The following is a 69,293-nucleotide window of genomic DNA, read 5'->3' on the forward strand; positions in this document are numbered from 1 at the left end:
CTATGAGAGATAGAAAGATATATGAAGCATGTATATAGCGATTTGACTTTCCTCCCTAAACCTAATCTTTCCCAAATCTAACCTTCGTACTTTTACTCAAAACCAAAACTGGCAGTGGCTTGATTTCCCAACATCCTCTTATAAACTCTTTATGATGTTGCCCAACGCTCTTTCCAAGCAACTTTTCGTTAACACCTACATTTTTTTACCTCTTTCAATATCCCCCCAACACTTTTTCCACCTTTTACTCCTCTCCACTCTACTACTGTTGGGCAAAATTTGGAAGACCCAGATATAACTTCCAATGTTCCATGATTACCCAAACAAAATGTAGTTCCCCTCTTTAATTCGTGTGCATTCCAGATAGTCTTCTTACTATTGTCCACCTTTTCTTGCTTGAGCTTTGCAGAACAATTGGAAAGTAGTGATTCATTAATTTGTAGAGAGGTTTGTAAAACAGGGTATCCTTTGGTTTTCGCTGCAAGGGTGCAACATCGTCCGAATCCATCTTGGTCGTGAAAATCAAGACATTCCTTTCCAACAACTACCATGGTTAATGATTCTTCAGAGTCCCCCAGAAATCCCGCCCATATATGTTCGGATCGAAATAATGTAACGATCCATTCCTCAAAAAACTTGCAAGTGTCCAAGTCCAGTGAGATTAGACTATTCGGCGGGGTTGGAAGTCCGATGGCAATGTTATTTTGTACTGGTGATTGAACTTCGCCGCCAGTAATATTACTTTTGATCGAGTCGGGCTGTCCAATAGAATCATCATCATCCTCACCATCTGAATCCCCCTCTGCATCAAAAGATTCAACCCAAAAGGCACTTAATTCTTGACTATCCTCATCAATGCCCGTCTCTTCTAGTGCATCCAAACATTTGGAAATTGCATCACCAATATTTGTCTGCAAATCTTTATGTGCCTTCCAAAATTTTCGAAATGACTTTGGGCAGCGTAATGCTTTAAGGTATGAAGACTCACAGACACCACTATCCCATGTAAAGGAAATGGCACGAAGGTAATTAACCATAGTAGCAGACGTGAAAACGTTTAACAATCGACGATGACGAGCATTGCGAGAACAGAGGGATACCTCAACTCCAGAGTAAGCTTCAAGATCAAGAGGATTTCGTAAACCATGACGCCATCGCTCCACTAAGACATCCTTCATTGTATGCCCAATTCTCCGTTTGTAAGTTACTTGTCCTGCTCCAAAGATTTCAATTTGTCAAAGTAGGCCTTTGGGTTTGTTATTCGTTCTTTTGCTGAAGCAGAAAGTTCTGGATCATCCGGAAGGTCGTCGGAATTGTAGTCTGTGTCGTTTGTGTCAGATTCGATACGTGGTTGGTGAGTGTTGTAAACTAGGGGACTTTCCTCATTCATCATTTTATTGGCATGATATCCCGTGTTATTGAGGCTCTTGCATTTTGGGATGGGCTTTCCTTCACGATGATTTGTAGATTTACCATCTCGGCTCGCATTTTGGTAGGCCATCTCAACGACTTTAAGATCATGATGCTCTAAAGGACACTATAAAAGACGTAGTTAGACAGCTACAGGATACTGGACTGAGAATGCGAGCCAGGGAAAAATGGCTAGGAAAGAACTAAGAACTATGACATACTTTGACGTTGCGTTCCTGACAGTTTTCACAAGGCCCCAAATGCCGAATCAAAGCAGTCCTTGCTCTCGGTACAGAGAGGAACTTTTCAACGGGTATAGGTTTTTTCTTGATTTTAGCTGCGCTTAAAGATGATCCTTCATCCTTTACGAGCCATGCTGGCTCATGCGAAGGACTTTTCAATTCATATCCATCACAGACACGTCCAAAGTTTTGACATCGCGTGCAACCTGGCTTAGTTTCGTCGCACTTGACTCGCCTGAGTCTATTATTACACATTAGCCCCAAAGATACGTAGCAGTTGTTTTGTCAAAGCATACTTGCAAGTGTTGCATCCGTTCTTGGGCTTCATACTTTCGAAGGACGAATTGCACGATCGAAGTCCTATTTTCAACAGCTTAAAGCATCATTAGCCGTCAAAGACTGCCGGCCATATTGCGGTAATCAATTGAGTCACTATTCTTACCCTCAGAAATTTGGCGAAAAGAAAAGGAAGTTCAACAATACTCACGATCACTCAATCTCATCATTCCACGACACTCAAAATATTAGTAGGGATAGAGCCGAACAAGATATCGCAAAAGAGACTGTGCTGTCAAAGATAAATGATTGAAGGTGGGGAATGTGATAACGCCCAGACTCAGCCTCAATCTACATGCATGATCTATACAAAGTTGTCAGCAAATGGCACGGAAATTAGCCTGGCCCCCAAATGAGAGGGTTGGTTTGAACAGACGGCTATTGGCTGTACCTTTTCAGGTTGTATGTAGCAATACTCGATATGATATTGGAAAGGACAAGAATCAAGTGCTAAGCAGCAGAACCGATATTTAATATGCAAATATGGATATTCAAACTGTAGAAATATTCCGGAACCTGAAGTCCTTGTTCGATGATTCAAAATCAAAAGAAATTGCTGTAGTAATTCATCCACTGCCAGTGATGCACAAAACTCTTTTGTGTGACCATCACTTCCTTCTGAATTCGACAGGAAATTTCAAACAGACCAAGCGATACATATGTATCACTTCACCACATGAGATAAAAAACACAGCTTGGGTTCTTAGGTATACTGCGAAGCTCTGACAGACTTGGTAAAGTGTACTGGTACAATCTTCACCCATTGGATAATTAGCACTTTTGGTTCACATGCCAAAAGAGCTGTTATAAGACGGGTTGATAACTTGACCATAAAGGCAATGTTCAGGTAAATAAGCCTTGTATTAACATAATGCACAGACAGAGCCAAGACTGAGGAGAGCTATCAAAGTAGCAAACAGACGACGTGTGAAATCCATAATGTTGATTGGAATAACTGATAGAATGGCCCACAATGATGATTTACCTGATGCAGTAAATTTATAGCTAGGTAGTGATAATGTTGTAAGATTATGTATGACGTTGTGATAATGTAATGTGATAGTGTAGTGTTTGATGAGGGAAAAAAAAGGGGTTTAATCACAAGAGGCGCAAACAATTGATCTCGAGAAAGCGAAGCATGAAATAAGAGTGAATATCAAGGGATGTTCTCTGATTAGCAAAGGAACTACCTTATTGGGTCGAAGATCAGAAATCAGCAATGCCTTTCATGAAAAGCGAGCGAAAGTCACCAAAACGCATTTGTGGTTCTTGTCAAAGGAGTCGTGATCCTTGACTCGAGGGATGTGAATGAAGCAACAGGGTTACGTCAAGCAATAATTTGCATTTTTGACTGTAGAGGGTATCGTGGATTAAAGATATCTACATGTAGCCAAAAGGAAACAATGTATCAAGGATCGGATAAGATTTAGAAGATGTTGATGTATAATCAACTAGACGCGAACCACCAATATTGAGTAGTTTCGGCATTTCAAGGTGATGTCTGGAACTCCAGTATCTCTGACTTCACTTCTCTACATCCCCTCCATTCAAATGTCCCAAGAGGCCTTTTTTAGAGACATTCATAGCACGTTGTATCTCCGCTTCTTCATCTCTTAGTCTACCCTTTCCGAACTCCAAAGCTCTTTGCTGTTTCCGTTTCTCTTCGGCTACTCTTCTTTCTCTTTCCTCTAATGCCTTCTGCCTTCTTTTCTTTTCCAAGTTTTGCCTGGTGACTTCCTCACTTTCTTCTACAGTAGCGATTTCAGGTGGTGGCGGCAAAGTGGTGATGAAAGCTTCAATCAGAGGATCTCTTAAGGCTGCATCCAGCGAAATATATCGTATGTCCCCAAGGATTGTTGCCGGCAAATGAGAGATAAGAGTCGCGTTGTTCAAGGCAGATGGAGATTGAGACTTCAGGAGTGTGGAAAGGTCGGATTTTAGATTCGATTGTGGAAGTTTCAGTCGATTGATGTGCTCTCTGTAAAACTTTTCCCGGTCTTTATCTAATAATGATGGGTCTCTCATTTCCGCTTCCTTTTTGTATTTCCGTTTGAACTCTGGCCAATATAATTTGGGAGTTGCGTGTTTTTGCAAGAACGCCAAGTATGGAATCTTGGGATCTTTCCTCTCTTCTTTGGCTCGTAGTTCTCGAAGTTGTGCAATCTTTTCTTTTGACCATTCGTCCCATACTTCCCGTCGCGATTTCATATTCGTGAGAGCTGTGTAACGAGTATCCTCCACAATTTTTCCATCCTCAATCAATTTCTCCCACGGCCAGTATGGATTTATACCAAATTCATTGAGCAAATCTTTAAAAAGAGCTGCCGAATCTTCCAATGACAATTCCAATCCCTCTGCGCCCGGTTCCCAGTCATCCATATTGCCATCATCATATTCTCCAGGGTCTAATCCGTATTCTTGTCCCATGGCTGCGAGCTGGTATGCGATATCATCTTCATTGAACTCAACAGGTTCGTCAGGATTGAGTTCTTCGGTTCTTTGACGTTTCGAAGGATTTTCCATGTCCTCATCGTTTTCTCCTTCATAATCTGTCACCTCCACTTCTTCATATTCAGAGCTGTCTTCTCCATCATGCTGTGAAACCTCAGCAGCCGTATCGCTGATCCCTGGCCTTTGCGCAGGCCTAGAAACTTTGGAATTGTCTTCGGTATTCTGGTCCTTCGAAAGTGAATCTGCCTTTTCTTGTATTCTCAACTGATCCAGCTTCAAAATGCCATCCTTGAGTTTATCTGGTATCCGCCAAAAACTTTGATCCTTCTCAGTATTATAAACAAACCTCCTTCCATATTTAGTATGTACAAGAATCCAAGGTTCGCATCCTGGAATGGGAAAACGCGACTTTGGCTTGTCATTTGGCTGCGGTCGATTCTCCCGTGAACGTTCATGACCACCTCTACCTCCTCGGTGACCCTGTGAGCCACCTCTACCACCTTGAGTATGCCCATGATCTCGAGAAGGAAGACTGTCGAAATTCGGTCCAGCACTTGGTATTGAATTCCCAACAGACTGATATTGAAGAAAGTTTTGAATTGGATCTGGAACAGGTTGTTGTGGTATCACGATTGGTGCCGGTCGCGTATATGTAGATTGTTTTGTTTCAGCATTGTAGTAGTAAGAATGCCCTTTGCAAATTAGCTATGATACGTCTAGAAAAAAATAGTTCTTACCTGTGGGAGCTTTATGCTCAGTCCATCCCGGTGGTAAAGGAGGTGGAAGGGTTGGTTTGTGAGTTGATTTCAACATTCTTTTGGCATAAAAGTTATATGAAATTGTTTAAGTTAATACTATTACCTAGTATCTCATCGATTCTCGTCGTTGTGAAAACGAAAATTTATTCGGCGCATTGGAAAGAAGAATGACATCGACACAAAATGATTCGAATGACATGTGAGGCTAAAATGAGCGTGAGGCTGGTATACGAGGCTGTAAGGCCAACACAATCCGGCGCTAAGCTCCGCACTACTACGCGTGGTTCGGGTCGTGCCTGGAGCTCCAATATGAGGTTCAAGTTGAGCTTGGAGATATAATAACATCGCTGTCAACGAAAAGAGGTTATTTTAACTTCATTATTCTACAACAATATCGAAGATTGGGCGTATTTATTTCTCGTCTTTTTCTTCAAGATACCCCTTCTTTAAAGCAAATAAATATCCATCTCGATAAATCGCAATCATGTCCAGAAGATACGATTCAAGAGTAGGCTCCAAATAACCTACAGCTCCAGATACCTAGCTGACTTTTACGAAGACGACTATCTTCTCCCCAGAAGGACGTCTCTACCAAGTCGAATATGCTCTCGAGGCAATCTCTCATGCAGGAACAGCATTGGGAATATTAGCAAAGGATGGAATCGTATTAGCAGCAGAAAGAAAGGTTACTAGCAAGTTATTGGAGCAAGATACTTCAGCTGAGAAGCTTTACATCTTGAACGAGTATGTCAAATCATTGTTTGGATTTCATTATAGAATCTTCTGACATATTTTTAGCAATATGATCTGCGCAGTTGCAGGTATGACAGCTGATGCCAACATCCTCATCAATTACGCCCGCCAAGCTGCTCAACGATATCTCCTTACCTACAACGAAGATATCCCTTGCGAACAACTTGTACGTCGACTATGTGATTTGAAACAAGGTTATACTCAGCATGGTGGTCTTCGTCCCTTCGGTGTTTCATTCATCTATGCAGGTTACGACCCACAGAGAGAGTTCCAATTATACCAGAGCAATCCTAGTGGTAACTATGGAGGATGGAAGGCTACAAGTGTTGGTGCAAATAACGCTAGTGCTCAAAGTCTGTTGAAGCAGGACTACAAGGAGGACTGTGATTTGAAGGAGGCTTGTGGAATGGCGGTCAAGGTTTTGAGCAAGACTATGGATTCTACAAAGTTGAGCAGTGAGAAGAGTAAGTAAATTTGACTTGATTTGGAAGTTATTTACTAACGTCGATACAGTTGAGTTTGCGACAGTAGGAAAGAACAAGGATGGCACCATTTACCATCACCTCTGGGGTGCTGATGAGATTACGACATTATTGAAGGAACATGATTTAGCTAAGGATGAGACTGGACCAGATGGAGATCGAATAATCAGTTAGATATTTCTTAATGGTCTAAACTCAGGGACTGTGTAACAACAATAAATATCTCGTCAGCAGATTGCGATGCCAGATCAATGAACTACAAGATTATGTTTTATAACCTTTGACACTAGTGACCTTTCCTCCCTCATTGCTGGTCCATATTCCTTCCAACTTTTTCCTATATTCATGCAATTTATTCAATTCCAATTGTAACTTCTCATCTGGTGAGGTGTCTTTAGGGACATTTGCGAAATTTGATTTTGCGTTTCTTGCCATTTTTGGGCCATACTTGATCTTTTTGTTGTCCAGGGCCTTTTCCAGGGCGTTGATATTGCTTCTCACTTTCGTATCGTTATCCTTCTTTTCCTTACTGGTCCCTCCTTTCCCTTTTTTCTCATTCTTGTTTTGCTGTTTATTATTATTGTCGTATGTTGATTTAGGGATGATCTGATCTCCATAAGGCTGGTACGCAGGGCGTGGGGGTAGCATCTTTCCTGGATATGCAGGTGGAGGCGCAATTTCAGATGGTCGTGTTAATTCGGCCTCACAAGCTACCTGTATTCCATGTGCTTGACTCATCTCATTGGACATATATCGAGCCAAATCAGTATTATCTCGAGGGATCAAGTGCCAGTAATTATTTGTCGTTTGAATAAGTTGTATCAATCGGATGCTGAGATACTCCATTTCAATACGTGAAAGCATCAAAGCTAATAAATCAAAACTCTTTTTGGGTACAAAGGCGGTATTATCGCGTTCGTGCTGTTCGGGCCATGAAGGAGGTACTTGTCGAAACATCGTGATTCTTTGGGTGAGATTGTTAATTGAGGCTTGTAGGTCCCGGTAAATTGGATATCGTCGATCAATACGTTCCTCCAAATCAGTTTTATATGCCGCATCGGTAGCGGGTTCGATATATTGGCGTACAAGTTTTAGTTCAGTTTGTGCCATAAGTCCTCGCCCTTCGACAGCTTTCATGGCTTCGTGCACATAAATTGCTCGTCCATGATCGTCATCATATGGTCCATTCCAGTATTCTTGACTCCCTGGCACGTTCTTCTCACGAATGTATAAGTAAAGTTGCCATACTCGTTCCAAGAATCTCTGAATTTCATTTCGAACAAGTTGTGCACAGAGTTCCCATTTGTTAGAGTATGTTATGTTCTCAGAGTCTATACGAATAGGTGCGGGTTCCCATATTGGTACTTCCATCTGACGATCCGTTATGATTATCGTAAGGTTTCTCTCAGAATTGAATAGTCCAAGATATATGCCCCATATAAGTTCTTTGAACGATTTAAAGTCTACTGGCGGCGCAACGTTGACAGCTCCTATGGCAGTAGCGAGATTGCCGGGTACAACACCTACACCAGGCATATTCCCTTGCCACACACCTCTCAGTTGTTCTCCCATCTCGTTGATCACTCTCGCCCCCTCTCTGTTTCGTTGTTGCAAAAACATGACATAATCACTACTCACGTCCTTTTGCTGAATTTCCAATTGTAATGCTTTGATCATCTGCACGGATGCGACAATGTATCCTTGAATGGTGAGAAGATCCTTCTCCTTGAGATGAACACCAATTTCTCGAGCGGCAGCTTCAGCAAGTTGCCATAGTTTATACAGGTCTGAACGTATAGCTTCGACTTCTTCTCGAGGAATACCACTTCGCTCTCTCTCTTCCCGAAATATTAATTCTCGCCGCACCACAATCAACAACTCTTCAAGCGTTATACTTTTATTAAGCATTACTTTATGTCCCATTGGAGCCCGAGCAGCTTCGAGATCAGCAGCGCAGGTTTGTATTTGTCGTTGCATGTCCAATAGGCGGTTAAAATGCCTATCCCTTTCATCGCGGTATTGCATCTCTTGAGCAATTCTTGATCTTGTTCTCGCCCTTGATGATTCAAGCTCTTCTTGTAAATGCGACAATTCTGCCTGTGGGTTGAAGTTGACCTCTTCCCTAACTCGATCTAGATCCTGTTCAAGATGGGCAACTTTGTCTGATACCCAATTGGACCAACATGGACAATTAGGAAGGGTCTCAGGACTGTTCTGGTCTTGGTGTCCACAGTGATTGCCACCCTTGTAATCATTCCATATTCTCCGGCCATCTTCCGTGTCTGGGGGAAGCATTGTGGCGTTAAGTTGAAGTTGTGAAATGCGGCTTGTTGGTTAAAAAATTGTTGTAATATTACCTCAAAACAAAATAGACTTTTCAGAGGGCGGAAGAGATTCAATAACTGGACCGGACATAAACTCGAAGTAACGAAGCTCAAATTGTGAGCTGTTCAACAAAGAAGTACGGTATTCCGGTAATCAATCGACATATATTACGAACTCGACAAGTACAAAGGAATTGTTCGAAAAGGTTTACTGCCAAAACCGGCAGTCTAACTCCCGATGACAAAGGAAGAATCATCAAAATATACAAATACAGAATAAAAATAGGAAATTAAAAACGGGAATAGCTGTGAAGATGCGTTTTGTATGTATCAACCGATATGAATAAAAACGAAGCTGGGTCCCATCGGAGCCAGTTGTATGAATATCAAGGGTTCTCTGGATGACCTGCTTTTTAAATGAGGTGAATCATAATACGATATAACAGTATACGCCTCTCGCTCTTCTTATCGCCATTAGAGTGTCTTTCCAGCGCTGCCGCTCCTTTTTGAACCCAATTTCCCGGACGTGATGTAAATTGGAGTAAGAATCGCGTCCGTCATGTTAACGACGCATCATAGGCATTTTCAGGAATTCCGAGCACCTTGATCATCGACTCAATTACTCATGGCTGAAAATACCAGAGTTTATGGTGGTATAATTAGGTCAATGTAAGAGACCAAAATCATAATTTGAATCTGTTCCTAGGTATCGCAACAGTCTTTGGGCGATGAATAATAATCAAGATTCCATAGTTCACTGAACATTTAAACACAGCCCAGAAAAGAAGCCTGCCATCTGATGAATCACCCGTGTTGAGTGCATATCCCACGATTTTCAATTGTAGAGAGGGCGATTTTGATAGTCCTCCAGACAATCCTTAAACGGATAATACTTAATAATGGTCTCTTCATGCTGCTTTGTGGAGCCTTTGGCCTTGAAGTGCATCAATTTGAAACCATTAACTCGAGCAGGGCCAATTCTTTCCAACCTGGCTCTAATATCTCCTAGATCATTGAGAACATCATTCGAGCGTCCTCCCGTTGGAAAAGAGAAAAGCTTTGAGGGTCTCTCTGGGAGATTTGACCAAGTGCGCAACCATCCCTCGGGTTTCTTTCCAACAATCTTACTTGGAGGAAATTCCTTTTCGACCTTACGAAGTAGGGACCTTTTGAGCTCAACGAATGCCTGGGATATTATCGGGATATATGCACTGCTCCTGCTTCCTTCGACAACTATTGTAACAGTTTCGGTATCTGCATGGGCATTGTATTCAGGTTCGCCCTTGAAAGGATCCATCGAGAAACTGTCTTGCTCGTCTGCAAGTTGCTTCAAAAGCCAATCCATACGAAATGCGTACTTATTGGGGATTCTTTCTCGAAGTGTGGGCTCAAATCGAGGGTTTAATAGATATCTCCTTGCAAGAAATCCAATTTTTTCATCGGCAAGAACTTTTTGCGTCCATGCTTCGTCGAAATATGCAGCTATAAGTAAATGGTGCTGACTTACAGGTTTAGTCCGTTCCCAAGGGGCTGGTATGTGTTGTGCGCTATGTTCAAGACCGACTAATGGTTTTGATATTGCCTGTGGAGAGTAAGAAACTGACCCTGGGAATATTCTCTTTGCCATTCCGAAGAAAAGTGTGGAATGAAATGTAACGATGTGATGCAATAAAGATTGCTATGGGAAGTTGCTGGTCGGTATTGAATGTAGTCATGGGATATATATTTGATAAGTCAAACTCACGTGATTTGAGAACCCTTAATATTCTTGGCGGACGAACCCAAATATCCCGGCCCTAGCTCTCGACGATTCTGCCGAGTCTTAAATACCTACACGGAGTACAGCCACAGTTGAAGATATGTATGATATGCCAAATGTCAACTCCTTGGCTAGATATCATTCGGAGTCATTCCCTCCTTTCTGATGATAAGTAAGGTATGGTATGATACATGGATACAGTTGGTATATGTATTCATGACCAAATAGGTAACCAGCCTCTAGTAAGCTTATATCATGTGTCTACTAGGTCACTACATTCTCAACGATTGGTACAGAGTACAAATGTCCAATAGTGGACGTGGTGATATATCAATTAGTATTCCACATCTCACTGCAGGAAAAAACAATTCATGTGGTAAGTTTTTGCGGGACTAACATGTTGGTTATTATATCTATTAACTAATATGGTTTATCAGTGAGCGGGTTATATCAATAAATGAGTCACTTATTTTATATATAAAATTTGTTTGTATATAACTATACACTTTCTTTATTTATAAATATAATTTTCTGAAAATTTGATACAAAATATTTGAATATAAAATAATTTTAAAAATCTAATTAGTTTTAAGAAATATGAATTTATAAAATTATTATTATAAAAATAGTTTTTTTATAACAAAAATTATAACAATTTCCTTTCTTTTTTAGAAAATAATGAAATTATTTTATAAAAATTAGATTAATAGAAAATCTATATTTTAATTATTTTTTTAAAATCTTTTATTCAAAAAAATAATAATTGATTATTAAAATATTAATATTTTAAAAAGCTTGATTTAAATAGTTTTCGAAATAACCCATTTATTGATATAACCTGTTCACTAATAAACCACGTTATATCTATTACACGATACTTCTTTTTAAAAGCAAGCTTATCCTTAGCCATTCTTGAAGACTAAAAGTTATATCATTCTTGCTCACAGCCTACTCATCTATAACATGTCCCTTCCCAATGATCTAGGTGTCGTGCTCGTCACTGGGGGTTGTGGGTACCTTGGATCTCATATCGTTAAACTTTTGAGCACAACAACCGCATCTGAAATCCATGTTATTAGTCGAAACCCCAAGACAAATATCCTTCCAAACGTGACTTATCACGAAGGGGATATAACCGACCATCAACATGTAACTGACATTCTGACCGAAATCAAACCAAAAGTCATTATTCACACTGTTTCTCCAAGACACACTGATTCAGCAAAGATTCTCCGCAAGACGAATATCGAGGGGACTCGGGTTCTCCTTGAATGCGCAACTAAGAATCAATATGTTAAGGCATTTGTTTACACCAGCTCGGATTCAACCCTTGTTAACACACCTCAAGAACCAGGTGTCAGACTCACTGAGGATGTCGCAAAGCTGTTCACAGAGAATAGTAAAGAAGCCAACGCTTACTCGAAAACTAAAGCTGTGGCGGATGCAGCTGTTCTTGCCGCAAATGATCCTCCTGATTTGTATACGGCGACTCTGCGTATACCCAGTTTATATGGGAAGGAAAGCCTTAGTACGGGTGTTCTGTTGAGCGCTATCAAGAAAAATCAACACAAGATGCAAGTTGGAGATAAAAAAAGAAAATTTGGATTTATTTTCATTGAAAGTGCCGCCACGGCGCATATTCTAGCTGCGAAAGCCTTAGTTCGTGAAGCTAATATTGATACCAATTCTTATGACGAGAACAATTCTCAAACGAGTAGCAGTGGGAAAGTCAGTGGGGAAGCATTCTTCATTTCAGATGGAGTGAGCATGCCGTACTTTAATTTCGCACGTAAGGTTGTCGCTATGGCAGGTCATCCAGTCGCAGCAAATGAAGTTAAAGCTATTCCATATAAGCTTGTCCTTGGCTTCACTATTCTTAGTGAATGGCTGTACTGGGCTTTTACCTTTGGAACAATAACTCCTAGCTTTCGGCAAGGAGAGATTGAGTATCTAGGTCTAGGGACCGATTGGAGCATTGAGAAGGCCAAAGAGAGATTGGGATGTGAACCAGTAAAGGATCAGGATGAGGTATTGAGAGAAGTGGTTGCATTTGAAGCTAAAAGATTGGGAACAAGGTAGCACAGGATCCAGCCCGTTGGAGCCTGATAATTTGTCGGAAATTAATTTTGTGTGGAAAGATGTGAGGGTCGAGACCTGTGCCGCGGTTTAAAGCTGTAATCATGTAATTGAAAGGCTTACTGTAGAACGTGAGGGTTTTCAGAAAATCATTTTCGGTATGAATGCATAGAGTCCACTTGGTCTTTTTGTTTGAATGATTTTTTTGAAGAAAATTGATTAGATTCAATGACCGACCTCAATACGCCAACGCCAATGACTCAAATTTTTATGTCGTAAGAACAACCTTCCAGCAATCTCATTAAGTGAAAACATCACTTGCATACCTATCATTCTTAATGCCCTGAAACCAATCCTCAACCTCCTCATCCGTCTTAGTCTTTCCGAGTAAATCAGCAGCCTCCGCATAAATCTTCTTGGTCATGACCGAGACACCTTCCCCAACCATACTCGAACCGCAAACATATAACTTTGCACCACCATCGAAAACCTTCTTTAGCTCTTCTCTTTCTTCCCAAAGTCTATCCTGAACATGACGACATCCTTTGCTTAATTCTGGAGCCTTTGAGAACGCATAGTAGAGTTTTACTACACCATCGGCCTCCCATTTCTTTAATTCATCAGAGAACAGAGCATCTTTATCGGGATGTCCACAGCCAATGAATAAGTACGCAGGGGCTAATTTTCGACCAGCAGCTATTTGCAAGGCTCGCTCCTGTACAAAACCACGGAAAGGAGCCAATCCAGTTCCAGCGCAAATATAAATTACTGCAGTATTTTCCAAGTCAGTAGGAGGATGAAAAGCTCCACGACTTGGTTTGACAGAAACATGTACGCGGTCTCCTTCTTCAACAGAAGAAAGATAGTTTGATGCCACTCCCAAATGGCGTTTTGATTCACCGGCCTTCGAGACTGTATCAAGAACAGACCAAGTCAATGTTGCAACACTAGGGTCCTCAAGTGGTGATGAAGAGATTGAGTATTGGCGAACTCTCATTGGTGGAAGCATGGCCAAGAAATCTCCAAGGGATAATGCAGCGGACGGGTACTCTTCGAGTATATCGAGTGGCGAACGACGTTTGAGTAAAATTTCCTTGTCAAAGCCTTCCTTAGCTAGATATTCGATTTTTTCTCTCACTTCTGGCTCAGGTGTACTTGAGGCTATTTTTGCAACGTTCTACAAATGTTAGCATTTGACTTGGCTGAAGAGTGAGAAATAATACCTTTCGAGTTGCAACTTGACTGAGTTCGACGTAAGCCCCAAGAACGTCCCAAACGGATATTGGGTGTCCAGTTGGTAAAGTTGTATTAGGACTAGCTTTGATATGTAACATAGCATCCCAAGGAAGTCCGTATTTTTTCAAAACTCGTCTAATATTCTTGGAATTGTTGATCGGAAGAACTGCCATGTAGTCGCCAGCACGGTATGACATTCCAGTTGGAATTTTGAGTGATATGTGCCGTTTCTCTGGTTCCCCGGGTGCTGTTAAAACCTTGTTGCTGAGAACAATTGACTCACGGACGTCTTGTCTAAGTCTCGAAGAGCGGGAGGTAGAATCGATTTCAATTTCCAAGCCTACTTCTTCTCCACGATCCGCGCTGCTGGTTAATTTGGTCCAGAGATGCTTGTCTTGCCATTCATCAAACGCCTCAAAAATATCTCCAGCGGCAACATCGCCTAATCCAGTATCCCCGATTCTAGTAGCGCCGTTTTTCTCAAATCCACTGTCGAGTAATTTGGGAACCCGGTGGAAAGTCGACACCCAATCATCTGCAATACTTGTTAGTCATCACTTTTATCCTTTCCAGTTCTAGGCAATAGGAACACTTACGATTTCCACAGCCGTAGACAGCATATTTGACACCCTTGAGGCGTTCACTACCTTGTAAGTTCTCCAACCACTCAACGAAATGACAGGCATTATCGGGAGGTTGTCCTTCATAACTAGAAGATATCAAAATCACTGGCTGATCCATGGGAATCTTGTCTACAGCAGCGTCAAGAGGGTCGACTTGAGCCTCGTAACCACGTCCACTGGCTTCTCTTGCAAGACTTCGAGCAAGAGCTTCACATGTTCCAGAGTTTGAACCATAAAAGATAGACATTGGTTGTTTTGGTTTTCCAGAACTGCTCAAGACCTTGGTAAGTTTTTGATCGCTTTCTGATAGACGTTCCTTTGAAACATCAACGTGTAACATTTTTTCAAGGTGAATGGGGTCGATGCCATCCCGCAAACTGGCGTGCATGAAAAATCCGTTTGGCTTGAGAGTCAAAGTTTGTTTGATAAGAAGGTTATAACTTGGATCATCCATCCTGAAGTTGAGGTTTTGCAAGAGCATAGCGACGATGAGAATTGACTCTTGCCAAGCAAAAGGCCTTCCGATGCACCCTCTCATACCATTGCCGAAAGGTTTCCAGGCGTTAGGTGGTAAATTTTTGAATGGCTCGTCAAGCATTCGTTCAGGTTTGAATGAGGAGACATCGTCACCGTAGACAGTAGGGTCGCGGTGAATAGCAGGGATAAGAGCAAGAATAGGTTGCCCTGGCTTAACTTCGTATTTACCGCCAAGGATGATAGGTGACCCAGTTGGATCAGGTAAAGGGGTGACCGTGAAAGCGGGTGCCGTAGGAGTCAATCTCAGTGTCTCTCGGAGACAGGCCTCAATATATGGGAGTTTTGACATGTGATCAATCGTGATGGGTCCCTTGCCGATGACTTCATCGACTTCACGCTGAACTGCCTGGTATGCCGAAGGGGTTTTCAACAAATAATAGAAAAGGAATGAGAGCATGCCACTCGTTGTTTCGTGACCTAAAAACCTTGTTAGAATAGCAACTGAATTAATCGTTGGAAATCAAGAATACCGGCGATTAGAAAGGTAATCATATTGTTCAAAATGTTCGAATCTGGGAGACCTTTGCCAGTTTTTGGATCTCTACCGTTAATCATGGCATTCAGTAAATCCTTTTTATCGTTTGGATTTGCTCTTCTCTCAGCCAAAAGTTCTGAAGCAACACTTTGAAGCAAGTTGATATCAGCATCGTATTTGGCTTGTGCCGAACGCATGAAATAATTGGCTATCGCAGGTCTTTGAGCTCTAGCACCGGACTCGAGAAGGAACCCAGTCATGGCATCGACGAAAGGATGCATTTCTTCATGGTAAAAACTATTGAAACGGGTTCCCATTGCACATCTGAGTTGTCAGTCGATTTAACTGTCAATAGAATCGTCAAGACAAGTGGATACTAACAAGGCAATTGAGTCAAGCGTCAATCTTGTAAAGCCATCAGTAACATCAATCTTCTCCTTTGACCCAAACCTAGCCCATTTCATCACTAATTGTGAAGCTATGTCATGCATTTCGTCAAACATAGATCGAATGGATAGGGGACCGAATGCTTTGTAAAGTTGTTAATTGCTTGTAACAATTTGTTGAGACTGCTGATACACACCTGGCATCAGAATTCGATGAGCCACCTCCCAATTTTCTTCTCCGTGTCTTGCAGTGAAGAGTCCATCACCAACACCATTGCGAACTTGCTCTAAGCCTCCAGCTACTATCTTTGTAAACCTCTTCTCGTCGCAGATCTCATTCAGGAGAGCTTGTGTGGATATGAATAATTTTTCGCCACCGCCGAGATTAAGTTTGAAGATTGGACCTGGTGGCAAGAAAACATATGGTCAGCGACAATAGTCAAAGCTATGGGGAATCTTCTCATTCCTACCATAAATTTCTGCCAGACGCTCAAGACTAGCAATTGAATTGACGGGGTCAACATCTGAGACGTTCCCTAAGAAAGGAAGACCAGGAGGTCCAGGGATCTCTTCCAACTCGGCCATGTTAAATCCTGCGATTCAGATAATGTAAAAGAGTGGCAGATTTTATTGAAAGGAAACTTCAGATGAGAAGTTAGAGCAATGATGTTTGAAGTAGGCACTGCCTAATCAATATATATACTTTGGATGATCACGGCACACGGAAACAAGACGGCGTAATTTGATAGGGAGGACTAGAAAGCAAAACCACAACGCATCTCACATCGTGCCGAATAGCGGATCTATACATCTTGATAGAGTAACACTGGTATGGTAGCAGACAATCTCATTGGGCCTTGTGCAACTACTGTGCATATTTTTTGTTGAATCGGAGAGTCGGTGGTGGTCGTTCGATATGATGTGGCTCAAAGTTTTTGGGTCCGTGGTGCATCACACCCAGCATTTAGTATCAAGGTTAAGGATTGGAATATTGTATAGATGAGAAGGGCATGACCAAGCTCCATGCATAATGATGAACATGATGCAGTGTTCTTGAGGCGTTTATGCATACCTACCCAGGCAGTAGCTGACCTCGAGCTGACTTGGACTGAGTGATTTGAGCAGGCATAGAAAATAATTCTCCTATTATCATAACTACGGTATCATAAGGCGATGGAAGGAAAAGTTCCCGATGTAAAGAAGGGTGCAAGATACAAAATAGGATAGTACTCCATCTTGGCAGGAGAGAAAGGGAATAATCATGAGCTGTTTCTTCAACCAAAATGATTCTTTTACTAGAGACTATCTAAGCTTCTGTGCAAAATGTACCGCGGCTCGGCGTCTCTCAGATTAAGCGTCGGTACTTCCATATCTTAATACCCTGTGAAGTTCTCAAACTCTTGTGGATTCTCTTGTAGAAATTGTGGAACATGACGGTTTTGACGACAAATGGAGACAAGTTCATAGGTTTCAGCCAGCAGGTATAAATATCTTTCGGTGATTCCGACCCAGATATTTATTTATCTATGGAGCATTTTATCTTTGTGCCGAGGTTGATCGGTCCTTGGAGATAGACCGATTCCGATGTCTGATAAGGTCAACCAACTCCTACCCGTGAGATAAAACTAGGAGATTTTAATGCTTAGTATGCGGATACCTTGCTGTCGGTCAAGCGTTGGGCCGCCTCTATGAAGCCAATGATTGGTGAAATTCTTATGGCTCGGGATTCTCACCATGAATTGCAAGCCACACATGAGCCACACGGTGTGAATAGTCTGAAATGAAATTCAATATCTACCTACTACATACATCCATACATGGGTAGTCAGTATCTCTTCCTTAGAATACGGGCGTATCATATATCAACCTCGGGTGTCATATATTCTTCGAAATTGCAATCTTCTTCACCTCAGACCTACTTAGGGAGCTAATCATGTTTGATAACACATAGCCATAAGTGCGCGTTTGCTTTACTGCTTTTGCTAAAGATGATAGATTGGTTCTTATTACTGATCTCTTTCCTTGAGGTTCGTAAGTTTGATCACTTAGGACACGACAAGGCATTCGTATTGGGATTCTGATGATCTGTGAAAGGCCAAGAGCATGACTGGCTTTGTTCAATGTTTAGCCATGAGACAACCATTGAAGCCGAGTGAAGTAGGTTTCAGCAGAAATCTTATTTCCACCCTTCGCTGATGACGTATAAGCAGGATGTAAAACACGTGGGAAATGCAAATTTATGTGCAGTTTCGCACACCCTAAGTGTATCATCTTACTGTGGCGAAGAGTCTCTTCTGTGAACGAGTTATCGAAAGTCAAGTCATTGGCATCGGTTCAAAGCTGATGGGTCTCGAGGTGTACTTGGTTATACATTGACACTTCCACCTAAGAATTTTCTGTGTTGATTTAGCCTGTAAGTCCATGTTTGCCTTGAATAGATACCTGGCTATTCCATCTTTGTAATTCAAATTTCTTCAATTACTTGGGGCCTCAGGAGACTGGTGTTCAGGGCGTCCCCCTCGCCTACCAGGCTTAGCATTCATGGCGCAATTGATACACTGCAATGACTGCAAGTATTTTCTTCAAGTTTGTTCAACTCACTTCCATCGTACAAACTACCCTGACCAATTCCATTCAAACAAACGACCGGTCGAACTAAGATGTCGAATACCTTCTGCAAGTTATTGCCTAGCAAGGCTCACCAGTGGGTGTGCGAATTGACGGGATGCTACAAAAATAGACTTGTGAATATCTCTCAATGTATCGTATTAGATATCTTAAAAGTTGTTGTCATTATTTATTAAGTTTGAAGCAACTGGATCATGAGTTTTGATATCAAACAATTGTTGAAAACCGAATTTATTAGAAACTTCGAAAGTTGGCAAGTGTGTCGTCAATCCACAAACCCCATTGTTGCTCTTCCAAATCTAGAAAGAATTTGGATGTAACGCCCGCTCCATCGGCACAGTGTAGGCATTAGTATACTACAGTGAAACTGTAGCGTGTATTATCATATTGATATTGCAGCTAGTATATTTGGAAAGAGGGTTATATTATTTTTGTATATATTTATATATCTAAAGAATATTAGTAATATATTGAAATACTGGAATTCATTATAAAATATTTATTTCTATTTATATTAGATTATGAAATAACTATTTTATATAACGTGTTTTATCAGTGTACAGATCATATCAATATGCGAGTCATTTCGAAAACCATCTAAATCAAGCTTTTTAAAATATTAATATTTTAATAACCAATCATTGTTTTCTTGAATAAAAGATTTTAAAAAAAAATTAAAATCTAGGTTTTCTATTGATCTAATTTTTATAAAATAATTTTATTGTTTTCTAAAAGAAAAAGGAAATTGTTACGATTTTTATTACAAAAAAACTATTTTTATAATAACAACTTTATAAATTCGAATTTCTTAAAATTAATTAGATTTTTAAAATTTTTATAAATTCAAATATTTTGTATTAAATTTTCAGAAAATTATATCTATAAATAAAGAAAGTATTGTGAGCGGAACCTTGTGCTGGTCACGTGGTCTATTCCTATAGCTAATATTTATAGTCCTTCTTCCTATAGTTTACAAACAGCAATCAGTTCCCACCCAACTTCTAGTATATCTTGTAAAGTGCTATATAAAGCCTCCCCCTTTTCTCCTCTATTTGAAGTGCTATGTTATAGTGACTTTTCTGTGGTATATGCGAAGGACTACTCTATGACCCTATCACCTTCTACTCTTTTACAGTATATAGTTATATACAAACGAATTTTGTATATAAAATAAGTAACCTGCATATTGATATAACCCGCACACTGATAAAACACGTTAAGTTTAATTAAAGAAAGAACATTCTATAACCTAATATAAATAAAAATAATTTTTTTATAATAAATTCTCATATTTCAGTATATTACTAGTAATATTGAATAAACAAATAATATTGAATACTTTCAGTGATATTGTCGGGACAGGGATCATGTGACCGCACTAGCGCAAGCGCTAGTGCCTCGGCACTTAAGTATAGACGTATCGTAGCCCTAGCTTTTAGAACCTCAAGCAATATTACAACAGTGTGAACCATAGTACTATATTGTCTTCACCATCCCCATGGTGATACCAACAGATATTGAATTCTATATTATATATGTATGTATTTCGAAAAAAATTGATACGCACCATTAAACTAGCCTGTATACGGATTACGGGAAATACTATTGCCTACACTGCATCAGCACGACCTGTCAATGACAATGTGGGTTGAGTATTTAAAGCGAAAGCATTTAAAGGACTGATTGCATCATAGAATGTCCACAGCAACAAACAGTTGCACATTATTTGCTGTATAATTTTAGAGAGTGATAGGGTTTCAATACCGGGGTACCCAAAATGTGACGCAAGAACAGCATGACTGACTAATAGCATAAAGATGAATCATTGTTGCATTTCAGATTTTCGTTTCGTTGTAACACCAGCAAAAGGCCTCAAAGATATGTGCATGCATCTTAATCAGCATTGTTGATAGGGTCTGTGATTTTCAGAATATCAGGATATCTTCCATCATCGACAATAAGTCCAGCATAATTTCACAATACACTCTTGAACTAAATCCACCCATATGTTGAATAGAGCTCATACGAGGGGGTAAGGACTTGGCTCGTACTAACACTGGACACAACTTGACGAGTAATAAAAATAAATACTCGATAGATATTTATGATGATCCAAATAAGATTTAAAAGCTATGTCGTTAGTTTGGTTTCGCAACCTGAGTTTACTTGTAAAAGGTGTTCGAGAAATGAGATTCTGAATGCACAATCGCAAATTAGGACATGAAAGGGTGAAATACATGCAACATAAAATGATGAGCAAAGTTGGCATCATAGATGGGAGCTGGGTTCGATAACTAAAAAGGGGCTGATACGCGACACGGCGTCAAGCGATTAACAATAATCGGTTGTGTTACAGTTGATCTGTGGGATCAAATAGCTTTATACAATGCATTGTTCAGTAAATCGTGATACGGCACTTGCTTCAACCTATTCTGCATGATGGGTGAGTTGGGGGCATAGTTGTCTATAGCTATTTGTGGCTTGGTTTGGCTCGGGTTGAAAAAGAAATAAACTACGACATTTGAGAATTGCGAGCACTCTCCAAGTCGGGACATAGTAACCTAATTCTTAGTTTATTTGCTTGTAATATAATCAACTATCCTCTCAAATACGACAACAATAGAACAACCCCATCGAATTCCCAGTGTACGATAATAGTAAAGCAACGCCATATATACTCCAGATTGTATCAACATTCACAGGTATCTCTCCTTCCTTGCCTCCAGCCAGATCCACTAAATCAATCCTTATTTGTCGAAAGATTACACACCAGGCATGCCAGCTGCCAGGTTTGCATATGCACTCGCATTGTAGGTCAATAGATTCTGAGTCTGGTCCAATGAGGGAAAGATTCCTGCCGTTGTTGAAATGAGACTTTTGCTATCATTCCTATCCCCGCTTGACTCCCAGAACATTGCACCTCCAAGTCCACTACTCATGATGTATTCCGTCTTTGTTTGAATTGCCTTGACGTTATCATAGCTAACAAGCTCTTTCGTGGAATTATCGTAGCTGTAGGTTCCTACAACATCGGAAGAGTAGTATTCAGACGCACCAGCTCTGGGCAGATCCTTGTAATCCCAAACTCCAGCCTCCCATGACCCAGAACCAATTCCATTGAATGTTACTCCCATCCCAGTGGTACCTTCAAATGCTCTTCCATACAGTGGCAAACCCATGATTATCTTGGATACGCTGACACCCTTCGCAATGTAATCCGTAATCGCTCTTTGCGTCGAGTATGGAGTGCTTGAATTATTGTCCACACTAGGATTTAAATTTGCCATGTGGCCTGTGACATTATCCCAGGATCCAGCATAATCATAAGCCATTAAGTGCCAGGAATCAAGATATTTATCCATATCTGCCAAATGGAGAATATTGTATTTCTCTGGTCCAGCAGGACTCGCAACAGTAATGAGGAAATGGTAACCAGGAGCATGCTGCGCAGCATATGCATCGAGAGCCGAGCGGACAGCTTGCAAAAGAAGAACGAAGTTGCTAGCTTCGACATCATTGGCCGGGTACTCCCAGTCAATATCAATACCATCAAATCCAAGGTCTTGGACAAATTGCACGGCGGTTGCGGCAAATTTTGTACGAGTTGCATTTGTACTAGCGGCAGCAGCGAAATTCGTAGAGTATGTCCAGCCACCAATACTTAAAAGAGTTTTCATTTGACGGTTCTTTTTCTTAAGCAAATAAAGTTGCTTGATACATCCATAAACATTGTTTCCGACATCATTCCAAGAGTCAGTAGGATAATGTTTTTGAAGGTCAGAATATGTGTCGGAGAGGTAGCTGAGTATATGTTAGAGCAATTCTTACGGCAACCATAGAAAAAGTTTGACATACACTGTACCATCCGTTTGAAGGTTAGCAAATGCGTAAAGGACGTGAGTCAGCTTAGTAGCCGGCAATTGTTGAGGTTGATAGTTTCGTCCATAGATTGCCCTGTAGTAAACAAATTAGAGGTCATGTTTGACATTATCCGGGAAGGAGTTCTATCTGGAAAGACTTACCAATTGACAAAGTAAGCTGCATTGTGATATCCCCCAGTATACCCTACCGCAGTGACTGACTCGTCATTTCTAGCTGGAATTGCTGCGGATAACACCAAGATATCAAGATTTGTCAAAATCAGCAAAAAGTACTGCATGAATATAAGAATCATGTTCGGCTAGATGAAGGAGTAGAAACACGAGAGTCAATATAGTAGTGAAGAGTATTAACTTGTACTCGTTGTTTTAATAACCACTGAGCCGTAAAAATGGTAGTAAAGAGTAGTAAAGAAGATGAAGAAGATGAAGAAATAGATGCTTTGTTTCTCCTCAAGCAACTCCTCCCTTTAATAGTTATACAGACAGTATTTATCAAAATTCATTTAACGTTACCACTTGATATTAACGGATGACTGGATAACAATGAAGTATGAAAAAAATATCACCACTCACTTCTAAATGACACAAACGACTTCCCGATTGGTACGGCTCACACATCGCAGCTTGCACGAAGCCATGGTAAGAACAAACGCTTTCCAAATTGAGCAAGTACTTATGATGAAATGAATGACTGAAACCTTCAGAACAGATGTGGAGGTCATATGTAACCGCATTTCTCGTTATTGTCACTCGTTGGCTATGAAGTTTATCAACCGCCTACCACCAGGAACGACACCGGCCTTATTTCATACATCCAGCAAATTCTGACATGGATAAGGAGAAGTATAGCAGATAAAGAAATATAAGGAAGGCAGGTTGTAGTAGCGGCGTGCCCCTAAAAAAGTCCAGTTGATCTACAGATGAGGATTTCATGATAGCTTAGCTTACCAAATGCGGCGAGTTAGATAGGGAATGATTTTCAATTGTATTGTTTGTATATATCTGTGCTCATTTATCCATAGACTTTGTGCCATCTGTGGATGATGTACCGATATTGTAGTAACGTTACAATAAGGTCTCCTGAACATGGAGAACATGAAACTACACGGTTATTGCGATAAGGAAATATGGTTATTTAACCGGCACGCGGATAGAATGCAAGGGGAACATATTGAGAGATTGGTGAACAGAGTTCTTGGCATCATGATTGCCGATGGCAACTACACATGACCTTGACAATGATTATAGTTTTCTTCCAAAGAGTGATGTTGATGAAAGGGTTTAAGTTACTCTACAAATAAAGATCGATAGAACTTGAGCAAGGTTCTCAGTATTCCTAGACGCGATGCAACAAAGGAGATTTTACGTGAAATCGACATCTTTTGGTGAGAGGGATTCGCTTGGTAGATTGAGTACTCTTTCTTCTTTGAGAAATCAATCAATTCATATTGAATGCTGCTCAATTTTAAACTAAATAGTTGATCTTCCTGTGCTTAAATATTGCTCACAAGTTTTGCGTAGCAAGCACTAGGCGTTGTAGTTTTACTCTTGACGCACACAGCAAGAATAGTGGTAAAGGTTTGTGAGAGCTTGACAAAGTACAGCATTTGCTCCCATAAGTTTACCAAGTGAAACAGGTTGTAAGCTTAAATCACAAATAGACATGTCTAGTTGAGATGAAGCGCCAGCGACTTCGTTGACGGTGAATGCCGTATGATCTAGACCACCACGATCGCAATAAAAAACCGATGAAGTAAAATATGCATCACGTACCTAGTGTTTACTTAGCTAAACAGAAAATTCGTTGTTGCCAATTCAAAAGGTTAAGATTGTGCTTTCGCGCTGGAGCATTGTGTTCATCAAGGGAGACTGGGGAAATTGAGGTGAAGAATTGATCACAAGACAAGGAAGCTATCAGTCGAGGTTGTGCATGACGTGGATTTGAGTTGTTAGCACACCGGTATTTACAGACAGATTCGTTCTTGGAAAAGCTTTGGTGCACTGGTGGTCGGAGATTCATATACCCTACTTGCGTTCCTGGATTTGCGTGAGGCACGTGCCAGATGGAGATCTAGGCGACATCATGGCACGTGTCATTTCTGAACTTATTAGTGTCGAAGCATGATAGAACACCGCGCCCGTGACTAGAGCAGTGGCTAGGAGATGTGAACCGAGTTCGAGTCTATATGGTGTGGTCAAAGTAAGAGTAACAAGTGGCGAGAAGCTCGAGAATCAAGCATAATCGGTGTTGAAAACGCCTACATGTTAAGTGTTGACTTTGACGAACGAAAAGTCTAGACTTAGCGGAAAACCTTCGGGGTACAAGCAATGGCCCTATAAATACAGCTGTAAATTCTTCAGACTCAAGATGATTCATCCACGGCAGTCTTCTTCTCAAAAAGAATCAAGTAGAATGAAAAAAATCCATATTATGTGGTGGGTATCATGTCATGACCTATTCTTCCTTGTCAAACTTTGTTTTTCCTGTTATCCGAGCCAGTATCTTCTGCACAACCATTAAAACACGCATCCTAAGAGCCTTGACGTCCCAATTTTCAGCTTCATCGGCTGCAACAAATCTCCTGACTAAAAGATTGAAAACACTTCCAAACGCCAATGCCATTACAGTACTGGTAAGGATGATAACATTATAAGGCATGCTGAAATCCGGTGTTGGAAGTGGAAGCAAAAGACTCGTGGTCCGAATACTAACATTTCCAATGGTGATGACAGCCGGGGCAACATCAAATCCACGATTCGCGTCCGGAGGATATTCTGTATATCGAAGAATGGCCTTTTCAAAGTCATAGGTCAAAATAACTGTAGAATCGGCTGGAATGCGCATCCGCACTTCCAATTGGGTCCCTCTCTGACGATCCAGGGCTGGACGATAGAACATCTCTTGTATGACATCTTCATACCTGCCGTTAGTATCGGCCTTTAAAGTATGGAGATAAACCTTCATGAACCAAGGGAGCGACTCCATATATACAAAATCAACTGCATCTGTTGGCGAAGGGTTTGTAAGTATGGCCTGTACACCACCGCGTTCCTGCCCATATCCGATGAATGAGCGTTCGGCATACAGCAGGGGTTGCTCCAATGGGGCTTTCTCGTATATATCTTGTCGAGGTAATACCATCTCAAAGTCGCTGTCTTGTTGTACTCGAAAACACCGGCTGTATCCAGAGGGATCTTTATGCTCAACTGCTCCTCCAGAAGTGAAGACATTGCGGGCATGAGGAACATTTATGCAAACGGAGTCTTCAACATTATCGGCTAGTGGACAAGATCCCTTCATCGAGTGACCAAAAATTTGTGATAAACTCCAATCCTCCTCTTCAGCGGCGTTATCTAGTGGAAAGCAAGTATCCTCAGCATGGTATGATTTTGATGTATCGCATTTCAAATCTTCAAATTGTACAGGCCGTGGAATTGGATTGTCTGGGTGAATTTAGCACGTTGATCATATTGGGTAGCGATTTACGAACCTCTCGGGCGCCTGGATCTTTGGATATCTAATACCATATCAATAGTTTGTGTAATCTGAAGTTGGCAGTCACTCGAATCGTTTGTGCATATAGGTTGCACATCAATCGACATACTCTGCCATGAAGCATCAAATAGTTTATGTCCGTCGAGTAAGCTCGAAATACCAGCCTTGCCTTTACAGGGCAAGAGTTTCAAGAAAGGCGTCAGATTTTCTGTGCAGACAACCTCTCGAGGCAGAGTTCCATGCAGTAAGTGTAGGTTCGCTAATGTGGAGTTTGAGTGATCATCAACTGGTTGAAATGATAAGACAGGCCTCGTTGTTCTTGTGGAATCGATAAAGTTAAGAGAAGCACAGAAAAGGCCAGACAATGCATTGGTCAAAGTTAACCAGCGACCATCAGCCCTAAGAAAGTGTTAGTTGAATCTCTTTTTCAAAGAGGTGCATCATACTCCTCATCAGTGGTTGCTTCTACCCAAGCCCAAAGCTCTACACCTGTTCCGCCTTCCCTTGTACCTCCCCATGGTCTTGCACCCCAATTTTCAGCATCCCATCTACCAAGGCTGAACCTCAAATGTAATTCTCGTGTATTGGCATACTGAAGAATTTGCCCCAATGATCTCGGAAAATAGCGAAAATTTTGTTGTTCGAATGATTCGAGGCTTGTGTTGCTTTGGAAGTTGAATGAAGCTAGTAACGATGAAGGATGAAGGGGTCGTAGAAGAAGTTGCTCGTGATAATCCGAGGATGCGATTACTCCTCTAGATAATAAACTAAATAAAAGGAAGAAAACATGATAAAATTTATTCATTGGATTCATGGCATTCAAAGCTATATTGTCAAGAAGCTCTTCATTGAGTTGTGAAGGGTCATTACATAGGTAGGTACAAGCACTCGTGGAACTCTTGAATCTGACGAAGTAACCTTAGTTGGAATGTGCAGCCTTATCACGGCGTGTTCCGTTTTGCCCGCCGCTCCGAGCCTTGCCTTGTCTTGTCTCTACCTTTTTCTATCGATCTCCAAAAGTCAAACCACAACAAATACGATCATATACCTCGAAATATGGCCGCAGAACAGAGAAAGCTCCTTGGTAAGTCATAATTCCCATCCCAACTCTTCAAATGTTTGCGCTTTGTCGAATACAATTTCAATTCGTCTTTTAGCATCAAAATTTCATCATTTTACTAACACAACCCTCTTGACAGAGCAGCTTATGGGCGCTGGAGCATCCTCTCGCGCAGCACAGCTTTCAATTACAGATCCAAAGATTTGCCGCTCTTTTCTCGTCGGTACCTGTCCTCACGATCTTTTCACAAACACGAAACAAGATCTAGGACCATGTCCAAAGATCCATTCAGAGCCATTAAAGACAGAGTTTGAAACTGCAGCACCTCCTCAAAAACAGAAATGGGGTTTCGAATACGATTATATGCGCGACTTACAGAAATACATTGATGAATGTAATAGAAGGATAGACGTCGCACAGCGACGCTTGGAGAAAACACCCGATGAAATTCGACAAACAAACGCCCTTCTCAAACAAATATCTGATCTATCGAAATCCATCGAGTCAGGTCTATTAGAAATTCAGATTCTGGGAGAACAATCGGAGGTATCGCGCGCTTATGAAGAGTTCTTCCGTATAAGACAGGCTATGCAGACAAAGGCGGAGAAAGAAAAGGAGCTGAAGGCATTGTCAGATACTAGCGGGCCTTCAGGACATCAAAAGCTACAAGTTTGTGATGTTTGCGGAGCTTATTTGAGTCGGCTGGATAACGATCGAAGATTGGCGGACCATTTCTACGGAAAAATGCATCTAGGTTATGCGCAAATGAGGAAGACATACGACGCATTCCCGAAGGAGATGAAGAGATCAAGACCTAGTGCTGATGACATGGATCATAATTCGGCGCCGAGAGGGTACGATGGAGGTTATGGTGATGGTGGATACGGCGGCAGAGGGGGTGGATATGGAGGGCGCGGTGGGGGAAGAGGTGGTTTCAGGGGCAGGGGAAGAGGATTCAGAGGTGGATGGTAATGAGAAAATATCGAGGCGTTCACGGGCTTATCCTCACGGCGTTTTGGGTCGGCGGATATACAATGTACAACCATCCATAATCAATGGGGTTTGTTTCTGGGCTTTTTCTAACCTACGAGTCAACCTACCAGTACCTAGCTACTCGAGATACTTCTTTGGCCACATGCAGACGCGCAATTAAGATCCCTTTTTTTCCAACACCAAGAAATCCAAAAATATGACCTCAGTTTAAGAAATGAGAAATGTCATATCGAAGGTCCCCGTGAGGATTTGCTGGTTAGCTTGTTCGTTGAGGATGGAACTGTGGTGGCTTTTGCTAGTGCAAAACGCTTCTTGTCTTCCCTGCTACATATCCACATGATGTTCTAGATCTCATTTGCGAACCAGAAATGTTCTCTTCATGTGGCTGTCGCCTGGGGTTGGGTATTCTTCATGGAGATTGATTCGTCGCCGTTCCCACGGAATCTTGATTAACGAGTTGATTGATTACCCTGTATCCCTGAATGGCAAAACAGGATTTCGAACACTGAATCACAAGGCGACCAGGATATGACAACCTACGTCATTGAACCCTTGGGCTCTTAATGAATTCCTCATTATATCTTGAACTGCAATCCAAATCGGTTTTAATAATTTTCGCCATATTAAAACACATTATCACTATCTGTCGTTGTTACCTGTATCAAACCATACCCCAGTTTCAACACTCTTACGCAAAGCCCCAAATAATACGAGCCACACCCGCTCTTATCTTAGAATAACATCATGGAGTCCTTAAAGAACGCGACAGGTATGGCTGCTCCTGAGCACACGGAGGAACAGAAGAAACAGTTCTACGAGAGTCTTTCCGAAGATCAAAGAAAAAAGCAAACATATACGGAATGGGTAAAGGAGGCATACAACGATCAATATGAGAAGTGGATGCCATGGATTGAAGACCAGTATTTGAAATGGTTCGGAAAAGGAGACAACAAAGCATCATATGCGACAAAAGGTTGGTCGCCCTAGACTTTTCGATAAGCGGTCTTTAGCTAATGATAATCACAGATGCCCTCAGCAAGACAAAAGTCACCGGCGTATCACAAATCGACCAAATACAAGACGATGTCCATAATCTTGTCGGTAATCAACTTGGGGAGAATGGTCTGCTAGCGCCAATTGGAAACTTGGCTGGGAAAGAGGGCATAAACAGGATGGAGCGAAATGGAAAAGATGAAGATGGTTGCTACGGTGGTCCCACGTCAGCCATCAGCGATCCAATCATCAATAATGCAAAGGGTGCCGGACAGGGAGTTTTGGGTGGCGCACAGAGTGCTGGTTCTGGCTTGGTAAGCGGTGCTAAGAGCGCAGGTGGATATGTTGGAGGAATGTTTGGGGGTGGCCAAAAGGAAGAGCCAAAGCCATAATAAGGGGAAAGCTGAATCCCACTCCGTTCGGGTGTCAGTCCTTTGTTTTGTTGGAGTGTGAGAGAGTTTGATAAAAGTACAAGCCTGCGGAATTTGCTTGAAGGCATAGCAGCCTGTTGGAGAATAATGGATTTATTGACATGATACCAAATTTGAATTTATTAATTTTTTCATAGCGAACCATAACCCTCTTTCAAGTTCATCCTGTTTAGTTTGCATGATGTGCATCAAGCACAGACAGGATTCGTGGTAGGTACAACGGCTGAGATGCTGGGGTTTGTCTGAGTACATCCATCAACTCCACCAAGAAGGTAGTCATCTTCTGCCGCAGTATATGCCGAACCACAATTAGCGTCACTATGCCTCATTTAGTAAGTTGTTGATGAGACACAAGAAGACATGACAGATCATACCTTGCACCACCTGAGGCATTGTTGAAGTAAGAGCATATGTCATGGTTCCAGCAGTCTTGTGTGCTATAAGTTTTTCTTGTCAGCAATGAGAAGTTCTACTGAAGTTGCTGCATTTAATTCAACTTTCAACATACTAGTAATTGCCAATGGCAGTTCCAGTGCAACCTGCTCCACATCTTCCATTGCAGCTGTAGCTTTCAAAATGGTCAGCATGCTTTATATGAACAGTTTTGGAAACAAAAAACTCACTCTCCAGCGTTGACGGTATTAGTTCCAAAGTTGCCTCCTACTGTTCCTGTCCACGTGCAAGTCTTCCCAGCTGAATTGGTCCATGTGGCCTTGGCTGTCGCCCCAACCTTGACGCAAGTAACGGATGCTTCAGCAAGTGTAATTATAAATAGAGTGATAAGGGATGTGAGTGTGGCACGCATTTTGAGGGTAGTTGAAAGTTCAAATGAGTCGTTTGGAAGGGAATTGTTGAATACTAAATGACGACCATTACTGGCCAGCCTCTGCTTTATGTAATTTCCATGGTTCAAGCATTTGTAGTTTTATTTACTAATTTAAACGGAATGTCACTCTTGGGAGATGTTGACCACTTATCCATAGATCGGCAAATATAGTGAATACGTTCGGGCTCCGGATCAAACTTCTCGAAATAAGTCATAATGCCGAAGAAAAAAGTACATTCGCCAATCGGAGGGTCGAGTACATTGGCATGTCGAATTTGCCGTTGTCAATGACGTGCTTCTATTGTGGGGTGCATTAGCTAGAGAAACCTCGGCGGATCGCGATTCATAAGGACAAACTTGTTAATCATTATACCAAAAGTGGAATAAAAGTCGGATTAATAGGAGTCCTCAATTGATACATCAAGTTTGTAGTTTGAGAGTACCAATCCCTAGATTACATCGGGGAAATTGAATGCGGGGGTTAGCGAAGTGACATGGATCTCTCGTCCGACCGCAACTTCATTAAGTCGTAATTACGTGTCACATCTCTACATTCTCCCCGTGGGTACAATGTAACTACTCTTTGCTCTTATCTTCAATCAAGGGTGTACGTGATAAGAGGCTAAAGAGGGCATTAATATAGACTCTTTTTGTAGCTTGACTCTCTAATCTCTACATAGTTCACACAATTGAAGCTATTCGATCTCTACAGTTTTCAATGCAATGTTTTCACACGGTGGCATTCTCAAGGCCAAGCTAAGTTGAAACTGCAACGATTCTGAATTACAAGATCTTGAAAGCGATCTACAAAAGCAAAATACAATTGTTTCTCTTCTAAACTTGAATACTGCATAGTGTGCATCTATATCCCAGATCTTTGCAAAGACAAATTGATGCATGTAAAGCTATTTCATCGATTTAACAAGTTCCAAAAATCTTGCTTGCAATTCATCTTCGACAATGTCAGATTTCCAAATTTGTAGTCGTTCTGACGAAAATTTACCGGATTCCAAAAGTTGAGAGGATTCCACGGGATCAATCCGATATCCCACAGTTTGAGATAATGGTTTCATTCTAAGCCCCTGACATACTTGAACGAGCTGTGCTGCGGCCTTGCCTCCACCATGTCCTCCATAACTCACGACAAACACGGGCTTTCCAGCCCACTCATGATAGAGATAGTCCATAGCGTTCTTGATTACAGCCGGATAGCCCCAGTTGTACTGAGGAATGACAAAGATGAAGGCACTATGTTTGAGAATTTCGAGTGACCAATCACGCGTATGTGCCTCGGTGTAATGTGGAGTTGGATTTGCTGCTGGATATTTAGAAGGTATGCCCGGCTCATCGAGAAGTGGTAACGGATGCGAGATCATGTCAATGGAAGACAGATGAAGATCATTTCTGCCGAGTTTTGAGAGGTGAGAGCCAAGTTCGACGATGACATGCTGAGCGATTAAATGGCCGATGCGGGAAGGACGCGTGCTGCAGGTGATGACGCCGATAGACCTGGATTGTATGTGATCTTCATCATGCAAAATATCTTTGGACATTTTCAATGAAATCTTTCTGCTGGCAGGTGTGTGTAGATGGAACAAGTCTCAAGGACGTGGAGTTGGAGGTGAGATATAAGACTCTTGCGACGTCCGCATTATCCGCCTACAACGGGAAAAATAAAACTTCTTCGCCAACAAAAGTTATTTAAGTCCCACAAGGTTAATTTTGTATTCATGGAGCAATACGATAAATCAATGCTTGAATCTCATATCTACCTATACAGCCAATTGCGTTCAGAATATCCATGATGATACCCATGATACCCGCAATACCCGTAAAGTCAATGAAGCGGAAGTCTGGCACAGTTCATTACCAAAGCAGATCTAATGCCCAGCAAACGTTTGTAAAATCCATATATGTTCGGTGGCAACTTTAGAGAGAGTTACATGTATACGTTGAAAAAATCGCACTGAAACCAAACTGTCGGTAGCGATTATCGCAACTCCCTCTCATCAGAATCAAGTCACGTATCCTATTGCATTTGTATAACTCTGGGAATTCCTTGTCTTTGCATTCAGCAAATATATCCTGATGATATGCACCAATGATGCAAACCGATATTCGTCCATAGCAAACTCATCGGATGTAATTTTGCAGCTAATTCTGCTTCATATTTTAACCGATATCCCTACATCTTGTACAACCCTGTATCTTGCACACTTTTATTTCTTTTGAAAATAATATTCTAAGAATGATATATAATCAACCAATCATTGAATTCTATAAAAAATAAAAATAAGAATACTATAATATTATTTCTTTTATATAAAATAATAAAATCATAATTATAATTCATAATTGAATAGAAATCTCGATATCAAAACTATTAATATAAAATTATTATATATTAATTTATTTAATAATAGAAATAATAAAAGTTTGTTTTTAGAATATATTCTATAAATTTGAAGATCTTTTAATATAAGAAATCAAAAAAAGCTAATTTTAATATCAAAAATTCGAAATTATATTAATATATAATAAGAGTTTTAATAAATAATTTGTTTTAAAACAAAAATCTTTTATGACTTAAGTATTAATTATATTCTGAATATAATTTAATTATATAATATATTATTTATATATTAATATTAATAATTAAATAATAAAATACTATATTTTATTATATATTTATATATATAATCATTTATTTTAAAAATATTAATATTTAAAATTAAAATTATATAACTAATCAATAATAAAGAATTTTTATTCAAATATTTTTTGAAAGAAAATCTTGATTTAAATTTAAATTTAAAACTAATAATTAGTATTAAATATTATAAAATGAATTTGAAATTGAATATAAACTATAAAATTCTTAGAAATATTATAAAATTTAAAGACTTTTTTTAGAAATAAAATTCTTTAAAAAAGGAACTACAATAATTTTGATTGAAAAAAAATATATAATAAACTTTTCAATTGAAATAAAAAAATCAATTATTTTAATTAGTATTTTTTCTTATTTATATTACTCTATAATATAATTAATTATAATTTCTAAATAATATATTATTTTAATATTATTTATTATTATTATTATTATATTATATATTTTCTAATATATAAAAATATAGTTTTATAAATTAAATTAAAATATCAATTTTTTTTTCTAAAATCTCGAAATAAATATTTTATTATATTTTAAAAAGTATTTTTAAATTATTTTTCTTTTTTTTAAAACTATATAAAAGTTTAAAACTTGATATAAAACTTGATTATTGATATTTTTCGAAATTTTAAACTTTTGATTAATAATAATAGTAATAATAAATACAAAAAACTATTTTTCAATTATATACATTTACTCTAATATAGGTTTTTATTTTATTATTAATATTTTAAAATATTATTATTCAAAATCGATTAATATTCAATTGAATATTTCAAATCTTTCAAATTCCTGATGTTATCTTTTAATAAATATAAGATTCTAATATACAAATTTTAAAATCATTATAATGATATTTGAATTTGATATCGATTTTTAGTTTAATAAATCAAATTGTGCAAGATACAGGGTTGTGCAAGATACAGGGATATCGGTTAACAGACAATGAATATTAGTACTACTTGAATACCATAAGTGTGAAGCTCTGCCGTAAGCACACATCGTACAGTGTAACGTGAATGGGGGAGGGGAGGGGCCAGATTCCACTAACGTCGGAGGTGGTAGTCTAGAGCTTACGCAGACCCACTTCTGATCCCCTTTCTATTGGCTGGTAGAGGTGAGGACCTCCTGGCGAAGATTTCTTATATCATGTGACCGAATGCCTCAAGGGTAAATGCAGACACAAGACTAGAACTCCAGGTGATACTGGCTCATGGCTCATAGCAATATTTGGCTTAGCATGCATATGCAATATACCATTATGTAAAGAAGTATCTCTGTATAACTGTTGGGAACCCTAAGGCCTAAGGCTGTCTATCCATGAGGTAGACCCATCCCCCTCCCAAATAACATTTCATTCAACATCTTCATCTACTTTCTTCAGCCTTAGCTGACTACCTCCTTCTATCTTTTAGAAATGTCTTCATCATTTGTGGTTGTCATATGCCATGGATCTTACCATACGCCAGAGCCATATCGACCCTTCCAAGATGCTTTGAAAGGCGCTGGCATTGAGTCATATTGCCCACAGCTGCCCTCATCAGACTTGACGAAATTGAATGTAGGGGACCTTACAAACCCAGATTATGATGGAGATATTCCTGCCGGTGGATACCCACAGTCATCGGACGATTTGGTAAGCATCAATGAACTGCTTCAGGATCTCATTGTAAAAGGAGAAAGGAACGTCATTGTTATTGGTCACTCCTCTGGCGGTTTCACGGCGACAGCCTGTGTTATCCCAGAATTGCAAGCTAACGTTCGAAAGAAGTGTGGTCTCTCTGGTGGTATCATTGGAATTTTCTATGCTTGTGCATTCTTGATTCCTGTTGGTGATTCTGTGAATGGCTTCTTTCAGCAAAAAGATGGAAGTTCTCCTGTGGTTCCACCCTACTGCAAGTTTCATGTAAGTTTTGTTTACCCAACACTCGATGGCAATCTCCTCAGACATATAAGCATTGCTAACAATCCATTGACAGGCTCATGGAATGAATGGCGCTGCTTCTACAGTCGAGGGTGCCAAGTACTTCTTTAACGGGCTAGACGAAGCTCAGGCTAAGAAAAACGAATCAACATTGACGACGTCTCCGATATTGAAAACAATTTAGCATAACGATGCATATACTGCTTTGCCTTGTACAGATTTTATCACGGAGAACGACTTAGCCTTGCCTACAGTTTATTAGGAAGGCATGATTGCGCTCCAAAATTCTCGACCTGGAGTAAGCATAACTATTATTAGATGCCCAAGTGGTCACTCACCCCATTTGACTTGGATTGAAGGTTTTGTGGCAGCAGTTTGGAAATTTGGGAAGGAGCTGCCTTTGTAGCACTCCCTCTTCTCGATTGTAATTCGACAGGAGACCGATCTCATCAAACACTCGTTCAGCTTTACTGAGTACCTGTATATATAATCATCATATGGACTATAGCACCGGGGATGAAAAACTTCTGTTTTGACCAACGTGATTCACCAGGAAGTCTATTTGAGGATCATACAAGCTTTTTGATAATTCAAACCTACCCCGTCAATTGGAGTTCATCTGAGCTAGGGCTAAGGGTTCAAACTTTACAATCTTACCTAAGGCTCATTGTTAGAATAAGCTTTGAGTAGATTTCAGTAGAACTTCAATTTCTATAACAGAGTACAGATTCCATAGTATGCAAGAGGTCATCGGAGAAGATAGGTTGCATGACTAATATAGCATTGTATTACTCTGGAAAAGGTATTAAAAAGATGATCTTTTATACTCTATTTTATTGACTAATCTCTGGGAAACACTACCTTTACGTCCCACCTTATTTCTGTCGGCTAACGGGGAGGCTTAAAACTTAAATCCCAGAGTTGGCTGAGTGAACAAGTGTGCGATTTCATAGAGTTTTCTTTCCAGGAAACTAGAGCTCAATATAGTAACCAAGATGGTGCATTGCCTGAACGCACGGGCTAGTTTGAAATTACCCCTAATCCATCACCACCCCGGAACCGATCACCCCTTCAACTTTCTCAATCATAATATAACTTCAACAATTCATTGATAAGATCATTAGGGCTGGAGCTTCACGAACGGGCTCACTCAATACAGCTCAATTAATAGAGCACTTATCCAGCTTCAAATGTTGCATTTGATTCACTTTCGAATATAATTAGGATTAGAAACCTGACCTACCTTGATTTTGACAAGTTTCAGCCTACCACGTTGTTGGTGTAACAGATTGTATGAAAGCAATTGATTAATTCATCTATCTAGCACTTAAGGCAATTACTATTATGCTATCAATTCCCTTGATATCGTCTTGATGTTTTATATGAGTTCTCTTGATATCAATCAATAATCGATTATCTTGGGGGAGGGGGGGTGTGGTTCAAACCTTAAATTAAGTGATCTAAGCCAGAATACGAGCCAACGAATGATACATCCTGGTATCTTTTTTCTTTCAAATTTTCTGTGATCATAAAAATGATGCAAACTATATTGTTCCTAGCCCGGAACGTTTCTGTTCAAAGGTCGTATATAACCAAAGTGAGGCTATCGGATTGGTATCACAACAGATTTTACAGTTAATCACCGCTACCTTCTGACCGACTGCTATAAGCTTTTCTACTGATAAACCATCTGCCATCACGCTACTGGCTCTGAAATCTCGTTTCACACTCAGCCTCTCCACCTCTACCCTTTCGCCCTCTATTTCTGACCGTCTCTTTCAACTTTTAAGCTACTTTTCTGTATAGCCTTCGGCATTTTTGGCGCCGTGCTGTTTGTTTGCAAGACTTTAAGTCTTCAGCTCGTATCAAGGTATGCCGAGCCAACTCTTGCTTTCTTTTGAGATGCTTTAAGTGTAGAGAACCTCATTACTCAAATAGCTTATACCATTTCGAAGTTATGTCCCTTCGAACTGTATCGGAGGATACTGATGAGTCAGTTGACCAGTCCGCCGTATCTCTTCTGCGAAGGTCTTCGGAAAGTGAAGCAAAATTTTCTCCGAACAAACGTCAATATATAAGACGCGCCCTCGACACCGTTACCCTATTTTGTCTCTTTTCTATCTCAATTGTCGTTATCTACAGCACATTCCAGTACCGGGATAAACAACCAGTACTCAAGTCTCGAACATTCACCTGCGGCAATACAACCGCTGATGCACAGCAAAATAATTGTATTTATGATCCTCTGGCTGTCAGTTGGGTTCCTCGGGAATGTCTTGACTCTACATCTCTTCAAGAGTATAACGACCATGGCCCTTGGGAATATTTTCAGAACAAGAATAGGTCCGGAAGAATAGACCCATTAGACCTTGGCTTCGAAATGTACTATACAACTATTCGAGAGCACATTGTACACTGTGCTATAGTCTGGCAACGTTTGCATAGGTCAGTCAGAGATGTTTCTCGCCTAACTTTATATATCTAAGCATTTTATCAGGTTCACTACTGGTTCTCACCAAAATCTTGTGATTACATCCTCGTTAAGCGAGTCAAAGTTGGAGCACACAGAACACTGCTCTCGTATGTTGATCAAATGGGTTGACAACTTTAACTCCACTAAGCTCCACGAGCTGGAAACTCGAAACAACCCTGGCTTTCAAACATGTTCGATACAGGAGATATAAATCATTCAAAGATGTTGTAATTCTGAATCTGTATAGATTACGAGCTAGTTATCAAGATATGTCATAGCACAAGGTTATGATTTGTGGTTATTTTATTGGGCTGCCGTCGTATTTTTGAATGGATCATGGAGATTTTGCCTCTTACGCGAAGAACATTTGCTAACAGAAAATGAGTATGCGGTTGTTATCACAATATTGAAAAACTAAACATAGAATTGAGATTAGAAAATAAAATTGGCAGTTTCATAATACATTCGATTTCTTTTACTTGCATTATTCTAAATTTTATTATCAAGATTTTACGATGGAAAATGTATAAAGTAAATTCCGGGAGAATCTAGATGATATCTTAAGTAATGAGACATATTTTAATATAATTAAAACCAATTATATATCTTGATTAGTACTGAGTATATATCAGATTATTCGTGATATATTTTCTATTTTATAATCTTCAAAACCTCTTTCTGATATATAACTCTATAAAATATAGATTTCTTTTTATAGACATTTATCATTTCAGGTCAAGCTTCTAGATTACTCTGAACAATAGCTCTCTAATTACTTAAACAGTAGGTTTTGATTTATATTATCTCAATAACATCTCGAAAAAATATTTTCAAATTTAGGTTAATAGATTGATTAACTAATCAGTAAATAAAAAGAGAGTAAAATATAGTAAGATTTTAAACCATTGGAAATTTATATCTTGTCTTTTTATTAATTAATATGATATCTCTTTTCTGATAAGAATAAGATATTATAAATCCATCCCATGAAGCACGCGTTGGTCCGATCGCTACATCAAGCCTGTTTTCATAAGAAATGCTCGAGAATGCCGAAGGTAGACATTCCTTCAAGCATTAAGTATATATTGCCCAGTAAAACGTTCCTTGTCACTACGTAGTGCACGGCCTAAAAAGACCCGCGCGTAGGATTCAGGCACCGGCTTTGCGGATACCGACCTATCAAGTTTAGGACAGAAAACGAAACACTTGGCTCCTATCTCACCGCTTGAATCGAAAGAAGGCAATCTTAGCAGTGACAAGTAAATCCATCCAAAGCCGAGTTGATGGAGACCCGAGGACAAGTGTTCAAGCGGCTCAAATTATTGCGCTCCCTTGATGAGCGACATTCGCATCTTTTGAATGCAAAGACGAAACTCAGACGTTGGGCTGAAAAGGCGATACAAACAAGGAACAGAGCGATATCAGTATCAAACACGCTGAAAGTGTACAAAATTTGTATAGCCAAATGTTTCCACACACTTGTTCAACACGACTGTCCGCATCACACTGTAAGATAGAATTCGTTCTATTGTGAGTAGCCGGAGAATCTGGCCGTGGCGTGGGACGGTCGTTGGGATTTGCTGTAACTGTATCCATACCCAACTAATTTACTTTATTCCTGGTATGGATGTAAACGAAGATGGCTCTGTTATCATTTTTCTTTTATCACTTGAGTACTTAAAGCGTCCAAGTCACTCACTCCGAAACATCAACTCACCTCGCACACATCGACCGCTTCAGTGAAGCTTCACGTTCTCTCTTCAATCTTATTCACTGATCCGCTCATTGTTTTTGTTTTGCGCACTTAGTTCCACGACCCATCGACCAGTCACCGAGACTTAGAAACTTGCGCCCCTCTGTTCTATTCTTTCAGAGATAGCATTTGATCCCAACATCAGACACACCGCTGTTCAGTCTTACATACAATTCGAAAAAAGAAGTATTGTATCTGCATAAAAGTTCCAGGTTCCCCTTGAATCCACAGCACATCTTATCCAGCATGTTCTATAGTCCAACATACTTTTGGGCACTCTTCTTTGCCAGCTCGTTCGTAGCAGCAGCACCAACGTCGGCTATCTCTTCAGATGTACTGACTGCAACCTCTCTACCAATCACCACGGAGACTATTGACTCGACAATCACAATGCGGGACTCCGATGATACTGACGATTTATCGTCGACGAAAAATTCGTCGTCAACTGAGGCCGGACAAAGCTGCACAACACATTATAAAGTTGTCCTTGGCACTTTCAGCATTTATGGTGTTAATTGGGATATGTCAAAGCTCGGAGAAGATGGAGCTGGCCTGAAAAAACATATAAAGAAATGCAGCACATTGAAAGAATGGAAGTTCAAGACCGAGGATGTGGAAGCACCTTGGTCCTTTCATGCCACTGGAAAAACAATAATTGGTGTACAAGCTTGTATCGGACGTGCCGTGAAGGCGGCTGGTGGACCCCGCGATTCATACGGGGGTACAACTTAGGAGATTGTGCAGCGATTCTTGATAATATGCGTAGCATAAGTGATAGGGACGGAAAGTTAATGTTAACATTTATTTTCTCCCTTTCAAATTTACTTTGGAGTTCTGTTTTGGTTGGTCTTTGTTTGTGTTGGAATGCTTTTCATTTTGCTTTAATTTGTATGCGTGTTATTGTTTTTTTGTTAATTAGCTAAATCAAATTCTATTTAAGTTCATTAATATTCTTCTGTTATTCTCCAAGAATTCTGATATAGATGAAATAATTTGAACTAGTAAGTCATATTAGAGAGCCATTACCTCTTATGTGAGGCGTGTATTGACAGATGATATATAAGCACAAACCTTTTTTATATAGAAACTTAATCCTAACTACTATTCTGGTTAAAAGTTATCAGCAATTTCTTGGGTCAACAGAAGCGACGATAGTCGATTATAACTCTGATATCAGGGTGCGTGAGTGTGAAACTGCGGTCGTGTCATTACCGATCTGGATGCAAAGAGTTGGGGCACAGGCAATTATTGACTCCATTCGCACAGTAGCCAACGCCGCGGCCGAGAAAGATGCAAGCTACAAATTATCATCTCATCAGAGTTCAACAATCTACAAGCCTCCATTTAGTGGTAGCAGAAAAGTCTCAATCATCGTAGTCACCCCACCAGGCCTTCAAATCTTCTCTCCTCCAGCTTGTCACCCAACCTGTCTCTTGTTCAATTCTATTCAGTATATCTAAAATAGCTCGATGTTCGCTCGGGTGACTCATGATCTTTCCCGCAATCCATATGGGCTGGATTGAATTTGTCCACTCGCCGCTAATTGGATTAGCAATTGATTATCAAGAAGAGACGTGGAGGTATAGACTTACTGATGTGTATTTGACTCAGAGATAGCACATATCTGGCGGGCATGCCAAAATATTGATTTCTAAACGAGAAGATCGTTAGCCAGAAACATTTAGAAATGCACTGAATGGTCGAAATCCAAGATGGAGCGAATACCCCAGTCCAAGATAGATATCATTGAGAAGAAGCTAGCTTACTTGTCTTTGTTGTCCTTGCAACCTGTCAGGCCTTTCTTGCAACATTAACAACATTGCTGTATGATACAATTGGTTTCCGGAGACTATTATTCGTTAGTCCAAGTTAAGAGGCGCATAAATCTTCAGTTTAACCTGCAGGCCCATTTCCATACAAAACGGTCGGAAAGGGGCGATGAATCTCGCCTTCATTGAGCGAGATACTCAAGATTGGCTTCATTTCCTCTGGTCTCACTGTGTACCAATCATCGAGAAGGTTAACAAGCTCGATCCACCGACTATCTTGTGTTTCCGGAGCCCATTCTTTACAGGCTTTGAGGTATGCAACGCAGTTGGCGCACAAAAAGACTGCATAATTGGCGTATGTATCAAAATCATTGTCTGGATTTTGGAAAAGCTTGACGTCAGACGAGAAGTCGACATTTGATGCCCAACGTGTTACCGGAATAAGCGTGATATCATGAGAGATCAAAGCACCACAAATATCTACGCTAATTAGCTAGATTTCGAGAAATGGTGGCGGTATACGCTACCCATGCGAGCAAAGCACCAGAACAAAGCTTCCTCCACCCGGCCGACGAATCCATTGATTCCAACAGCCTTCAGTAAATTTGCACATCCTTTCAGATGCCTCCTCCATTCTTTTGGAGAACCTGATCATTGTCAAAACTGCTGTCGCCTAGTTTACGACGACTTACAACTCATCATTTCCAGTACACACAATATAACACAGGATGCTATCACAGCAGTATCCCTGCTTTGTAACTCCGGCAGAAGAAGGTGAATTGCTTCTTGATACAGCGCTAAGCTTTCCGCGATGACTCGGAGGTTTCCTTCATTTCGATCTGGCGAGCAGATAAAGCTAAGATCGAGTTCTTGAGATGGGGGATTTTCCTGGCCATTATAGGTATCTTGTGTTCAAAGTGGCGCTTGTTGTCGAATTTATCAAGCTAGAGCAAGTTAGTCAAAATGCGGAGTACAAGATAAATCCCATGATACCCATGGAGCGAGCTCATCAATCCAGGTTTTCCACAGAATATATTCTCGCTGTGGTGTGATCTCAGGTGACCTGGAGTACCCAGCTGATTCTGAGCCTAGGTCTGTCCCTTTATTTCCAGAAAACGATCTCTCGGCGAAGCTAAAATCGGGTTCTTGTAAATCTGGGGTGCCCACGCGAGTCGGGCAGTTCGATCGCGCAGTGAAGATCAAGTGATCTCTCAAAGTCGAGTGATATTCCTGAAACTCCGAGCCAGTCAGGAAGATACCATCCCGATGGTTATCGAAGACCCCATGCTCGAGCATCTGTGCTTGATTGATATCAGTAAGAATACTTCTATTATCGGAAGGAGGCCTTGATACCTGGGATTCAGCAACAGCGGGCTTTGATTGCTGCAAATACCATAGTGCTAGAAGATCAGCAGCTGCACCTTCGGGATCCGTCCGATCGCTCGATACGTCATGATTAGGAGATGTCATATGTTCCGCTTCTAGGTTGCTAATACAATGATCTTCATCGGAATACGACTGACCATGAGAATCTTGACGGCGATACACAGATGACTCACTTCTCCGGCTGGCGTCTACTTCCATATATTGATCGTTATCTTCTCTGAAAGAACTATCGTCAGGGTACGATACGGTCATTGAGTTGGGAGTGTTGAGTGAAGGATACTCCGAATGCAATTGGGAATGGTACATGGAAGGTTCGTCAGTTACAGGGACCAGAGGTTCCAAACTCTCCCCCAGAGATTTATTGTTGTAAGGACTTTCGTAGCTAATTGCTACATGGGTATGACTTGGATTTATCTGTGGGTGATCGTCTATCCGGGATCTTTTCTCAACTTGTGATGTTACATCCACAATCTTCAAGCCGGTTAGCTAGATCTACGAGATTTGACTCCCCAAGCTACCTTGAAATTCCGAGCTCTTCTTTTAGGTCCCTCCCGCATCGACGGCAAACAAGACACCCTGATCTGGTCCTTGTCTGCTTCGCTTGGGCAAGGATGCCGGAGCGTGGAACCACCGTTGGCACTATGGTTTTGGACAAGATCGTGAGACATAATGCTTAGAATATCGAGCTAACGTATTGTGGTAGGGTTCAATTCAAGCCTGTTTCGGCTCCCTTGGAACGGATGTACCTGGGACCCTTCACCATGCGTAAGGCACAGGGCTAGATCGCAAAACCTGCTTCACTGGAAAATGAAGGGACGGAAAGATAGCCGCGTTTTGAAGTCCAGTGATAGACGTCCTCATCCCGTTTATTGAGGCTTATACTGAAAACCTGGACTTCAGCGCGGCAGTGGTGGCGGCGAAGAAGGGTGTTGATATCACAAGAAAATTGGATGCTGTATTGGGGAGAGCTAGTTACGTCGGGAAGAATAATCTTCAGATCGAGGAAGCTAGAATAGGAGTACCAGATCTTAGTGCTATAGGGGTATAGTGTTTTACAGGGTATCAGAAGAGCGCTGCAATAATTGTCAGGGTGATGATGTGTTTTTTTGTTCGACTTCGTATTACAAAGTAGTTGTGACTAGTTGACTTAAATTAATGTCTACGATCTTAAATATAGTCAATAATTTACCAACAGGTCTTTACCCTTTTTCAAAAAGTTATGTGTTCTCCTAGTAGGCCTATCAATATCAACATCGTAATCTGCTGGGCACAGTCGAATTGTCCCTTTGTACTGCCACATGCAGCTCCACCTCACCAAGCTAAAGCCCTCAGTAACTGGACTCATGAGGGCCGTAGCAGTTCGATCGCTGACCATAGCAGCTATCAAGACCTTCACAAGACTCAACAGGCTTTAAGTCTTCCTTTCAGCCCTTTCAGAGGAGCTTGGGTGGTTGTTTAGGAAATAATACGCTGGGATCTGTACGTTGCTTGCACACCCATCGTCCTTATATCTGATATTTTCTTACAGTTGCTTACGAAATGTACATTGAGACACAACCCTCTAAAATTTCTTGTCCATACATGCAGTTTTCATGTAATTTATTCATTCAAATAATTTGATAATCCAGCCAACAGCAAATAAAAATCATGCAGAAGCACAATGTCCCCCAGTGTAGGCATTAGTATTTCCCGTATTCCGTATATGGGTTAGTTTAGTGATACATATCAAATTTTTTCGAGATATATACATAATGTGGTTTGTCATCGAGTGGGCTATATCATCGAGTGGGCCACTTTTCTCTCAATTCATATCTTCAACTTCTATATGCAATTTATTAAAAAGCCTGAATTTTTCTTATTATCAAAGCTATTTATAAAAATAAAAAACTAAGTATTTAAAAAGCTTTTAAGCTGTATAATATTCTTTATATAATTTTTTAATATAGAATAAATGATTTATTATTTTATATAAAAATTTAGATGAATTATTATAATACTATAGAATTAAAAGAAAAAGTGATTATTTAATATATTCTTGATATAAATTTGAGAGGTTTTTTATTTAAATTAAAAAATATAGAAAATATGATAAATTATATTTTTAAATCGAAAGGTATAAAGTATATTAGAAAGCTTTAAATATATTGATTTATAAAATATTGAATTGAATTAAAAATATATTTTAGTTATATTTATAATTTTTAAAAGGTTTTTTGTAAAGATTTTAAGTTTATTGAAGAGTGATTTTAATTAATTACAAATATACAAATGAAATATAGTATTTTGGATAATGATTTCTATAATTTTAATAAAATAGGCTTTATAATAAATATAATATACTCTGGAATAACTATAATTAATATTAAATGAAATAATAAAAATAAAATAATATAATTAAGTAATAGAAAATAAGTTATAATAATTATATATAATAATAAAAAGAATAAAATTATATTCTTATTTCTAATAATTCAAGAATAAATTTATCTTTTTAATTAATATATTGAAATTGATATTCCTATGAATTAAATTGTTAAATCTATATTTAATAAATAAATAAATAATAAAATAGATTTAGAATAATTGAAATAACGTAGTTTAACACCGAGTGGGCTATATCACTGAATGGGCCACTTCAAAATACATTAAAATTAATGCTTTTTTAATATTTGTATTTTAATAATTAATTATTATTTTTTAAAAGAAAATTAATATAAAATAATAATAAGAATTTAGTTTTTTATAAATCTATTTTTGATATAAAAATTTCTTATATTTTCTAAAAAAAAAGTAGAAATTGTTATGATTTTTGTTATAAAAGAAATATTTCTATAATAATTATTATAATAATTTGAATTTTCAATAAATAATTAGATTTTTATATTATTTATATAATTAAATTTTCTAATTTCAATTTTTAGAAAATTCTGTTAATAAATAAAGAAAGTGCACAATTACGCACAAACGAATTTTATATGTAAAAATGATGGCTCACTCAGTGATATAGCCTATTCGGTGTTAAACTACGTTACTTCAATAAATATATTAAAAATCAAAGAAAAGGTAGATATTGAATATTGATATTAGATAAATATAAAAATTATGAATTAAAAGCTTTTTAAGTATATTACAAAGAGAATAATATTATATACTTAAATTTATTATTGTATTTAAATCATTTAATTTAATTATTTAATGTAAGCTATTTTAATAATCTGAAATATTTATATAGTAATCAAATTAATAGATTTATTAAAATATATATTAATTATATTTTGAAAATTGAATTCTTTATAGCTTTTAAAATTATATATAAAGAATTAATCATTTTTCAGAATATAAAATCAGAATTTCAAAGAATAAGTTTAATTCTATTTAATTTTAAAATTATATTTTCGAAATTGGATATTCGAATTTGTATATTTACTCCCCTTTTTTTCAATCTAAATCAATAAATCTTTTAAACCCTTTATAATCTTATTAAAGCTTTTTTTCAATCAATATTAATTAAATCTTGAATAACTTATTATTAATCAAATTCCCCTATATTTATATTTAAGATTATATTAATTCTAATTAAAAGTATAAAGAGATTAATTTATAATAATATACTTTTAAATATAAAGATTAATATATTTCAAATAATAAATAAAATATCAAGTAAATATTGATATATATAAAAAACTTAATTATATTAAAAAAAAGTATTTATTAAATAAGAAGCTTTTAATATATTATTTTAATAAAAAATTAATATTTAGATTTAATATAATAAATATCAAAAAAAAAGGAATTCTAATAAAAAAGTATCTTTTAATTAATACTATAATAAATTTAGAAAAACTAGATATAATATAAGAATTTATCAAAATAATATAATAAATTCTAAATTATTAGAATCTTACTAGTTTTAATTAATTGATTTAATAATTATTGAATAATATAGATTTGAAGGTTTGAATTGAGGGAAAAGTGGCCCACTCAATGATATAACCCACTCGATGATAAACCACGTTATATAATATTATTAGAAATATTTAATATTATTCTAATGTTGAATATTATTAATAAAATATAGAAATATGGATTTCTGATTAATATAAAATAAGCCGAAATACACGAATTTGAGGTTATTTTCAAATTTCAATAATATCAAATTCTATATTTAATTAAATTATTATTAATTAATAATAAATCATTAATATTATCGAGTATTTTGATATTTTTGATATTTCTAAATATAAATATTGATATTAGAATATTATTTTCACAATTTGATTATTTTGAAAATTCTAAAAATAATTGATAAAATAGTGATTTTATTGAATTTATTATCATTTAATAATATAAAATCCCTCAATTTTATATAGATAATTATTCATTTTATTATTCTATTTTATTTTTAATTTTTTAAAATGTTTTTTATTTATATTTTTAATATTTTAAGTTTTATAGATTTTTTTTGTGTAAAGAAAACTTTTAATCAAATTAATTTCTATTTTTTATCGAAATCTTTATTCAAATCAAATCTATTAAATTTTTATAAAATGATTTTTTCGATTTCAATTCTTTAATTTTATGATTTATATTATTATCTAATATTAAAAAATTCGAAATATTTATAAATTCTATAGTATTAATAATTTGTTATTAGTGGGTATGAGTTTGAAAATATATGTTAAATAAGGATTCTTAAATAGTTTATTTTATTAAAAAGAATAAAATAAAATAGAGGTGTAATTATTATAGAATTAAATATTTGAAATAAATAATACTTATATTATATTAATACATTTTCAAGGTATATATTAAATTATTAATATTTTAATTTGAAAAGAGTGTTTTTAGTGTATATAGATTATTATTAAATAAATTCTTATTAATATATATAAATCTTTTTTTAAATATAAAAGAATAATTAATAAAAAAAAAGATTTTAATAATTTGTTTGAATTTTATATTACTGATTCTTAAATTCTCAATATTTTTATAATTCGATTTTTTATTTAATATTTTTTATTCTTTAATCTTTTTAAATATAACAAATTCTAAACTTTTCTTATTTATTTCAATAAATAATCAAATATTTGAATTCCCAGTTTTTATTATACTATTTCAAAATAAATTATTCAAAATTTTAATAAAAATAAATTCAAAATGAAATAAGAAATATATTCTTTTTATTAAAAAATTTCTATTATTTATAATATTTAAATCTTTTTTAATAAATATAATATTTTTAATATTAAAATTCAATTTATTAATAAGACAAGCAAATTACAAACTGTTATTTTTATATTATAAGAAATTGAAGAATATTATATAAATAAAAATCTGTCACGGTCATGAACTAAAGGACTTCATTAAGTACATAATAGTAAGCCCTCGGGCCTACCATATGCTAAAAGGAGTTCGCATATATATATAAATTATATAGTTTTTATAAATTTAGAAGAATTAATAAAAAGTCTTTATACTATATTTCACCTAATTGATTTATTATTAGTATTTATTTTAATAATTTTTTTTATTTTTTAATAAAATAGTTGATTAATTAATATTTATTGAAAAGCTGTTAATATCAATATAATCTTTATAAAAAGAATATTTGAAGGTTATAATTTATACAATATAATCTCAAATTAATTAGATAGAAATATTAATCAATTTTTTAAAGAAATCAATATTAATATATAAATAATTCAATTATAATAACCTTTTGATAATAAAAATCTACTATTAATTTAATAATTTCAAGAAATGAAAAGAGAAATAGCTATTATAAAAAAAACTTACAAAATAGTGATGGATTGTTTATTATATATAATTATTTTAATCAATTGTAATAACTTTGTAGTTATAATATATATAATTCTTAGGATTATTATTTCAAATCAGAAAAAGTCTTTTAAGTTATAAAAATTGAAATAATATAAAAGAAAAAAGTATTAATAAAATTAAAAACTTCTTTTTTTAGGTAGAAATTATATTTCAAAACAATGATAAGTATTATTTCTTAATAAATAAGAAAAAATAAATTATGTTATTCAATATTTTGAAAAACAATTATTGATAGTTTGATATTGATATGAAAATGAATTGTTTAATGAAATAATAAAATAAGAAAACTTTAAAGAATATATATATAATATAATTATAAATAAAGGAAATTAATAATAATAAGTAATTCAAAAAATCATATATATGAGATAAAGAAAGAATAAAATTATGAATATCTTTATAATATATTTAAAAAACCTTAAAGAAAATATTAAATAAAAGTTGAATAATATTTAAAAAGAAAGATTATTAGTAAATCTTTTGTTTAACTTAATTTAGAGAATATTTGAATTACTTTAATAATCTGAATCTTATTTCGAATTTATTAAATATACTTATAAATTAAAAAATATTAATAAATTATATCAAAATAAAGATACTAAAAAATTATAATAAGTATACAAATATATTCATTTCTTTTTATAATAAAATTTCCCTTTAAAGTATTTTTATATATAAAATAATACATCTACAAATATTACTTCTTAAAATTGAGAATTAGATTAATTAATAAAAAACTTAGCAATTAAATTAGAAAAACCTTTTATTAAAATATTATATACAAATTACATCCAAAATGTTATTTGTTATAGATATTAGTAGAAAAGGTATTATATTATTATATATCAAAACCCTATTATATATAAATATTATAAAGAAAAGTATAAAGATTTTATTTATTTAAATAATATATTTAATATTCTTTATTCAGAAAATATTTAGATTTAATTATTATAATAAATATTCTTCTAATATTAAATTTATAAAAAAAAGGGAGAGTAATTTATATAATTGTTGTGTTTTTCAATATGAATAAGAAGTTAATAGCTTTTTAATACTTTATTAATTTGGGAGTATAAACTAATATTATTTAATAAAACAAATATATAAAATAGGATTGGATATTAAATAAAAAAATATTTTATTTATATTTGTGAATAGTATTGCTATTACTTTATATAGGGATTATAAGTTTGTTATAAAAGTGAAGAATAATAAAGAAAAAAAAAGAATTTATATTTATAATTTTACCTTTGTTATATTAGATTTATTAAAGATAGATATTATTCTAGATCTATTTTGATTATAAATAGTAAATTCGGATATCAATTAGAAATCAATATCCTTTCAATATTATTCCAGTCTTAATAATTTTAAGATAATTCTGATAAAGGAATTTTATTAAAAAATAAAATAAGGTAATTAAGTTTTTATAATATTTTTAGATAATAATATATCTTATTGATTAAAAATATGAAATTATATAATATTTATATTGAAATTATTTATTATATCAAAGAAATTCAAAAAATATAAAATAATATTTTTAGAAAACAAAAGTAATCTTTTATTCAATTATTATTTAATAAAATATTATATTAATTTCTGTTGGAACACGTGACTGAGAACAAGTCACGTTCTCCCCCACTTACGCACGAAGTGCGTATGTGGGGTAGAACGTATATATAGCTTAGCTATGCCCTCTTCGTATGAAGAGGGCAGACAAGAATATAACCCAATTTAAACCCTATATGCTTTATGTGTATACACACCTTACTAAGTCCACCCAACAATTTCAAATCTAATTCAATTCCTTTTTGGAATTCTATTTATTTTTTATTAAAGAAAGAATCTCTAATATTATAAGAGTATCTTAAAAAATATTAGAAAAAAGAGTGGATTAAAAGATCAATTAATTTAATGAATATTTTAATTATATTTATATTTAAAAAGAGGAAAGATTATTAATTATATATTAATTATTACAAATTAAATTGAATTATAAAGAAAGATAGAATTTTATTATCTCTTATTAATAAATCCCTTAATTGATTATAACAAAATATTATTTTTATAAAATTAGATTTAAAAGATGTATATTATTGTATTTGTATATAAATAAAAAATAAATAAAAAACAGTATTTTGTATATGATATAATTAATATAAATATAAAGTAATATTATTTAGTTTTATTAATACTTTAATAATATTCTAGACAGACACAACCTTTTTGCACAACAGCGAGCTTAAATCATACTAAGCCGCACCTTCCGACTATGTAAGCTCTAATATCAGACATAGCTACAGTCGTTGCCAACAGCATAAGCACCATAGCAATTATTCCTATAAGAACGCCAATCGCAACCAATCCCCAATTTACTCATAACTGATCACTACCCTCATCCTTATTATTCAATTATAATAATATAAATATTTATAGCATAAAAACTATAAGAGTTGTTATATTAAAATTACAGATAATAAAAGAATCCTTTATTATAATATAACTTAATACTTTTAATAAACAAATGTGATTTAAATATAAGATTTATAAAATATTTAAAATAATACTTTATTAATTCAAAATTGATAGTATATTTAAGAAAATAGTTTTTAATAAAGAAATATATAATATAATAATAAATAATATTAAAACTAGATTATTATAAAATATAATATAATTTATAATTAAAAACAAAAATAATAATAATTCAAATTATATTTATATAAATATTATAAAGACCCCAAAAAATTTAAGTATATTTATAAATATAAATATATATATATAAGGGTAGACTAACAAATGGAAATTAATTAAACTCCGGAAAATTAAAATGAATATTTGTTTATTAATAATAGAAATTACTATACCAATAATAAGCTACCCAAGTATCTATATATTAAAAAAAGTGATTAACAAAATTATTTCTAATCTGAAAGATATTAATATAATAACTATTATTTTTATAATTATTAATTAAATAATATATATTATTAGTAATATTATATATAATAAACTTCTTGAAATTAAAAATATAAAAAAAATTAAGAAGATTCTGAATTATAATAATCTAAAACAATTTATAATCTAATATTACTATATATAAAAAAGGGTTCAATTTTTCTTATAATTTAAATAGCAATAGAATATTTATATTAAGAAAATATAGTTAAGAAAATAGTAATACAATAGACACTTTTTTAATTAATATTAATTATTATTCAATAATTATTCTATAAGCAAATCTAAATTATTAATTTACTAAAAGAAATCTTCTTTAAACTTTTTAATAACTTTAATAAGCTTAAGTAATTAAGCCAAAATAGTGCATTATTATTATAATCCAGGGTATAGGGTTTCCTATATTCGAATAATATACAAAATACTTCAAGATATAAAATTACAATATTCTACAATAAATTATAATAATTTATATTAGGGCCTAAATATAAAATCAAAACTAAATATACAAATTATATAAACTATTTCAGACTAAATATAATAACTATTCCGTAATATTATATTAAATCAATAAAAAAGTTATATATTTTATAAAATCCGAAGTTTATAAGATTAAGAAATATAATCGAAAAACTTATTTAATTATTAAAATATTAATTAATAAAATACTTACTTTAATTATAGTACTTTTTTGGAGTATTATAGTAAAGATTCTCTTTTTGATTCATAAGGAATATATCATTGTGTACAAAAATCTGAATAGTTCCCAATATATCCCTCAGAATATCTCCTTGACTAGTAGTTTGCCTGAGGACCTCTATCGCCCTAAAAGGAAATGTTTAAATAAGAGTAGTTTAAATGAAAAGATACTTCAATATCGCACTAATGTAATATATTAATATAAATATTGATATTAATCTAAATAAATAGTTATTTTTTTCAATACTATAGCACTAATTGTTAGATAGTTGTAATTCGATTTATATAAATTAATTGAGTGAATATATAGAAAAAGATAGAAGTATATATTATAATATTATAAATAATATATAAATAAAACTTAAAGATTCTATATATATAGAAATCCTTTATATATCTTGAAACTCAAATTTAAAACTATTTGGGGTATAACCTCTTTATATTAATAAACAGCTGGGATAGTTTGAATAGTTTTAAAAAAGAAAGGAAGAGATCAAAAATAATAATATATATATATAAAAACAAATGACTACATATTTAACAAAAATATATTCAATTATACTAAAATCTTTTTTAAATAAAAATAAATGATATATAAATTATTAATATATATTGATAACTGGATATTAGGGAGATAATAGATTTAATAATCTCTATAACTTTTCCTAATTGTATAATAATAGATAGTAATTTCAATATCAAATATAATTTATTCAAATCTAATATAGTTTTAATTAATTAAGAAGTTTTTTTTATAGAATAGTTTCTTTTGAATAAAATAAACTTTATTAGAATCCTAAAAGTTTCTATTTATAAAATAGATTATATAATTAATCTAATCTTTTTTAATATTTCTTTTGTTAATATTATTATTAATATTAATCTAAAAAGCAGCTTTAATCATAAAATATAGATAATTATAATCTTAAATTTTATTTCATTTATTATTAAGTTTTTTAATTATATAATTAGTATTAAAAGTCTTTCAATTTTTTAAAAAATTATAAAGAATGGAATTCCCTATTTTTCAAATTTAATAAATATATTTGCTAAACAAATTAATAAATTAATAAAAATACTGAATTCTTTATTTGAATTAGTGATTTGCTTAATAAAAAAAAAAAAGTATTTCTAAATATTTTATTTTCTAATAAATAATCGAATATAGAATAATATATCAAAATTATAAAATATTTAAAACTAAAGATATTAATTAAATGGAATATTAACAAAAAATATTAATAATTATAATCAAAAAAGCAAAACGCTAATATTAATATAGAATTATTAATAGGATAAGCTATAATAAAGATTTATATAAAATGATTAGTTGGTATAAGTATGCTATCAACCTTAGAATATTGTTTTTGATTATTAATAATATAATAATTAAAAATATTATAAAAAAGGCTTAGATTTTATAAAAAGAGATCCTCGAGTATTTCAATAATAATAATAATCTTATAATAAATCTATTTCGATTAAACTATATATCTAACAAATTCTTATAATATATAGAGATATTTTTCAAAAAAATGGAAAAGAGTGTTATTGAAATCTTGAGTATTTTACTAAAATCTAATTAGATTATTATTCGTTTTTTAAAAATTTATTAAGATTTTATTGAATTAATAATTATTAAAATCTTCAATTGATATTTATAATTAAATTATTTCCTAAATAAATAAAGATATATAAAAATAATAATAATTCCAAAAATTAGAAAGAAAAACAAATTGTTAGTATAATTCTAATAACTAATAGTATTATTTTTATATATCTCAAAGAATTTGGAATGTATAATTATTTAATATATTTTATAAATTATTATAATAGTAGATATACTCAATCCTTAATATAAAAAAGTATTTTTCAAATAAATAATAATAAATCTAATTATTTTATTTATATATAATATTGAGAAAACCTTTGCCTATAAGTAAGAAATTATAATGGTGATATTAAATATATAAAATGTATTTAATATATTTTTATTAAATAGATTATTGGAATATATATATTAGTAAGGGTAGTTCTATTCTCTTCTATAATTAATTCAAGTTTTTCTAAAAGATTATTTAATAAAAGTTCAATTAAAAAATGCAATTATTAAGTATAATTATATTAAATATAGTATTCTGTAGGGTTCCCCGCTTTTGTTTATATTATATATTTTATATCTTACCAAGCTTTTAAATTAAAATATTAAATTATATTTTAAATATATCAATAATATTTACATTTATTATATATTCAAAAATATATATAAGAATATTGATTTCCTTAAATATAATTTTTATTAAATCTTTTAATAAAATAAACAAAATTATATAATATTTATATTAAAAAAATTAGAAATAATATATTTTTTTAAAAGAAAAGAAATATATATCTTATATTTGAAAATAAATAATAAAATAATAATCCATTTTATTAATAAAATAAATAATAAAATTATTCAATTTATTTTATATTAATTAGGTATCTAATTTAATCAAAAGTTTTTCTTTAAAAGATATATAATAGAATATAAAGCAAAAGCCCATAAGATTATAAAATATATTAAAGAATTTATATAAATATATTATAATCTATTAGCTATAATATTATATAAAATAATAATTATTTATATTCTACTCTTTGTTCTTTATAAATTCGAAATATAATATATAAGTTAAATAAAACTAAATTGGGTAAGGGAAGCTATTTATAATATAATAATAAGTATAAAACTAAATAATTACATTACTAAAATCAATTAAATAATTATTTTAATAATAAAAGGAGTTTTATTTATTTAATATATAATTCCAATTATTATAATTCTAAAAAACTTTAAATTATTATTTAATAAATTAGTATTTAAATAAATATAAATAAAATTTATATTTCGATTTTATAAAATAAATGAAAATTATTTATTAATAATTTATTTAATATAAATATTTTAATATAAAATAAATAATATTAATCTCTATAGATTAATTAGATTAATTCCAAAAATATTAAGATTAATACTCTTTTTACTATACTTTTTTATAAAAAACTATATTGACTTTATAGAAAATATAAAGAAAAAAGTAGTTATACTTGAATTTATATAATAATAAAACTATTTGTTTAATAGATATATTATAATCTTTTTAAACAATATTGAATAATATTATTAAAAATAAAAGATAATTGATTACAATTATACAATCTATTAAAAATAATTTTTAATAATATTTGATTATAGAATAATTAATTTATTCTTATATATTTTTGATATTAAGATAATAAATATATTAAAAGATCTAGAGTATATTATTTAACTAAAATTGACTAAACAAATTACTATATATATTAATAGTATCTTAATTATTTAGTATATTAAAGATAATATCTCTAATTCATTTTAATAAATATTTCTATATTATTATAAAATTATAAGAAATAGATAAATAATAATTCAATAATTATTTGAATATACTAGAATTCTTAGAAATAAGAAGGCTAATTAGCTTACTAATCTAGATATTTGTAATAATTATATCAAAAATAATAACTTATTGCTTTTTATTATTAATAAAATAAGCTTAATAGTTAGAATCTTTAGATAAAGGGTAAAGTAGAAATAATAAAAGCGAAATAAAGTTATTTTTGCTAATAAATATTATTATTAATATCTCAATTATTAAATTAAAGAATCTAAGGAATTTACTCTTTTTTATCCTATTTTTCAATAATTAATAATATTTAGAATTAGATATAAAAACTTTACATTCTATTACTAATACTTTTAATATAATAATGTTATTTCAAAATACTTTTATAAATATAGTAAAAAATCTGAATATTTAGTATTCTATTAATATTTTTATATTTAATTTGAAAACTAATTAAATAAATCTAATTTAATTTTATTAAATATAAAGAATATAATCAATTATTTCTTTTTTTTTTAAAAATTTTAATAAATTTTACAAACTTTTTAATAATTATTAATTATTTTAAGCAATTATATTTAATTTCTTTAAAGATTCTCTAATCTTCTATTTTCATATTATCAATTAAAACTACATTCTCTTTAAAACTACTTCCCCCTCTTTTTCATTATTATATACAAACTGTATTACATAAAAACTAATAATATAAGGCCCTAAAGCTAATTACAAGCTTAGACTATTTAGTATAAAATGGGTTGAATAGTATTAATATTATAAATAGGAGATAAATAACAAAAGCATATATAATACTCCTAGCCGCTTTTCTCTTAGTCTGTATTACAATTGTAAAAGAACGGAACACATAGCTATGCCAGTACTCCGCTAGTATAGTCCATCCCTAGTACCCCTTAGGAGATTGTGGCGAGCCCCTGCGGCTTGCCCTCTGGATGTAAATTAAAATAAATAAATAAATAAATAAATAAATAAATAAATAATATTCTAGATATATATTAATTAAATATTAGTAAATTTAATAAATAATATTTATATAATATATTTAGATAATATTCTAATTTATTTAAAAAATAAGATTACATATATGATAAATATTCAAAGGGTTTTTAAATATCTTATTGAATATAAACTCTATATAAAACTAAAGAAATATATCTTTTATATAAATAAAATTGAATTCTTAAACTTTGTTATTTTGATTATAAAGATTATAATAGAATCAGAATATATTTAGATTATAATGGAATAATTTATATCTAATAATCTTTGGGATATATAGGTATTTCTTGGTTTTATAAACTTTTATTAATGTTTTATTAGAATCTATTTAATTATAGCTTATAGTATAATTGTATTAATAAAAAAAACAAAAAAGGGAAAGAATATAATCAAGTTCAAATAAACTAATAAAATCTAAAAGGCTTTTGAAACTCTAAAAAAAGCTTTTATTTTAATATTAATCCTTTGATATTTTAATCCCTTACTCTATATAATAATCGAAACCAACATATCGATATTTATATTAAATTATATATTATTATAATTATTCACTGCAAATATAAAGACATTATCTATATAACAATAATACTTTATTATATTCTACTTAAGAAAACTAAATTCTATAGAATAATAATATTTTATTTATAATCAAAAATTGCTTATAATATATAGTATTTTTATATAATAATATTATTATATAATAAATAATCGATATACAATTATAATTATATTTAATTATAATAATCTTTAATATTTTATAATAAAAAAAAGTTTAAATAGTAGATAAATCAGATAGATAAAGGTTCTAATTATATATAATTTCGAAATAATATATAAATCAGGAAAATTAAATTCTACCAATAAACTATTATATTACCCTAATTATATAATAAAAATAGAAGATATTAATAATATATTTCTAATCTTATAAAACAAATTAAAAAACAAATCAATAATTACAGAATTATTTTATAATATATTTATCAAGAAAATAAAGTTTCTATATAATATTATAGATTTTTTATAACAGAAAAAGTATAGTTTATTATTTCATAAACAATTAGCTTTATTAATTGAAATTAATTACAAATAATCAAAATTTTATTGAATAATTTGTATTTTAGTAAAAAACAAAACAATATATAAATCAATATTGAAGATAATGAAAAATGTTTTATTATATTTTCAATAAAATAATAAATTTATAAAAAATAAAGAATATTTGAATCAAGAACTATATTCTGCTAGAATTGTTTTATTATAGTAAATAGGTGTTAATAGACTTTTTAAATATAATAGGAATGTTTATATATTATTAGATTCTATTTTGAAGGCAAAAATTCTGGAAATCTATTATAATAATTCTATAAATAAATATTGGGGTATTATAAAGATCTTAAAGATTTTAAGATTAAAGTATTTCTAATCTTTAATAAAAAAGGATATTAAAAATTATATCAAAATCTATATAATATATTAGTAAATTATTGTGAAAAGATATAAGTCTTATAGTAAATTATAAATCCTTTTTATACTTTATGGATTATAAAAAAAGATAATTATGGATTTCATTATAGATTTATTCTTATCAAAACTAAATAAGTATATCTATAATATAATTTTAATTATTGTTAATAGATTTATAAAATTTGTTTGATATATTTCTATGAATAAAATAATTATATTATTTGAATTTGTATAGAAATTAATATAGAGTATATTCAAAGATTTTGGAGTATTAAAAGGTATTATTTCTAATAAAGGAATATAATTTATAAATAAATTTTGAAAAAGCTTTTTATTCTATTTATGAATTTATTAAAAGCTTTTAATAATATTTTATTTATAAATTAATGAATAAATAAAATAATAAAATCAAAATTTGATTTATTATATTATTTATTATACAAATTATTAATAAAATAATTAAATATTATTACTCCCTCTTATAGAATTCATATATAATATTATATAATATAGTACGATAGATACTATATCTTTTCAAGCAATATATAAATATTAACTTATTTTTTATTATATTGATAAGAATATTGATATTATGGAAAAAATGCTAATAATATATAAGTAAATTATTATTTTTAATAAAAAACAGAAAAAGCTAAAAGAACTCTGGTAATTCGTTATTAAATAAAGAGTATTAAAAGCAAAAAATGTAATCCTATAGTAATATAATATCAAAAATAAAATAATATTAAATATGCGAAATATTAAGTAACTTTGATTAAAAAAAAATTTCAGATTGATTTATAGATTCTTTTATAATAATAAATATAAAGAATAATGGTTAAGTATATAAACTCAAGTTATTATTCATTTATAAAATTTATAATATCTTTTATATTTTTCTATTAAAATCGTAATATAAATAATCAAATATCATAAATCCGCCACTATTAGAAGAAATAAATGAATATTTAAAGTACAAGGTAGAGAAAATTATAATATACAGGAAAAAAGAAAAGAGTATTTAATATTTGATTTAATAAAAGAGCTATTAATTAATAAAAAATATATGGGAGATTTATTATAATTTCAAAAATATAAAGTGAATATTAAAAGAATATAATAAAAAAGGAGAATTATTAATATAAAAATCAATGAAAAAAAAGGAAAAGTTATAAAACAATAGGGTTATACTATATATCTATCTGGAATTCATTATTATTATATAATTATTCAAGTATTTCCTCCCTTTATTGTTTTTTATTCTAATAAAAACAAAATTACAAATCCTTTTTTATTGGTATATTATATACAATTATTAAATAAACTATTTCTTTTTGATATCTTTTAATAATCTCTAATTTCAATTTATAAATTTCGGGGTTGATATTAACTGAATCTTTATTAGAATTAGATTAGTAGAATTGATATTAAGTTTTTTATAAAATTTTATTTTACGTAAAAATTTGCTTATAATTAATGTAATTATAATATTGTATAGTATTAATTATAATAATTTAATAATAAAATTTTATAGTAAAATTAAACTTTCAATACTATTCCCCCAAAATGTTTTCTAAAGAAAAAAGATTCCCAAAATAGATATTACTTATATTGTTATTTTTTTACTTTTCTATATTCGTCAATATATCAATCTCGCTTTTATTAACTAGCCTTTCTTTTTTTTCAAAAAAATTATTGAGTAATTAATTCTTTAGTGATTTATTTACAGCATCTTATTATTATTTGGAAAATTAATTAATATTTATTTCATTTTATTATTAAAGTTTTTTTGGGGAATTTGTTTAATTATTAAATTCTTTTATATAAATTTTCTAATTTAATTCTAATATTTTTGAAGTAAATATAAAACCTTTTTTTAATTTAATAATTTAATAATTTGTTATAGAAGAATTTTTATAAATAAATAAAGGGATTTCCTTTTTTATAAATTTTTAAGGTATTTTGTGGATAAAAAAAGAAGGAATATAAAAAAAGAAATAAAGAGGGATAAATAATAAATCAATAATAGTATTATAATATATCAAATGTAATATATTACATATATTAATTAAAATCTTAGGAGTAATAATATATAATAGAATATTAAAGATTTTATAGAAAACCTATATATTCTTATTATTATTATTATTATTAGATTTATTATTATTAAATATAAAAAGAAAAAGAGATTTTTTAAAAAATTAGATTTTAGAGTATTTAGATATAATACAATTTTTACAAATAGATACACCTAATGTTTTAATAATAGATTAATAATAAGATTGATCTTTAAAGTTGATTGTTATATATAATATATTAAATTGAGAAGCTGTAGATGAAGTAACTAATTGTATAGGTGTTATAGGGGGTATTAATTTAAAAACTGGGTTTAATAATAGTAGTATATTTATAAGGATTATGTGATTATAAATAATAAAAACTATAAATTTCTTTTTGTAATTAGAATTAATAATGGAAATAAATTTTATAATAGAATCTAATACAATAATATTCAATAGAAATAGAGTATTCTATATATATAATAAATTAATTTATTTAAAATCAAAGTATAAATAATAATAAATTAATTATAAATCAATAAAAATTTATAAAGTATTCTATTAAATTATTAATATAATTCAATCGATTTATAATCAAAAAATCTAATTTTTTTGATAATTGAGATTTATAAGTATTCCTATATTTAATTTTTTTTATAAAAAGGTTTTTATATTTTTTATATAATTTTTCCTTTGTTAAATTATAATTATATTATCCATAGCCTTTTTGATATTATAATACAAAGTTATATTATAATAAGTATATATTTGATATATAAGATTAATATCAGGGATATATTAAGAAGATATTAGAATATAAATCTTCTTTTAATAATAATAGTAGTTGTAAAAAATATATGGATTATGATTAAATTCATAAAAATTATTAAAATCAATATTAATAATATATTTGAAATATTAAAAACAAATAGGGATAATTAGTTTAATTAGGCTAATAATAGAATATAAAATAATAAGAATAGTATTATTAAATTAAAGAATAATTATTATAAAAAGAATAAAAAAGTTTAATAAAATAAAATAAAAGAGATTATATTATTTAAAAACAATTTTATTTTAATAGAAAGAAAAAGTGTTATTTTATAAAAAGTATAATAATCTATTGGTGAAATAATGAAATATATAAAAATTGTTTTATTTATATTTTTATTATTTATAATATATAAAGGTATAGAAATTTCCTTTTAGGAATATAATATAATATAGGTATAATATAATGTAATTATATATTATTAAAGTAATCTGATTAAAAAAATAAAATACTTTTTGGGATATGAAGTGTAAAAAAAGGGAATTTTGTTATAGTTATAGATTAAAGAATTTTATTAGGTATGTAATAGTAAGCCCTTAGGTTTATTATATATTAAAAAAAGCCTGTATATATATATAAATTGTATAGTTTTTATAAATTTAGAAGAATTAATAAAAAGTCTTGATACTACATTTCACCTAATTGATTTATTACTAGTATCTACTCTAACAAAATCTTATAAAACTTTTATTCAATAAAATTAATGAATAGGAAATTACAAATAAATTAGAATTTTTAATAATAAATAATATATTAAATAATAATATTTTGTATATTTATTTTTTAAATCATAGATTTTATTCTTTTTATTTTATATTTTATTCTTAATTTTATTAATATTTTTATGTATTTATTAAATCTCAATAATAAAAACAATATCAAATAAAATTCAAAATAGAATAGAATGCAATGTAATATATATAATATCAATTTTTCTGTAAAAACATTTTTATTTGAAGGTTTTATATTTGAAGATTAAACTTTTGATTTAAATTATAATTTTAAAGCTTTTATATATGATATTGATTTGATTTCAAAACTTAATTATAAATATTAGAAAAAGAAAGATATAATAAACAAATATTACAATTTGAATTGATAAATAACGATTTTAATTAATTATAAGATATTTATTATTTTTTAGATATTTTAAAAAATATAATAAAGTTTATAAAAAATAATAATGATATTTTTGAAAAAATACTTTTTATAATAGAGTTTTTGTTATAATATTTTGAAAAAAAAAAGATATGATATATATTTTTTTACTCTATATCTCTTTATCTATTCATTTTATTTATATTTAATTATATTTAGATTATTTATATAAATAATCTATTTTTGGATCCTTATATTAATAATAAATAAACAAAACTCAAAAAATATTATTTTTTTATCAATAGATTATTATATTATATTATTATTATTATACTAAATCCCTTCCAAAAATAATTATATTTTAAAGAATCTTAAAAGAAATTTTATTTATTACAGATCAAAAAATGAAAGAATAATATTGAATGATTTTGAAAAAAAATATTATAAATTAAATTTCAAAGATTTATTTTAATTAATATTTAAAAAAATCTTCTTAAATATATTAATTATATATTAATTATATATTTATAAATTAAAAATGTATTTTATTATTTAATAAATAAATATATAAAACATTTTATTATTTCTCTTTTTAAATATATTCAAGATTTTTGTAAATAATAATTTAATTTTATATAATAATAATTTAAATAAAATAATATTTGATTTATTTAATATTTTTAATAACGTGTTTTATCATCATGTAGGCCATATCATTATGTGGGCCACTTTCACCTTAATTATTATCTCTTTACTTTAATATGCAATTTATTAACAATCTATTATGGAAATAATTAATAAAAAAGTACAAATTATTTTAACTATTAAAATTATTTAAAAAAACAAAAAATTAAGTATTCGAAAAGCTATTAAGCTATATAATATTCTGTATATAACAATTCAATATAAAATAGACAATTTTACTTTTTATATAGAATATTAATATAAAACCCATAAGATTATAGAATTAAAAAAGAAAGTGATTATTCAATATATAATTGATATAGATAATAGAGGGTTTCTATTTAAAATTAAAAATATAGAAAATATAATAAATCATATTTTCAAATTGAAGGGTGTGAAGTATATTAGAAAATTCTAAATGTATTGATTTATAAAGTATTGAATTGAATTAAAAATATATTTTAGTTGTGTTTATAACTTTCAAAGAATTCTTTATAAAGATTCTAAGTTTATTAAAAAATAGTTTCAATTAGTTTTGAATATATAAGCAAAATACGGTATTTTTGATTATAATTTCTATAATTTTGATAAAATAGGCTTTATAATAGGTATAATATACTCTGGAATAATGGTAATTAATATTAAATGAAATAGTAGAAATAAGATAATATAATTAGATAATAAAAAATAAATTATAATGATTATATATAATAATAGAAAAAATGAAATTATATTTCTATTTCTAATAATTTAAGGATGGATTTATTTTTTTAATTAATATATTAAAATTGATTTTTCTATAAATTAGATTATTAAATCTATATCTAATAAATGGACAAATAATGAAATAGATTTAAAATAATTAAAGTATTTCAATAAGTATATTAAGAATTGAAGAAAGGGTAAATATTGAATATTGATATTAGATGAATATAAAAACCACAAATTAAGAGCTCTTTAAATATATTGTAAAGAAAATAATATTGTATATTTATATTTATTAATATATTCAAATCATTTAACTCAATTATTTGATATAGATTGTTTTAATATTCTAAAATGTTTATATGGTATTCAAATTAATGGATTTATTAAGGCATATATCAATTATATTTTAAAGGTTGAATTTTTTATAGTTTTTAAAATTGTATATAAAGAATCAATTATTTCTTAGAATATAAAATCAAAGTTTTAAAAAATAGGTTTAATTTTATTTAATTCTAAAACTGTATTTTCGAAATTAGATATTCGAATTTGTATATTTATTCCCTTTTTTCCCTTTTTCAATCTAAATCAATAAATCTCTTAAATCCCTTATAATCTAATTGAAGCTCTTTTTCAATCAATATTAATAAAATCTTGAATAATTTGTTATTAATCAAACTCCTTTATATTTATATTTGAGATTGTATTAATTTTAATTAAAGATATAAAGAGATTAGCTTATAAGAATATACTTTTGAATATAAAGATTCATATATTTCAAATAGTAAATAAAATATTAAATAAGTATTAATATGCGAAAAAAACTTAATTATATCAAGGAAAAATATTTATTAAATAAAAGACTTTTAATATATTATTTCAATAAAAGGTTGATATTTAGATTTGATATAACAAACATTAAAAAGAAAAGAATTCTAATAGGAAAGTATTTTCTAGTTAATATTATAATAAATATAGAAAGTTAGATTATAACTTAAGAACTTATTAAAACGATATAATAGATCCTAGATTATTAGATTTTTAATAATTTTAATCAATTAATTCAATTGTTATTGAATAATATAGATTTAAAGATATGAATTGGGGTGAAAGTGGCCCACAAGATGATATGGCCCACATGATAATAAAACACGTTATATCTATTTTTATTGAATATTTATTCTTTTTTGTAAAGATTATTATTATTATAAAATAAAATAAATTTCAAATTACGATTATTGAAAAAATAGAATGTTTAAAATTATCGTAGGGTATAGGCTAGTAGTATTATATAAAAGCTAGTTCGATTTAACAACTAAGATGGATTATATAAGCAGTGTAACACGTGATATTAAAGAATCTGTATATCGATATTCAATTTCTTATTTTATATTCAATAGGGAAAAGGTCTTATTTTATGCTTTTTCCTACTAATCTAGCTTTTCCGCTTTCGTTAATCTTTTGCAGATCTCTTCCTAATCCGGCTATTCTTTCGAAATAAAGCTCTTTTTCTTATTCTTTATTTCATAGTCTGTTTTCGGATTTATAATCGTTTTCGTATTTATGATTGTTTTCGTAAGCTTATAAGCGACGATCATGTGATTTGATTATATAATACGCTCATATTAGGTTGAATGCTTTCAAAAGATATATATATATTATATTATTTTTATTAAAACAATAAAAATTATAATTAGATTTAGATTTGTAAATAAAAGATAATATAGAATTTGAGAATTTGAATAAATGAAAGATAGAAATTATTTTTTTAAATAATATTTTATTATTTTTTGAACTTTATTAACATTAATTTTGATTTTAATATTAAATTTTTATATTTCAGTTTTTTTTATATATCTTTATAAATGTTCGTTTTGAGTAATATTTATAATAATGAATATTCATTTTCTAATATATATTATTTATTGTATCAAAAGTTTTATACATATTACCGTAATACTATAGTATACTAATGCCTACACTGATGTCCCCCATCGACTCGAAGATCTGCACCGGTCATCCATAAGCTACCATCAGCAAGTAAAAACACAGCGGGAGCCTTAAAATCCTCAGGTACCCCAAGTCGACCCAACAAAGCACCTGCCATCCATGTCTTCTCCACCTCTGGCTCAGCAGCAAGAAGCCCGTCCGTCATCGCTGTCCTAATATACTGAGGCATGGTCAGAGATAAATTTGAAAGATGGAGAGAAAACCTACTCCTGGAGATAGAGTGTTTATCCTGATACCATGAACACCCCATTCCTGAGCAACAGATCTACACATCTGTTGCACAGCTGCCTTTGAAGTGTTGTATGCAGGACATGTCAAACCCTACAAGACCGTGATTAGCATGCCTTTATGGTCGTTGATTGAGCAGCTCATACCCTATTTGCGACTTGGCCCGACATAGATGCAATCATAATCATGCTCCCCTTCGTCCCCTCGGCCATGAAGATTCTAGCCGAGTGCTTGACGGTCAAGAAAGTTCCGGTTACATTGACATCCATGACCCGTCTGAAGCCATCAACCGGATATTCCACTGCCGGTATTTTTTGCTGGATGCCGGCGCAGGCAATAGTCCCTTGGAACGGAGCACCAAGCTTAGAGCCGGCATCTGCAATAAGATCTAGAGTAGCTGAGATTTCATCTTCGAGAATGATATCGCATTGGTGATATGAGACGGTGAGATTGGCGGATTTCGCCATGGTTTGGAGAGATGTCCATTCGAGTTCAGATGGTGAAGGAAGGATATCGATGCATGCTACATGGCCGCCAGCCTCAAGTACAGCAGCTGCAAGTGTTAATCTATAAGCCTCTGCCTGCTCCCGTTATGGCTATTGTGCGCCCCGCAAGCGAGAAGAGAGAATTGGTAGGCCTTAAACCCGGCAAGGGGAGAACATTTGGCTCAGCTAGGCTGCCCATCCTGAAGAAGTAATGCTATAGAGTTTGATATGAGTCGGAAGGAGTAAAACGAAGATGTATCTTATTTCAAGACCAAGCAAAGAAGATTTCGCGGATGTGAAGCAAGTATGGCAAGGAAATTCCATTCTTGAAGATGCGTTCAAATAACTCGATTGTGGCTCACGTAGCGGCTATTGAATGCCAATTCTCCATAACTTCAAGAGAGACTTCCGTTAAGTCCATCTTGAAAACGGCTACGACTTCCTCTTACGCTCATAAAATTGAGCTAGAGACGATGCGAGAGTCTGATTGTCATAGAGCTTCCGGAAGAGGGAACTGTAAGCACCCAGAAAAGTGAAGCATTCGGTGGACAATGCTCTTCCTTGTCTTACTTCCGCTTTAGGTTAAACTCTAGCGTCGCCAGTCACTTTTTTGTAGCAATACCAGCCTTGATACGCCAGAGTTAAAACGAGGTAGAGGGTACCAACCGGGAGCTGATGGCAGGAGGTCATTCAGAGATAGCTGACCGAGCTGTTTTGCCTATCGGGGCAATTATAAGCACTCTCAAGGGGATTTGGTCGATATCGATGAGCGGGCAACAAGAGCTGAGATGAGGTTTATATATTTGTTTCTCGCCTACCCATTCTCTGTAGGAATCGCTACACCTGACTTCCTCCGATCGAAATTTTCCATCACATGCTCCCCCAGCCGTCGAAACGCAGTCGCCTACGGATTTCAAAATGCAGCTTTCTCCCAACTCTGGAGTCCCCGACGAGCTTGTCCATGTCGAATTTGAAGGAGCTGAGCTAAACAGCCGTGTTTTAAACACATTCAGATGTCTCATCGCAGATCTCTGTGGAAATTTCAAAGGTGGCCACCCTGGAAGTGCTATGGGAATGGCAGCAATTGGAGTCGCTTTGCGGAAATATGTAATGAAGTATACGCCAGAGATCCAAAGTTCTTCAATCGAGATCGATTCGTTCTCTCCAACGGTAGGCAGCGATCCCGATTATTGAGTGCTTCCAAATTTTAGGGGATGAGAAACATACGATCATAGCACTTCTCTATACTGACTTTGGAAGGTCACACATGTCTCTTTCAATATACTTTTCTACATCTTGTCGGATATAAGAACATGACTTTTGAACAACTCAAATCCTACCACTCCGCAAGAACGGACTCAATCTGCCCGGGACATCCAGAAATCGAACATGATGGGATCGAGGTTACCACAGGACCTCTGGGTCAAGGAATTGCAAATGCAGTTGGGCTAGCAATGGCTACAAAACATCTGGGAGCTACATACAACAAAAAAAATTACCCAATAGTGGATAACATGACCTGGTGTATGATCGGCGATGCTTGTCTACAGGAGGGCGTTGCGCTGGAGGCTATTTCTTTAGCTGGTCACTGGAGGCTGGATAATTTGGCAGTGATTTACGACAACAATCAGGTGACATGCGATGGGTCTGTGGATCTTTGCAACAACGAAGATACCAACGCTAAAATGATTGCCTGCGGATGGAACGTGATTGATGTACACGATGGCAGTTATGATATTGAGGCAATAGTTCGAGCACTTATGGCAGCACGAAATAACAAGGATAAACCCACTTTTATCAACATTCGGACGGTCATCGGGATTGGCAGTCAGTCGGCCGGCGACTCCAAAGCACATGGGGCTGCTTTTGGTGCGGAAGATGTTGCAAACATCAAGCGGACGTTCGGTATGGATGAGACAAAGCATTTCCAAGTATCGGACGAGGTTTATGCTTTATTCCGGGACTCGAAGCCGCGAGGGAGACAGATCGAGACCAACTGGAATCAATTGCTAAAGTCGTATGCAACTGCTCACCCAGTACTATACGAAGAATTCATGCTTCGTGTAGCAGGCAAGCTGACGGATGATTGGGCGAAGTTCGTTCCTGCGAAAGCAGGCTTTTCCCACTAGCCCAACGCCATCGAGAAAGTCATCTGGGCTAGTTTGCAACCCTCTCGCGGAGAACATCAAAAGTTTCATGGTGGGAACAGCTGATTTGTCACCTTCCGTAAACATGATGTGGAAAGGAAAAGTGGATTTCCAGCATCCAGGTCTGAAGACCTCGTGTGGCATTAATGGAGATTATTCCGGACGATATATTCATTGGGGAGTTCGAGAGCATGCAATGGCTTCCATATCTAACGGTCTAGTAGCATTTAACAAGGGAACTATCGTTCCTGTCACTTCATCATTCTTCATGTTCTACATCTACGCTGCACCAGGAATCCGAATGGGTGCCCTTCCAGGGCTGCAGCAGATGCATATCGGTTTTCACCCGATCAACTCATAATCATGTTCATATGACCACGAGATTTGTAGCTACAAGTGTAAAAGGGCGATCGAACAGAGATCAAGCGCGCAAGTCACTAAGCTTATCCACATAATAGTGGGGGATAACTGGTGCCTCTTCAGCCTCCCAATGTTCTTTCTTCATAACTCCTGTCAATACTGCAAGAGTACCGCCAAGCTTGCCCTCAAGACCGAACTTAATATCTGTATCTAATCGGTCTCCCACCATACAAGCAGTCTTGTGGTCAAATTGAAATTTGCTTTTTATCGAGTCCATCATTGCTTGACTTGGTTTTCCAAGAACTATAGGTGTCTGACCAGTCATATTGATGAGAGGAATTGATATTGATCCAGCACCAGGGAAGAAAGTGTGATTGGATGGAAGTATACTATCTGTATTCGTCACCAAGAACTTTGCGCCTCGAGCGAGATATTGATAACCGAGAGAGAGCTTTAGGTAGTTTATGTGGAAATCCAGGCCTGCAAGGACAACTCCGACATTTGGATCCAACATAGATTCATCTGCGATATCTTTGTAATCTTCTGGTGTGATATCTCGTCGATATGCTGGATCCGTTCCACCAATGAACTCAATGCCTTCTGCTCTCAGCTCCGTTTCAATACCTGCTTCACCGATCACAAAAACCTTGTTCTTTGGGGCCGGCAGTTTCAGAATTCGGGCTATGTATATCGCTGAGGAGTATGCGGATGCGAATATTTCGTCGATATTACTTGAGATACCCAGCGCAGTGAACTTCTTCTGGTAATCGGCTCGAGATTTCGTTGAGTTATTCGTTACAAACACAGTCTTCTTGCCTATAGAAATTCAGGACCAACCTATGCCGCAAATCGGAGAAATCGATACCTTTTGCTCTCAATAACTCCAACGTCTCCACAGTGCCGGGGAAGAGGTGATCCCCCGACCATAATACACCTACTGCAACTTCAGTATATCGCTCGAATATTAGAAGGATATAGCATACCATCGCAGTCGAACAAAAAGATCTGAGGGATAATCAGCGATGCTTGAGGGAGTTGGTGATAGTAGCTGGGGCTGACTCAACGCACCTCGAATTTGTCAATGAAGGCATCGATAGCAGGCTTGTCGCCTGTGAGACGCTTCGGGGATGACGCCATGC

General features: G+C 33.1%; 20 protein-coding genes across 20 annotated transcripts in view; 8 read left to right on the forward strand and 12 right to left on the reverse strand.

The window, feature by feature from the left end:
- Nucleotides 1–957: 957 nt before the first annotated feature.
- EAE97_012103 (uncharacterized protein) lies at nucleotides 958–2,717 on the reverse strand. Its single transcript, XM_038882617.1, has 5 exons — nucleotides 2,380–2,717; nucleotides 2,095–2,292; nucleotides 1,949–2,025; nucleotides 1,632–1,893; nucleotides 958–1,537 (listed from the first exon to the last, which is right to left on the reverse strand). Exons 3-5 carry the CDS (start codon nucleotides 1,978–1,980, stop codon nucleotides 1,205–1,207), a joined length of 627 nt encoding a protein of 208 aa, XP_038726522.1. The 5' UTR covers nucleotides 1,981–2,025; nucleotides 2,095–2,292; nucleotides 2,380–2,717; the 3' UTR covers nucleotides 958–1,204.
- A 795-nt stretch (nucleotides 2,718–3,512) lies between these two features.
- Nucleotides 3,513–5,252, reverse strand: EAE97_012104 (uncharacterized protein; the record flags this gene model as incomplete). The annotated part of the gene is made up of 2 exons (XM_038882618.1): nucleotides 3,513–5,131; nucleotides 5,177–5,252. 2 exons carry the CDS (start codon nucleotides 5,250–5,252, stop codon nucleotides 3,513–3,515), a joined length of 1,695 nt encoding a protein of 564 aa, XP_038726523.1.
- Nucleotides 5,253–5,681: 429 nt separating this feature from the next.
- EAE97_012105 (uncharacterized protein) lies at nucleotides 5,682–6,606 on the forward strand (the record flags this gene model as incomplete). The annotated part of the gene is made up of 4 exons (XM_038882619.1): nucleotides 5,682–5,705; nucleotides 5,757–5,941; nucleotides 5,996–6,414; nucleotides 6,464–6,606. The coding sequence occupies 4 exons, from the start codon at nucleotides 5,682–5,684 to the stop codon at nucleotides 6,604–6,606; spliced, it is 771 nt and encodes a 256-aa protein (XP_038726524.1).
- A 90-nt stretch (nucleotides 6,607–6,696) lies between these two features.
- On the reverse strand, nucleotides 6,697–8,727 carry EAE97_012106 (uncharacterized protein; the record flags this gene model as incomplete). The annotated part of the gene is made up of 1 exon (XM_038882620.1): nucleotides 6,697–8,727. The coding sequence occupies one exon, from the start codon at nucleotides 8,725–8,727 to the stop codon at nucleotides 6,697–6,699; it is 2,031 nt and encodes a 676-aa protein (XP_038726525.1).
- Nucleotides 8,728–9,591: 864 nt separating this feature from the next.
- EAE97_012107 (uncharacterized protein) lies at nucleotides 9,592–10,383 on the reverse strand (the record flags this gene model as incomplete). The annotated part of the gene is made up of 1 exon (XM_038882621.1): nucleotides 9,592–10,383. One exon carries the CDS (start codon nucleotides 10,381–10,383, stop codon nucleotides 9,592–9,594), a length of 792 nt encoding a protein of 263 aa, XP_038726526.1.
- Nucleotides 10,384–11,478: 1,095 nt separating this feature from the next.
- On the forward strand, nucleotides 11,479–12,594 carry EAE97_012108 (uncharacterized protein; the record flags this gene model as incomplete). The annotated part of the gene is made up of 1 exon (XM_038882622.1): nucleotides 11,479–12,594. The coding sequence occupies one exon, from the start codon at nucleotides 11,479–11,481 to the stop codon at nucleotides 12,592–12,594; it is 1,116 nt and encodes a 371-aa protein (XP_038726527.1).
- A 298-nt stretch (nucleotides 12,595–12,892) lies between these two features.
- On the reverse strand, nucleotides 12,893–16,433 carry EAE97_012109 (uncharacterized protein; the record flags this gene model as incomplete). Its single annotated transcript, XM_038882623.1, has 7 exons — nucleotides 12,893–13,768; nucleotides 13,815–14,362; nucleotides 14,424–15,404; nucleotides 15,458–15,786; nucleotides 15,844–15,991; nucleotides 16,046–16,252; nucleotides 16,319–16,433. 7 exons carry the CDS (start codon nucleotides 16,431–16,433, stop codon nucleotides 12,893–12,895), a joined length of 3,204 nt encoding a protein of 1,067 aa, XP_038726528.1.
- Nucleotides 16,434–21,037: 4,604 nt separating this feature from the next.
- On the reverse strand, nucleotides 21,038–22,748 carry EAE97_012110 (uncharacterized protein). Its single transcript, XM_038882624.1, has 3 exons — nucleotides 22,499–22,748; nucleotides 22,332–22,430; nucleotides 21,038–22,277 (listed from the first exon to the last, which is right to left on the reverse strand). The coding sequence occupies exons 1-3, from the start codon at nucleotides 22,648–22,650 to the stop codon at nucleotides 21,239–21,241; spliced, it is 1,290 nt and encodes a 429-aa protein (XP_038726529.1). The 5' UTR covers nucleotides 22,651–22,748; the 3' UTR covers nucleotides 21,038–21,238.
- A 2,064-nt stretch (nucleotides 22,749–24,812) lies between these two features.
- EAE97_012111 (uncharacterized protein) lies at nucleotides 24,813–26,667 on the reverse strand (the record flags this gene model as incomplete). Its single annotated transcript, XM_038882625.1, has 3 exons — nucleotides 24,813–25,801; nucleotides 25,849–26,252; nucleotides 26,300–26,667. 3 exons carry the CDS (start codon nucleotides 26,665–26,667, stop codon nucleotides 24,813–24,815), a joined length of 1,761 nt encoding a protein of 586 aa, XP_038726530.1.
- A 242-nt stretch (nucleotides 26,668–26,909) lies between these two features.
- Nucleotides 26,910–27,885, forward strand: EAE97_012112 (uncharacterized protein; the record flags this gene model as incomplete). Its single annotated transcript, XM_038882626.1, has 2 exons — nucleotides 26,910–26,937; nucleotides 27,053–27,885. The coding sequence occupies 2 exons, from the start codon at nucleotides 26,910–26,912 to the stop codon at nucleotides 27,883–27,885; spliced, it is 861 nt and encodes a 286-aa protein (XP_038726531.1).
- A 600-nt stretch (nucleotides 27,886–28,485) lies between these two features.
- EAE97_012113 (uncharacterized protein) lies at nucleotides 28,486–29,479 on the forward strand. The gene is made up of 2 exons (XM_038882627.1): nucleotides 28,486–28,879; nucleotides 28,933–29,479. Exons 1-2 carry the CDS (start codon nucleotides 28,651–28,653, stop codon nucleotides 29,289–29,291), a joined length of 588 nt encoding a protein of 195 aa, XP_038726532.1. The 5' UTR covers nucleotides 28,486–28,650; the 3' UTR covers nucleotides 29,292–29,479.
- A 39-nt stretch (nucleotides 29,480–29,518) lies between these two features.
- Nucleotides 29,519–30,135, reverse strand: EAE97_012114 (uncharacterized protein; the record flags this gene model as incomplete). The annotated part of the gene is made up of 4 exons (XM_038882628.1): nucleotides 29,519–29,648; nucleotides 29,705–29,767; nucleotides 29,839–29,898; nucleotides 29,954–30,135. The coding sequence occupies 4 exons, from the start codon at nucleotides 30,133–30,135 to the stop codon at nucleotides 29,519–29,521; spliced, it is 435 nt and encodes a 144-aa protein (XP_038726533.1).
- A 926-nt stretch (nucleotides 30,136–31,061) lies between these two features.
- Nucleotides 31,062–31,709, reverse strand: EAE97_012115 (uncharacterized protein; the record flags this gene model as incomplete). The annotated part of the gene is made up of 1 exon (XM_038882629.1): nucleotides 31,062–31,709. The coding sequence occupies one exon, from the start codon at nucleotides 31,707–31,709 to the stop codon at nucleotides 31,062–31,064; it is 648 nt and encodes a 215-aa protein (XP_038726534.1).
- Nucleotides 31,710–34,153: 2,444 nt separating this feature from the next.
- On the forward strand, nucleotides 34,154–35,358 carry EAE97_012116 (uncharacterized protein). The gene is made up of 2 exons (XM_038882630.1): nucleotides 34,154–34,733; nucleotides 34,807–35,358. The coding sequence occupies exons 1-2, from the start codon at nucleotides 34,245–34,247 to the stop codon at nucleotides 34,933–34,935; spliced, it is 618 nt and encodes a 205-aa protein (XP_038726535.1). The 5' UTR covers nucleotides 34,154–34,244; the 3' UTR covers nucleotides 34,936–35,358.
- Nucleotides 35,359–36,322: 964 nt separating this feature from the next.
- On the forward strand, nucleotides 36,323–37,553 carry EAE97_012117 (uncharacterized protein). The gene is made up of 3 exons (XM_038882631.1): nucleotides 36,323–36,621; nucleotides 36,690–37,196; nucleotides 37,249–37,553. Exons 2-3 carry the CDS (start codon nucleotides 36,709–36,711, stop codon nucleotides 37,433–37,435), a joined length of 675 nt encoding a protein of 224 aa, XP_038726536.1. The 5' UTR covers nucleotides 36,323–36,621; nucleotides 36,690–36,708; the 3' UTR covers nucleotides 37,436–37,553.
- Nucleotides 37,554–39,223: 1,670 nt separating this feature from the next.
- Nucleotides 39,224–39,709, forward strand: EAE97_012118 (uncharacterized protein; the record flags this gene model as incomplete). The annotated part of the gene is made up of 1 exon (XM_038882632.1): nucleotides 39,224–39,709. The coding sequence occupies one exon, from the start codon at nucleotides 39,224–39,226 to the stop codon at nucleotides 39,707–39,709; it is 486 nt and encodes a 161-aa protein (XP_038726537.1).
- Nucleotides 39,710–40,341: 632 nt separating this feature from the next.
- EAE97_012119 (uncharacterized protein) lies at nucleotides 40,342–42,800 on the reverse strand (the record flags this gene model as incomplete). The annotated part of the gene is made up of 8 exons (XM_038882633.1): nucleotides 40,342–40,516; nucleotides 40,570–40,628; nucleotides 40,744–40,826; nucleotides 40,876–41,226; nucleotides 41,274–41,393; nucleotides 41,439–41,651; nucleotides 41,721–42,603; nucleotides 42,651–42,800. 8 exons carry the CDS (start codon nucleotides 42,798–42,800, stop codon nucleotides 40,342–40,344), a joined length of 2,034 nt encoding a protein of 677 aa, XP_038726538.1.
- A 22,093-nt stretch (nucleotides 42,801–64,893) lies between these two features.
- Nucleotides 64,894–66,068, reverse strand: EAE97_012120 (uncharacterized protein; the record flags this gene model as incomplete). Its single annotated transcript, XM_038882634.1, has 4 exons — nucleotides 64,894–65,094; nucleotides 65,142–65,255; nucleotides 65,309–65,729; nucleotides 66,010–66,068. 4 exons carry the CDS (start codon nucleotides 66,066–66,068, stop codon nucleotides 64,894–64,896), a joined length of 795 nt encoding a protein of 264 aa, XP_038726539.1.
- A 497-nt stretch (nucleotides 66,069–66,565) lies between these two features.
- EAE97_012121 (uncharacterized protein) lies at nucleotides 66,566–68,155 on the forward strand (the record flags this gene model as incomplete). The annotated part of the gene is made up of 3 exons (XM_038882635.1): nucleotides 66,566–66,782; nucleotides 66,908–67,742; nucleotides 67,777–68,155. 3 exons carry the CDS (start codon nucleotides 66,566–66,568, stop codon nucleotides 68,153–68,155), a joined length of 1,431 nt encoding a protein of 476 aa, XP_038726540.1.
- Nucleotides 68,156–68,215: 60 nt separating this feature from the next.
- EAE97_012122 (uncharacterized protein) overlaps nucleotides 68,216–69,293 on the reverse strand; it is a gene marked incomplete at its 3' end in the record, with an annotated part of 1,338 nt that continues 260 nt past the window's right edge. Inside the window, exons 1-4 of the mRNA XM_038882636.1 lie at nucleotides 69,223–69,293; nucleotides 69,138–69,159; nucleotides 69,020–69,088; nucleotides 68,216–68,970 (exon numbers count right to left, since the gene is read on the reverse strand). The exon at nucleotides 69,223–69,293 is cut by the window's right edge and continues 260 nt beyond it. Of these exons, the coding sequence (XP_038726541.1) occupies nucleotides 68,216–68,970; nucleotides 69,020–69,088; nucleotides 69,138–69,159; nucleotides 69,223–69,291 (915 nt within the window). The 5' untranslated portion in view covers nucleotides 69,292–69,293. The remainder of the gene's footprint in view (nucleotides 68,971–69,019; nucleotides 69,089–69,137; nucleotides 69,160–69,222) is intronic.

The sequence above is a fragment of the Botrytis byssoidea genome (assembly GCF_014898295.1).
Source record: "Botrytis byssoidea strain MUCL 94 chromosome Unknown BBYS_051, whole genome shotgun sequence".
Taxonomy (NCBI): Eukaryota; Fungi; Ascomycota; class Leotiomycetes; order Helotiales; family Sclerotiniaceae; genus Botrytis; species Botrytis byssoidea.

Bases quoted from the DNA above. Each gene is read 5' to 3' on its own strand.
- EAE97_012116 (XM_038882630.1), top strand. From the start codon at position 34,245: ATGTCTTCATCATTTGTGGTTGTCATATGCCATGGATCTTACCATACG. The intron at 34,734-34,806 runs GTAAGTTTTGTT...ATCCATTGACAG, and splicing joins CACCCTACTGCAAGTTTCAT to GCTCATGGAATGAATGGCGC.
- EAE97_012110 (XM_038882624.1), bottom strand. From the start codon at position 22,650: ATGATTCTTATATTCATGCAGTACTTTTTGCTGATTTTGACAAATCTT. The intron at 22,431-22,498 runs GTAAGTCTTTCC...TGTTTACTACAG, and splicing joins GCAGCTTACTTTGTCAATTG to GGCAATCTATGGACGAAACT. The intron at 22,278-22,331 runs GTATGTCAAACT...ACATATACTCAG, and splicing joins CTTCAAACGGATGGTACAGT to CTACCTCTCCGACACATATT.
- EAE97_012117 (XM_038882631.1), top strand. From the start codon at position 36,709: ATGTCCCTTCGAACTGTATCGGAGGATACTGATGAGTCAGTTGACCAG. The intron at 37,197-37,248 runs GTCAGTCAGAGA...GCATTTTATCAG, and splicing joins GTCTGGCAACGTTTGCATAG to GTTCACTACTGGTTCTCACC.
- EAE97_012113 (XM_038882627.1), top strand. From the start codon at position 28,651: ATGGAGTCCTTAAAGAACGCGACAGGTATGGCTGCTCCTGAGCACACG. The intron at 28,880-28,932 runs GTTGGTCGCCCT...TGATAATCACAG, and splicing joins AGCATCATATGCGACAAAAG to ATGCCCTCAGCAAGACAAAA.
- EAE97_012103 (XM_038882617.1), bottom strand. From the start codon at position 1,980: ATGAAGCCCAAGAACGGATGCAACACTTGCAA. The intron at 1,894-1,948 runs GTATGCTTTGAC...GTGTAATAATAG, and splicing joins AACGGATGCAACACTTGCAA to ACTCAGGCGAGTCAAGTGCG. The intron at 1,538-1,631 runs GTATGTCATAGT...CGTCTTTTATAG, and splicing joins GTCAGGAACGCAACGTCAAA to TGTCCTTTAGAGCATCATGA.